Source organism: Setaria italica, chromosome VIII, assembly GCF_000263155.2.
Source record: "Setaria italica strain Yugu1 chromosome VIII, Setaria_italica_v2.0, whole genome shotgun sequence".
Lineage (NCBI taxonomy): Eukaryota > Viridiplantae > Streptophyta > Magnoliopsida > Poales > Poaceae > Setaria > Setaria italica.
The window spans coordinates 7,820,837-7,892,062 of NC_028457.1; the positions used below are offsets into that span (position 1 = coordinate 7,820,837).

A 71,226-nucleotide genomic window follows, 5' to 3' on the forward strand; every position below is an offset into this window, starting at 1 on the left:
CACTCGGCAAAGGCCCCTCTTTGCCGAGTGTTACACTCGGCAAAGTGACCAGAACCCCCCCTTTTTCGACATTTTGCCACGTATAACGGACCCCTCTCAATTCACAATACACATATCACAGGCATTTGTAATAAACAACCACATGGATAATTCACAACCACAGGCATAATTCATAAACACCACAGGTATAATTCAACATAAGCACGAAATAATCCATAAATCCAAGTTCTTGTCACAATTTAGTTTCCACATTGTTCACAACCAAGTCTACTTCCGTGGAGGCCAAGGAGACCACTGCGACAAATCTTGATCTTCATTATTCGAAGCCGCCGATTGATTCTGCACATAGGATAGGACATTCTGAGGTAACATCTAAAGTTGTCAAATTTAAACTATTGAATCTTAAGCACAATGTGTCAAGTGACTCACAGGAGTAGTCGTGGGTGGCTGAGGCGGAGGGAACATCATCGGCGGTGGCGGAGGCAAAGACTGTCCCATGCTCGAAGCAAAGTTTTGCATGTACTAGAACATCTGCTCCATCCTAATCCGGTTTTCCTCCTCCATCCTCCGCCGCATTTCCTCCATCTGCGCCTCCATCTGCGCCTTAATCTCCTCTTGTTTCTTCCTTGATTCTTCCACCTGGGCCTACAATATTTCATTGCAATGTTATAATGCAAAGCTAAAGTATAACAACAAACGAACGATGAATGGAAGAGAAAGAACCTGTAGAGCCTCCATCTGGAACTGTGCAGCGGTGGGTCGTGGCCGTACCGCCGGGCTCGAGTCCGTGCTCCTAGCTCGGATCTGGGAGAGAGTGGGAGTAGAGGCCGTGTCGATGACGCCGTCGCCAATCCAATATCGGCCATGCTTCTTGCCTCCTCCCACCCTCATCACGATTTCTCCATCAATGTCCTCGGAGCTCGGATCGAAGTCTGGCCCGTGAACCTCCCTAGCCATCTTTGTATACTCGCTGACGCGGCTGTGTATGCTAGGGTGGCTGTACGCTTCGGACGGGTCGTCTGGGTTGAAATCTATATCGGCCATCGCCTTGCCCTTTTTGGAGATGACCCATGCCTTGAGCTGGGAGCAAGGTCGGCCATCATGTGACGCCGACTGCGGCAAAATACAAAATCATTAAAAATTACGTAGCACTGAACGTTACAATAAAGAATTGAAGTTGCGTACCCATTTTTCTCTATATTCATCAAGGCTTAGGCTGCCTTGATGGTGTGGTCCAGTCGGCATCTGCAAACGCCGCTGCCGGCAAGCAAGGTGGGGGCCGGTGCGGCGGCCGGACGGGGGCGGCCACGGGGGGCCGGTGCGGGCGGCCGGCCGGGGGCGCAGGGGAGGCCGGGGAGCCGGCGGCGGCGCAGGGGAGGCTGGGGGGCCAGCGGCCGGCGCCTTATCCCGGCGCGGGGCAGGCGGCGGCGGTGCGGCGCGGGCGGCGACGGCGCGGGGTGGCGGCGCGGGCGGGCGGGCGGCGCGGGCGCGGGGGGCCGGGCGGCGGCGGCGGCGGCGCGGGCGCGGGCGTGTGCGTGTGGCTGTTGGCGTGCGTGTGGCCGGGCGTCAGGCGCGCGGTGCGCTAAGTGTGGATAGGCCCCACTTTGCCGAGTGCTTATGATCTAGCACTCGGCAAAGGCTTTGCCGAGTGCTAGATCAGGAGCACTCGGCAAACTTTTTTTTTATTCGGATTTCACAGTGCGTCTGGCAGGTGGACCGCGGCGATGTTTGCCGAGTGCTTGTGATCTAGCACTCGGCAATGGCTTTGCCGAGTGCTAGATCAGGAGCACTCGGCAAACATTTTTTTTTAATTTATTTTTTTGGATTTCAAAGTGCGTCTGGCAGGTGGACCGCGGCGATGTTTGCCGAGTGTCCCAAGTTTGACACTCGGCAAATCGGCTCTTTGCCCAGTGCCATCCCTCGACACTCGGCAAATGAGTACTATTATTTCATGTCAAACTAGTTTTATTAATTAAAAGATTGTAAAGTTTGCAAAAACCTAGTCAAATTCACTAAACATTGCGTATTTCATTTTTTAAGTAATATTGTTCCATCATTTCATGGATTTACAGCTCATATTAAATTTATATCTATTAAATTCATATACGTGCAATTAATGAATAAAAATTACCAAACGGATCTGAAAAATTCCCAAAATTTGACATGAACCAATCTATGTTCTCTATAGCCTATAAAAAAAATTGGACTCAATGAGAAATACATGTATTGATTCGTCTCAAAATCTTACCGGATCCTTCCAACTTCTACGAATCCTCTCAGGAGATGCTTCGAATTCTAAACATCATATGTCAAAACTTGTGCGAAACCTTGTCAATTTTTTACCACAGCCTCTGCATATGAAATCATAGCATCTTGCAAAATCTCATAATTTTCAAACTTTGTTTGTATTTTTGAGAATTAAACAATCATTTGGCCACACGTTCGTAGTCGTGTTTCCTTAGCAAAATGTTCGAAATTTCTTTTCATTTTCTGGGTGAGACCTCAATTTGGACTCACTAACATGAATATGATTTTTCCACTCATATTATTCCATTATTCCAATCACCTGCAGTTCAAATTTGACTTAAATCAAAAAATTACTCTAAATGAAATTAATTGATTAAATATAGCAAACAAGTCAAAAAATAGTCCACCTTCTACCATGCAGTGCCAAATGCCATACATGTGGAGTGTAAAAAGTTTGGAGGGTGGAGGAGGGAAAAAAAAATTACTTATGCCGAGTGTGTCAAAAGACACTCGGCAAACCCTATAGTATGCCGAGTGTGCCCCCTAGCACTCGGCATACTCGCCACTTTGCCGAGTGTCCCATCACGACACTCGGCAAACTAGTGGCTTTGCCGAGTGCCCCCCGTAGACACTCGGCAAAGCCTAACGTCCGTCACGGAGCCGCGACGGCGGCGGCACGGGGAAGTCACGTGCTCGTCAGTTTGCCGAGTGTCCATCTTTGCCGAGTGCCTCGTGGGTGTTTGCCGAGTGTTTTTGTGGTGGCACTCGGCAAACCGGTCCTTCGCCGAGTGTATTATGTTTGCCGAGTGTTTTTGGTATTGCACTCGGCAAACCGGTCCTTCGCCGAGTGCCCGAAATAATACACTCGGCGAAGTAATTACACTCGGCAAATTCGAGGTTTCCCGTAGTGCGTCGAATCCCCGCCCGTTCATCGCCTATATAAGGGGGCGAAGGGTGGCCGTCTCTCATACTGCGGAAAGTTTTGTGCTCTTTCTACTTTTGCTCCCACGAGTGAAGAAGCCCAAGACGTACTTCGCTTTTTCAGGTAAGACCTGGTTCATTCTCGTGCTTAGATTTGCTTTGTCGTTTCCATTGGTGATGTGGACGCATGTTGCGAAGAAATTATATTGTTTTCTATTCACGCTACACTGTAGTTGCGTGAGTTGAAGTCGTAAGAAGATCTGATGGAAGCCGCTGCAAGACTAGTTTCTTTAAACCCCTTGGAGGCACCTGAAATCCGCGAAGAGGAAACTGCTGGTGGTACATCTGAGACTTATGCTGAAGCGGGTCACGAAGAAGCCGCTTCTGACGACGAGGAAGATGGGGAGATTTTAACCAATTTTGACTTTGGGAAGAGCGAAGTGTGTTCTGCAGATTTGGACCATCATACTGGACTTGGTTGGTTTTCTCGCGAGCTTGTCAGAGAGCCACCCAAGGATGAGAGGGTTCCAGATCATAGGAAGGGTGAGAGTATAGTTTTTCGAGATTTCTTCAGTGCTGGACTTCGTTTACCCTGTGATCCCATTCTTCCTATGATCCTTCAGAAGTACAACGTGAAGATACATCATTTGACACCGAATGGATTTGTGGATTTGTCTCGGTTTGTGTGGGCGGAGAAAACTCATAATGGGTTGGTGGATCTTGATGGCTTCGCGCGGCATTTCATCTTGCACTTTCAACTGAACAGGTATGAGTTGGAGGGTAAGACATACGAGAACCAATACGGAAGTTGCTCTTTTAAGGCACGCCCAAGCAACACGAAGTCGAGGAGGAACAAGATCGTGCGGTGCGAATTTTCGTTCGCTCAAAAGAACAAATGGGAAGGTTGGCTTAGCTATTGGTTCTATGCCAAGATCAGTGTTGGCGGCGACGTCGGCGAGTCTACTGAATTATATCCTATGGCCAGCAGCTTGGCTGAGATGAAGCCCGTCAAAAGCTCAATCTTCGCTTGGACACGTGAATGTAGACTCAGCGAAGGTGCTTTTAGTGATGCTACTTCGCTTTTATCAGGCCGGAATGCGGTGGAAGAATTTATTGCCGCTGGGATATGGCCGCTGCGTGCGGGCTGGGCTCCTCGTTCTTTTACCCGCAAGAGAATTAAGGATGTTGATGATATTTCTTGTCCTCTCTTTGACCTGAGCTTGGGTGACGAAGTGGATCGTGAGGCTTTTGTGAAGGAGGTTGAAGAAGCTGCTGAGGGTTTGCTTGGGCCTTATATACTTAAGGAGTATGAGAAGTTTAAGAAGATTACTGCATACAAGTGCCGTATTAATAGGATCTTTGAGGTACTCGAAGTCCCTTACGAGGACCGATCTCGTCCTAAGAAGCCGGTTGAAAAATTTGCGGAGCCAGGGGTTACCGGTTCCGTTCAGATTGGAAAACACAGAAGAAAGGGGAAGAGGAAGCTAGCCGAAATTACCGGCTCATCATCGGGTGCTTCCGCAGAGCATTCCTTGAAACGAACGACTGATGATATCGACGAAGAGCTGAAGAACTCGTCTGGCCTTCCTGGCGTGCCCGAAGTCGCCGGTATGTTAGTTTCTCTTGGGCAGGCGGGATCGGTACCGTCAAAGGTTACGAGGAGTAGATTTATTGACTAGCTATATCACCGACGAGGAGGAAGAGATCGTAATTGAGGAAGGCTCTGACATTACTGTGACGCCCGATACTGAGGTAGTTGGTTTACTCCGTTTAGGCGAAGAGGGCGGAAAAACAGAAGGTGGATAGATTTTTTAAGTTAGTTGAAAGAAGTTTTGTGCGTTTTTGCCCTGAATCTCATCTTGTTTCTTTCCTTTCTGTTGTAGGCTTGCTTGAGGAATCGATGGAACGCACGGGAATTGTTGCTAGTGACGTGCACGTCGAGAAGGCTGTTGTGCAGGCTTCGGGTGGGAAAGAAATGGTGGATAAGGCTCAGTCCTTCGGTTTTGAGAAGGGGGTGCGTCCAGCAAAGTTGCCGGGGCACGCGCCGACAGAGAGCTCCGACGAAGAGGAAGAGGAGACTAACGAAGAAGATAACCTGGCCTCCGATTTTTCTGCCTTAAATCTTTCAGGTGGTGGACTTGTGCTGCTTATAGGCTTTCTATGCTAGCTTCGGCTTTTCCTGACATTTTTGTCTTCTCCTGTAGCCTTTGAAGAATCTCTAGAGGGGTTGAGTGTAACCGGAATCTCGATCGCGATAGATAACTCGAGTTTAATACAAGTACCTCGGCCGCCGGCGAACCTCGCACGACGCCGCCATCGCCGCAGCCACCGGCTGGGTTCGGTTCAAGTGATCAAACTCTGCTTCTCTTCCTCTCGGCTCAGCGCTTTACAGACACAGCGTGTCGCCCGTTACATGGGCCGGTCATGGGTCGCTACTTCTTCCACTCTGGCCCAGCAACTCGAGGATTGGGCTTCAGCGTCCGTCTGGCCCTCGGCACCGGTCCAGCTGCTTGATCATCAGACTTGGCGCCTTGATCAGTGATGACAGGTTCAGCACTCCTGACATTGAGCAACTTGGAGTTGCAGAGAGTTGTTAACACGACTGGTCAAAAGGTGGACGATCCTTTCCTATAAACTTGGCTTTTTGTCGCTGATCCTGTAAATTTGATCTTTCGTCTTTTGTTTTTTTTATATATATCTCTCGTTGCAGGCCGAGGTCTTACTTCGGTTTCTAGCGAAGAGACTTCGTGATGTGAAAGACGAGAGAGACGGCCTCGCGTATGAGGTGGAAGTGCTGAGAGACGAGTCGGGAAAAGCGCTTGAATCAATTAAGGCGCTTAACGAGATTCGGGAGCTACAGAAGGGCAATATTGAAATATTAGGAAGCAAAGTAAACAGCTTCGACGAAGTTGTTAAGGGTTGGGATAAAGATTGGGAGGGTGCCGAGAAGCGTTTTGAGAAGGACGCTGCTACAATAGCGGAGCTGCAGAAGATCGGGGAAGAGGAGATGGCTGCTAGAGAAAAGGCCGAAAGGGACCTTAGCTTCGCCAGAGAACGCCTTATTAATATTGGCAAGATGGCAGTGGAGTGCAGCGCGATACTTGACTAGCGTACAGATGAGGTCTATACAAAGTACAAGGAGGCGTTACAGGAGTTCGGACTTTGGCCGAAAGACTTCGCTCCAGGTGTTGATTCGTGCGAAGACTTATACTACTGGCTTTTAGATGAGTTCAAGGCTTTACCGGAGATTATTTCTGCGTACGGTGATTTTAGCACTCGTCAGAGCTGTGAATCTTTTTTAAAGGTGATGGAAAGCCGAGGTTACGAAGATCTTAAAGTTATGGCGCGAGGAGGGAGTTTCAATTTCCCGCTGCTTCTGAAATCGATGCACTGGAGATGACCGCCAAGTTAAAGGCCGTTCGTCGAAAATTCTTGAAGCAGTACTGGGAGGTTACTGGCCAGGACCAAGCTAGGAAAACTGCTAAACTATCTCTAGCTAAGGTTGACTTTTATCTTTGACAATACACTTCTTCTTGCTCTCAGTGCTTTAACCTTTTCTCCGAAGTACTTATGTGACTATGTTTTTTGTTTAGATGCTGGAGGAAAGTGCAAGGATGAGTATTGCTGATGCCGCGGATCCAAGCGAAGATGCTGCAAAGGAAGGCTAGGTCTTAGGATTGCTCAGCTGTTCCTAGCGTTTCTATGCCACTGATGCTATGGGTTTGGTGTACCGAACTTTTGTTGAATATGCGTTTTCGTCCAAATTTTCCCAAACAAACGAAGTCAGAAAAACTTGAGATTTTTGAGTTTTCCTGACTTACAAGAAGGTTGTCGATGAGGCAATAATAATTGCTTTGACAACGAGTCATATGCAATTTTATACGCATGAGTCGCTTTTGGCTGATCTTTGCTTCGATATACCGTGTTGGAAAAATGTTCGTCCCCCCCCCCCCCTTCGCTGATTCTCGGCGGGGGTGGCACCGAAGGAAATCGGCAACAAGGACTAGCTAATTTTATAGCTACTTAGGGTCTGTTTGGATACACACTCATAATCTTTAGGACTTCACTTTTAGTCCACTTTTAGAACTTGTGCATCCAAACATATGTCATAAAAGTGCATTCATAATGTTTAGGAGTGTTGTTTTCATTAGGAGGACCAAACCATCATAATGGGTCATTTTTCTCCTAAAAGTGGTCCCCAACCCATCCTTTACCCCCTGTTGCCCCTCCCCTTCTCTCTCCACAGCGCTAGAAACAGAGCAAGGTGAAGTAATTAGGGGTACAAAAGTCATTCCCCCTCTAACATCCTAAAGATTATGATTCCATCCAAACAGCCCACTCATAAATTTTAGGACTACCAATTCATAGCTCCTACACTTTATGAGTGTCCTAAAGTTTATGAGTGTGTATCCAAACAGGCCCTTAATGATAATGAACTGCCATTTTCTGCTTCGTGAATGGCATCACAGTGGTAACCCTTAATGTAGCGCCTTAGTACTACTTGTGCATAATCGAAGTCAATCAATAAGTATTTGCTGTTTTCACTGCCTTCCGTTATGGGCTTTTTCCTGCCCTCTCCAACGCAAGGTCTTTCTGAGCCAAAGGTCTTACTTGCCCGTGCTTTTGGATGCACCTAGGACTTAACTTGCCTTCCGCCTAGACCTTTTGTCAAATGCGGCGCAAAGGTCTTTTCCTTGCCCGTGCTTTGTGGATGCACCTGGGACTTAACTTGCCTTCCACCTTGACTTCTTGTCGAACGCGGTGAGAAGGTCTTTACTGCCCGTGCTTTGTGAATGCACCTAGGACTTCGCCTTGCACTATGGGCTTTTTCTCGCCCTCTCTAGTGCAAGGACTTTACTTGCCTTTGGCTCGGCATGCGTAATTTAAATAATTGTAAATTGCTGAATTAAAGGAATTAAATGCTCTTCGTCGTGCGATCTAAGTTGGTCGATGATTGAGACAAAACGTCACCCCCCTCTTCGACCTTCTTGGATTGTACGACGAATTAAATTGACTTGAATGTAAAAACTTTTCAGAGGGTGATTGTCTAATTCATGACAAATTATGCAAAGGATCCGCCTCATTAAAAACCCTACCTCCGAAGTGGAGTCCCTCTTTGTAGGGAAAAGTGTACGGTCCCAAATACTTAAATAAACAAGAACTTAAATAAAATGAAATGCAAAAATTTCTTATCTTAGCTTTCCTTAGGGATAATACTTGCGCAAGTTGTTGATGTTCATTGCGGCGATCTTCCTACGTCGTTCGGCGGTGGTCGTCAGTGGTGGAGACGAAGGTGGAATGGCCATCAAAGGAACCACCTCCAAAGCTTGCACTACCTCTCTCTCAACATTTGAATTAGAGCTCTCTCCAGCTAAGGGAACAATTGCTTTGTCTGCCATTAGATCGCTTTTTGTCTAATGGAACAAACGAGAGAAGATGGATGAATGAGAGGGGGGTTCTAGGCCCTTTATATAGTCCCGTCGCGACCCCGTGTATGGAAACTACCCAAAACCGACATAAGAACCTTCCAAATACCAAGATACACAGAATGGGGAAAGGCGGCGCCAGGGAGGTGGGACCCACCGGTCGGCCGACCAGGCCGACCGACAGGTGGCCCCAACTGGCCCCTGCTTCGTCGTGCTAACCCTAATTCTCATTCTAAGCCCATTTCCACTGGGGTTCGAGGCCCAATGGATCAAAATACACGACTTTATGTATTATGGCATAGAATTAAAGTCGATCAAATCTATAATTTCAATTTCAAAAGCATTTTGATCCATCGGTTCAAGGAAAACTTTTAATCGTTGACCATTTACCTTTGAAATATTACCTTCATCATCTTGTATAGTGATAGCTCCATGTGATGAAGTGTCGACAACAGTGTATGGTCCTAGCCATTTGGATCGAAGTTTTCCATGACCGAACAACTTGACTCGTGAGTTGAATAGCAACACTTTGTCTCCCGTTTTGAATTCTTTTGGCTGGAGCTTCTGGTCATACCACCTCTTTGTTCTCTCTTTATAGAGCTTGGAACTTTGGTACGCCTTTACTCTCCACTCTTCCAATATGGAAAGCTATTGTTGTCTATTCTTGCTTGCCAGCTTAAAATCCATGTTCCAATTCTTGATTGCCCAATAGGCCTTATGCTCAAGCTCTACTGGCAAATGACAACTCTTTCCATAGACAAGCTGATATGGTGACATGCCAATAGGGGTTTTGAAAGCTGTCCTATATGCCCAAAGTGCATCAGGGAGCTTGTTCTTCCATCCTTTCCCCATCTCATCAACAATATTTTGCAAGATAGCTTTGATTTGTTTGTTTGATGTCTCAGCTTGTCCACTTGTTTGCGGATGGTATGGAGTTGCTATGTTATGCTTGGATCCGAATTCTCTTAAGAGGTGTCGGAATGACTTGTCAATGAAGTGTGATCCCCCGTCACTTATGATCATCTTAGGTGTACCAAATCGGGGAAAGATCACTTCATAGAACATCTTTCTTGCATGCTTTGCATCAGCGGATTGACAAGGCATAGCTTCCACCCACTTGGAGACATAGTCAACTGCCACCAAGATGTACTCGTAATCCCAAGACCTCTTGAATGGTCCCATGTAATCTATTCCCCATACATCGAAAATCTCGACTTGTCAATTGTAATGTAGGGGCATTGCATTGCGAGCAGAGATTCCACCGTACTTTTGACAAGCCTTGCACCTTCTAACAAAGTTCTTGGCATCGTCATACATGGTAGGCCAGTAGAATCCACTTTGCCATACTTTTGCTTGAGTGCGAAATGCTCCATAATGACCTCCGTAAGGTGATGCATGGCATTTTTCTATTATCTCCATTCCTTCCGAAAGTGGCACACATCTCCTTAGCAGACCATCGGCGCATACTCGGTACAAGTATGGGTCATCCCATAAGTGGCGTCGACTTTCGTAGATCAACTTCTTCTTGTCCTCCCCAGGTGATATGTAACCTGAAACCATGGAGTTCACAATATTCGCATACCATGGGTTGGAGTCCGTCACTTGTAGAAGCATATCATCGCGTAGAAAATCGTTGATCGGCAGCTCCTGCATATTAGTATAATGCATATGCGACAAGTGATTGGCAACAGTGTTATCTACTCCCTTTTTATCTTTAATTTCTAGATCAAATTCTTGGAGTAGAAGAATCCACCTAATAATCCTAGGTTTTGCATCTTTCTTAGTGAGCAAGTATTTTAGTGCAGCATGATCAGTGTAAATAATTACTTTAGCACCCACTAAGTAAGATCTAAACTTATCAATCGCAAAGACAACCGCCAGGAGCTCTTTCTCGGTAGTAGCATAATTAAGTTGAGCCCCTGTAAGTGTCTTAATCGCATAGGCTATAGCATGATGCATCTTATCTTTGGTTTGGCCTAAAACCGCACCAACGGCATAGTCACTCGCATCACACATAATCTCGAACGGCAATGACCAATCCGGTGGTTGGATGATCGGAGCCGAGATGAGTGCTTTCTTAATTAGATTGAAAGCTTCAAGACACTCATCGGTGAACTCAAAGGGTATATCCTTATCTAAAAGGCTCGTGAGGGGTCTAGCAATTTGTGAAAAGTCCTTAATGAAGCGTCTATAAAACCCTGCATGGCCAAGGAAGCTACGGACTCCTTAATGTTCACAGGAGGTGGGAGTTGTTCAACAACTTCTATCTTTGCTCTATCCACCTCTATACCTCTCTCGGACACCAAGTGTCCAAGAACAATGCCTTCACGGACCATGAAATGGCACTTTTCCCAATTGAGCACTAGGTTCTTCTCTTGACATCGTTGCAAGAGTGAAAATCTAGCCCAGGCTGCACCTAAACTCTCGTTCTCTTGTTGAGAGAAGTTGAGCACCTCTTGTCGCAAGGAAGCGATTCGAGATAACGGAAAGAACGCAAGACAAAATCTCGCCGTGGAAACATAAGTGAAACGCATCTCAAAGTCGCATACCGCTAGTACATTTTGAGTGGCTACCTCGGTCTTTCCAATATATCTCCCTTGCTCATCAGGTGAAAGAGCAACACGGATATGAGTGCCATCAAGTGCACCAATGCAATCTTTGAAATGTGGATATGCACGTTTGTCATCTCTTATCCTTTTATGGACTGTGGGGAAGTTGGGATTCTTTGGTCGAATGAAATCTTTCGCCATAGCCGTCAAAGCATTTAGCACCTCATCAAATTTCCTACTAATAGTTTCGCCAGAATGCTTAAATCTATTTTGAGCTCTCCTATTAGACTCGTTTCCAGCACATGTGTATAGGAACATAGCAAGCATCTCTTTTGTGCTAATATGCATAGAAGGTCGCAACCCATACCTTCCCACCAACACACCATGAAGATCCAAGAAGATTTCATTGTTCATACGTAGTTGTCTATGACATTCTCCAGGACTTTTTATTGTCTCTAGCAGCCATCCTGTTCCACTTACACCTGATGTCCTTGGTGGGTTTTTAACAAGGTAAAGGTCAGCATATATTTGTGCAATTTCTGCAGCACCCAACATAAGATTCCAAAAGACCTCGCTTTCATCATTGGAGTCATTACTATCGCTCTCACTTTCCTACAGATAAGAGATCATATGACATATAAAATAAAATAAGCACTTGGCATTAAAATAGCACTTAAGGTTGAATGACAACACTTCAGTCCAACAAGTAATTAAAAATTGAAATAACACTGCAGTTTCAATAACAATAGTTCATACGAACAAAAAAGAATTATTAAAATGACACAATTCCTCAATTGCCATACTTGGCATTGTACTTTCTGCGAAGCCAATTAAATCTAATCTCGTTTGTTGGCAGGGTCATTAACATTTCCCTTTGGTCCTTCTTCACAAACAACTCTGTGGTGATATAATGCTCATCTGTATCATATCCTGCCCCACATTCCAACACAAGGTCCATGACTTGTTGCACAGTTACTTCACCCAATTTTTTAGATGTAAAAGAGGAAGCGGACTCAGCAATCTTGGTTACTTGTTCCTGAATAACTTGTGTTGTTCCAGTTCTTTGTTTCTTTGCTGGTGGAATTCTTTTGTTTGCTAACAAAATAGTAGGAGAAGGAGTAACCTCTTGGACCTCATCTATTTCATCCCAAGCAACTCTGTCATTGTCACAATCATCAGGGACATCATGAACCTCATTCACATGTCCGTTGTCAACATCCTCTTGTGTTGGTGGTATGATGGGATTAGAGCTCATAGGATTCCAATGATCGCTTCCATCATTAGTTATGTTAGCAAACATCACTGTCAAGTCCTCCTCATTTTGCAACGGTTTTTTTCGAAACTTGCCGCAACCTGGAATCTCCTGCAAGGACATCATCGTTATTTACAAAAAGAAATGACATGAACCTATTGCTTAACAGAAATAAAATAGTTTTGGAACTCACCGCCCTTGCCTTCTTCCACCACTCATCATCCATATCAATCACACCTCTTGCTCTGTCCCATCCCGCACCCGTTTACTTCCTCATTAATTTCTTCCAAGTCGTTAAATCGGTCTTCAACTTATCCCACTTGTTCTTCATTTGCGCTTGGTCAAACGAATTGCAGTGAGGTTGAAAAATTCATTGCTGACCTCATCATAGCCTACTGAGTTCAAATGAGTGTTCGGTCTATTCCCTTTCTTAACTTGTTTGGCAAACAACGAACATATGATCGTCATGTTTGCATCAGTCCATTCAATTGAATCACCCTGAATAACATATGACAGTCCATTGAAGTACAAGCATTCAAAGTAATTTGACCTCGTTGATAAAACCACAATTGTTATTCAGTCACAATCCATATAACATGCAATCCATATAACTCTTTAGTGGTACAAATACCTTGCCTATCGGAGGTGCTCACAGGAGAGTTTAGCATGCACCACATGATGTCTAGCAGACTAGCAACTAAATACACCCTATGTTTCATATGTGATAAGTTCAGAAAATCTGGTTAATGTTGGTGAGTCACGGATTGGTGCGATTTCCATCAAGGAATGGCAAACCAAAAAAATGAAGGAAAATGCTATGAAAGCTAGGAGTAGGACTAACAAGTAGATAGAATCGATATCGCTGCCAAGAATGCCAAGCATCCAAGCCACATGGAAGAAAATTTTACAAATAGATCCTATTTATTAAATGTTAAACTGTTAGGAGTAGTTTTCACTTTTCGTTGCTTTCGGATTTGGGGGATTATCTTTTGGTTATTTGGGGGCATGCTGGTCAGAAATAGCTAACCTTGACTCATTTTGAATACCATTAGTGTAGCTACTCAAAAGGATTTATAATCACAAGATTACTATATACAAATGGTCCCAAGTAGAATTCGATTCCTACCAGATTGCACTTATGGCTTAATGGAATTCCTGCGGGATAACAGGCAAGTATGCATACAAGTTTGCTACCACACATTACAAGTACCCGAATGAATATATGACTCAACTGTGCGCTTGATCACTGAGCCTATTATGCAAAGCAACAGCGATGAACTTTGACACGACGGAAAATTAAAAGTAACTCAGCAGATTCTACCATAAGCCTTTCACTCCTGATCCAGCTATCCAAATTGACTTTACAAGCATATTTCTATCTTGGAGCTGAAAGATGACAAACAATTATACAAGTATCACTGGCTACATGAGTTAGAGGAGCGTTTCTCTTTGATGCCTTCTCGCTGCCATGCCCGGCGCCACAGCCATGGCCACGGCCGCCACCCTGGCCAACACGGCCACGGCCTTGGCCGCCACCCCTGAAATTGTCCACACGGTCACGACCTCATCCGCCGATGGCCAGACCTTGGTCACCATCATCCTGGGCCCCGAAATCACCCCTGGACGGATCTTGCTCCATGCCTGATGCCTCCCTCCTTGCGCCGGTCACGCCGCCCACAACGACCGGGCCGCCCCTCGGCGCGCCGCCTAAACTGGCGGGGGCCACCCTCGGCGCGGCGGCCAGACCGGCGGGGGCCGCCCACGGCGCGCCGCCCAGGCTGGCGGGGGCCGCCCTCGGCGCAGCGGCCAGGCCGGCGGGGGTCGCCAGCGACACGCCGCCCAGGCCGGTGGGGGCCGCTCTCGGTGCGGCGGCCAGGCCGGCAGGTGCCGCCCTCGGCGCGCCGCCCAGGCCGGCGGGGGCCGCCCGCGGCGCGGCGGCCAGGCCGGTGGGCCCTTCCATCTCCGCGGCGCCCAGGCCGGCGGGGGGCTCCCTCGGCGCGGCGCCCAGGCCGGCGGGCATCTCCCTCGTCGCGCCGCCCAGTCCGGCGCCTCTGTCCCCGTCCATCTCGCCGGAAGAGCGCCGGCGGCGGTCGGCGGATCGGCGGAGGCGCAAGGTCGGGCGCAGGCAAATGAGTAGCGGATGGGTCTGGTGTTCTATTTTCTTTTGACCGGAATCGAAGGGGTACTGTGTAACGGATGGCATGGTGGGTAAATAACTACAAACTCCACGACGAGGTCTGTATTCAAGGTTTTTGGAGCACCCCTTGAGGTACTCCACCAAAAATGTGGATGTACCCCCTGCTCCACATTTTTCCTAGAGCCGGAATTGCTGGAGCCAAACACGTTTGGATGCGAGTTTTTTGAAGTTGGTGGAGTGGAGTGATTTTTGGTGAAGTGAAGTGCTCCCAAACAGGCCCTAACTCGGTCATACCTCATTTGGTTTTCCGTCCTCCACTGCACGGATAACAGATAGGTTGTACTTCGGGTTGCACGGATAACACGCTGCAGTACGTACGAATAAGAGTTGGCTACACGAACTCATAACCTCATGGTTAGCCGCGCAACGCTCGTGTGCCGTTGTAAGGACGGCTAGTTAGCCAGTCACGTAACAAGGAAGTAAGAATGGAGTAAAACAGTTCAATTCGCGCGTAACGCTATTCGCCAAAATAATCTGATCTACAACTAACCATGCAGAATATTTAATCTAGATCAAAAACAGCATAAGTACAGCAAAAATATAACCGTGTAAATGCCGTATGCTACTCGCTAGCACACAAAAATATAACCGCGTAAATAGGATCACTTGTGAGTAAATGATCATAGATTATACCTTCGCTCATCGCGCGTCGCAGCGAAAGTCTTGATGAAGCGCGACTAGTCGATCCAATCGACGTCAAGGAAGTTGTCGTACGATCTGACGAAGTGCGCAACTGAGCGACACCTCTACAGCAGTCCACACGTACGGGATGGAACGACGAACCGGAGCGTGCTAGCACTCCACGGCACGTACTCGAAGATCCCCGTGATCAACTTTTTTTTAACCCGGGAGGGAGGATTGCAGCGGCGCGCCAGAGGTTTTGCGTGCGGGCAGGAGCCCCTACGCGGCAGGCAGCAGGTGCCTGGTGCGGCAGAAAAATTGAGTGCGGCAGCAAGACAATTGTGCGGCGGCTGGCAAAGGGATATCAATTAGGGTTAAAATCTAATTAGTATTTATAGGCTTTGCTAATTGGGCCAGCGCTAATTGGGCCAGGCCTCTCTTGAGCACCCAACAGATCAAACCAATCACACCCCACATTGCTTAGTAGCTTAAAGGGATCGCATCTTGACTAAACAGTAAACGCGTAGATTAATCCTTCACGCAGCTAGGCTATGCACTTGCATTGAGAGCTAGTGTACCTTGTTTGAATTCTGAAAGATGAGTCCGTTATTACCCAAATTACTATTCGTTTTAACTTTTCTAGGTACACTATATTTGCTATGCTCCTAGATATATATTATGTCTAGATATATAGCAAAAGTGATTGTCTAGAAAAGTCAAACGAATAGTAATTTGGAATGGAGGGAGTACGTGTAACTAGTTATCTGAGAATCTAGGGATCAGTGTGAAATCTGAACAAACATGACAAGAGAACATAATACAGAGGTAGGGGCACAAGCACGGAAGAAAAAAAATATCGCTTTTTTGAACAAGTTGGCTTGAGATTTGCCTAATATTTTTATTACAAGAGTAATAAAAGGCAGCAGCATAACAGAAAAGAATAAGCTCTGCCATAGGACAAATATATGCCACTAGTGTCTGATGTATCTGAATTCATGCCCCCAAAACGAGAGCAGTTTTTGGCTGTCTTGCTAGGGGATGATGCACAGGTTGTGTCCATCGAGCGCGTACAAATGGCACTGGCTGAATTGCTTCTTCGGTGATGTTTGGACGCTACTCGGATGGTCGTGGTTATGTGCTGCAGCGACTTTCGTACTGCTCCCAAGTTCCTGCAGAGAGAATTTGTTCTGTTTGTTAGAAACTGGACCACGAGCTAGGTAATGCTTCTAGTAAACTTGGTGTATCACGTACCGCAGGCCTGAAAAGTAGAAGGTAGGCTATAGCATTAGCAGCACGGCGTCGTGCAGGCACAAACGTGTACTCCTTTCAACGGGAAAGATTCTAGTGCTCCCATGCACCAGTGCATCGATCTACGGATGCATCGTGCACACACCAATCCAGGCCATTCATCTATTAGTCAGTTGATATAGCTCCCATTAATTTCGACCTTTTAGTTTCCCTGTCGGCAGCATCCTGCGTTGATCATTTAGTTGCGCGCTTCCTCTGGAGATATTTAGCTCTTCCAACGAAGATGGAAAGCCCTTTTCAGGTAGCCTTGGGATGCATGGACAACCAAAGACTTGTAACTTTTTGAGGGAGTGAAGACTGTAAAGTAAGGGAGATCTACGAGATCCTTGCAACCTTGAAACTTGAGCTCCTGCATAGACGTGAGGAGCTGAAGCGCCTTTTCTTGGTCATCTGTAAAGCTGACCCCTTTTGGACCTATTAGTCGTAGGCGACGAAGAGTGGTGAGGTGCTTGCAGAGAGACGTGGCAATGAAAGATAAGTCATCGACAAGGAGTGTTCCAAGTCGACGAGGAGTGTACACTAAAACCCTCAGCCTGTCGTGATAAAAGCTCCAAGAATGCTGGTAAGGTTCCCGATGAATTGCCAACTTTCCAGTGAAGCGAGCCCGTTACAATTAAATAGATCCAATTGTTTCAACGCGGTTTGCGAACCGGGCTCCAGGGAAGTATCACATTCGTCTGGAGACGCTAGGGAGGCACAACTCTCAATCCTCTGTTTTTTCAATGGCAAATTTGGACCGCAATATACCTCTACTTCGGAGAAGCATGGGAGGTGGGACAGAAAATTGGGCACCAACTCTTCATGAAGAGGTGTGATTCTAAGATGCTCAAGTGACGAAGGTAGCAGACAGACAAGACCGATCCTCCCTTCCACCTCTTGACACCTGCGAACCCATGCACCAGATAGCTCGGGATTCATCTCAACTGCCAAGAATCTAAGGGAACTCAGGTATTTCAAACCCTCCAATACAGCCAGCTTTTGACATCTGTGAATGTAGAGACGCTCCAATGCAGTGCAGGAACTTAGGCATAGAGATTACAGATCTGGGCTGACCTTCACTACCAATTCCTTGAGAAAGGTCCGGTTCCCTGGGAAGTAAGGCTGAAGCTTTTTTGGGAGTCCTTGGATCCGAAGCTCTGGGATCAATGATGGAAGGGAAAAATCTGCCATCAGCAGAGGAAAGCAGCATGGGGCATTCTGTAAGATCTTTAACTTTGTGAGGGAGGTGAACCCTCCAAACCCCTTGCTGCCACATAACTGCATGTCTGGGCAGCGTTTGATATGAAATTTCTGGAGAGTTGAGAGGACGTTTAGTGGAATATGCAAGTGGAATTCGTGTTGGGCTAAGATTGTTGGTAAGACTGCTTCACTTTCTGAGGATGAATCCAAATTTCACTCTCCACATCTTGTATTGATATTGATTTTGTCTTCGGGCATTCCACTATTTTCAATTCCCTCAAGCATTACAGGTTTGTTTGCTATATTGGTAAGTTTAGTATCATAGGGAGAATACATAAATAATGTCATACACTCAGTTTCAATGAAAAGGCACGCTAGTAGTATAGTAAATCTATATTTATTAATCCATAGAAAATTACTTCGTAAGACACTGGATAAAATAACCAGACTTAATTTGATGTTTCAATTGCTTTTACCTTCTCGAAATAAAGAATTAAATGAACTATTAAAGATCTGAATGCTCATCATTACCTGCGCTATTGCTTTCCAGTTTCGACATCCCAGAATCTTGAATGACTTCAAAAGAACAGAAGTTCTCAGATGTAAAAGGAGCAAAGTCATTCAGTTCAGGGCACTTTTCAATAATCAGTGATTGAAGACGACAATTCAATTTTCTATTAGAAGTGGCAACACATTTTTCCAATCTTGGCAATTCAATTAGCATCAACTCCTCTAAACAAGGAATCGCTACTTCCACTATATCAGGAATATCGATCAGTTCAAGTTTCCTAGGAAATGGCAGCTTTAGGAGAGGTGGAAGGACTCCCAATTCTTTGCACTTCTCGAGACGAAGTGATTGCAAGGATGTAACGGAGATATCAGTGGCAAGCCAACTTGGATAGCTAGAAATTATTTGTAGATGCTTAAGGCTTCGATGTGGTCTGAGTCCCTCAAGCATGTTAGTTGCTGTCTCTGTGGCAGCTCCTTAAGAGCTGTCATTTTGCCAATGTTAGCAATGGCTGAGTGTACTTCTTCCGCTGCAACAAGATGCTGCATGCTGACAAGGTTACTCATACCATGGGGAAGAGTCAGGTTTGTGTGCAAGCCAACATCTAGTACCTGGAGATGGAAAAAATTGATCATAGCTTGTGGAAGTACTTTATCTTTATACTCCAACTCATCAAAGGGTGCAACGTCTATATAGCGAGCATGAGTGCAACGTCCCAAATTGCCAATGAAACAATTAAAATCAGAATTGGTTGCTTCAATTTGTAGAAAACGTAAGTTATGTGCTTCTTTGAAGATATTGTTGAAGCAGTTGAAAAAATGGGAGTTATAAGCACCGATTAACACCAAGGACCGCAGCTTTCGCACTAATGTAATTTGCAGCAGCTTTCTTTAAAAATTCTCAGAAGTTTCACAGCATACATAATCAAATACTATTGATATATGGCGTGCAGTGGGTGAGATTTCAGCACATTCTGAGCCATCTATAGTAACAAACTCTGCTCCCGAAACCTGACATGCTAAATCATGTAGAAGGTCATGCATGACAAATGTATGTGAAGAATACGAGACCCGCTGAAAAAATCCTGAGTCCACTAAATCAGCTAAATAACCCTTTCCTGCATCCTCTTGTTCTTTGCCAGTATGCTTACCATGGACAAATCCTTGTGAAATCCAAATTCTTATTAACTTTGCTTCATAAAAGTGATAATCCTTTGGGAATAGACAACAATACCTAAAGCATTGTTGCAGGTCTTCAGGCAGGTAATCGTAGCTAAGCTTCAAGGCAAGCATGATGCCCCCGTTCACCTGTAGAGACTTCCATTCCTGATTATTGAGAATGTTAGTCCAGTTATCCACGTTAATGTTCCTTTTTAAAGGTGCACCTACAGTTTTTGCTGCTAATGGATTCCCCCTCAAATCTTCAGCTATTTGCTTCCCAATACCGCAGAGTCCTTGATCTTCATCATATTGTTCGTCACCAAATGCACATGATTTAAATAGTAGCCAGAAATCACCCCTTTTCAAAGCATCTAACTTGACTGGCTCAATTGTCGTTGTCATCTCTGCAACAGAATTTTCGAGTTGTCACAAGAATCATATTACCCATTGCATGATTACATCTCAAAGGAGCCAATAATTTGTCCCAAGAGTCAAGGTTCATGTCATCCCAGCATCGTCCAAGATAATTAGAAACCTCCTAGATTTCATCTGTTTCTCTAGATCCTCCTGAAGCTTGTTCGAGTTACCAGTTTCTGCTAGCTTTTGTCCAGAGATATACTCCAACATCTCCTTTGTGTCACACCTAGCTTTAAAACAAAATCAAGTGCTACCTATATGTATGCCAGGATCTAGTTTCATACATATAGTGACATCATCAGTGAATAACAGTAACAATATCACGTAAAGAAATATAAATAATGACTTACGAGTCTATCAGAGATATACAGCTTAATCCTGGAAACGGAGGCTCCAAACTTCACGAGCAATCGACTGGGGTTGCGTACGCCTAGAACTCAGCATCATCTTCAGAAAACTTCACACACCTTCCTCTTCTAAGCAGCAGCGAGCAAGAGTGAGTACACTTATAGTTAGTACTCAGCAAGGCTACAAAAAATAGCCAGAATAAATGATTTAAGTCCATCTTTAAGTTTATTAATCATGTGAGGGTCTAAGCCGCTCTTGACCATGAGCACGGCTGATATATCAGTTTTCCACTCTTCATAGGTTGTACACTTTCACCACAAGTCGTGTTAAAGTTCAGAAGAACTTTAGACCCAACCATGCTGTGCTGATCAGGCACTCATCACACTATTGAGGTGTGACTGCATAGGGACGCTACGAGACCTTTACGAAGATTTCCTAATAAGTGGTAACCCGCTAAGGTTTCGGTGTCTGGCATGCATAAACCTCCCTAATGACCATAGTGTCTTAGCAAAGCTCACTTCCTAAGAGGACCGGGCTATACAACGACTCAGTCCCCCCTCTTGCCCTTTCGGTAAGATTATGTAACAACCCTACCTTAATTAGGTGTAGTTAAACTTAAAAAAGACATTATTCACTGAGTAGAGGTAGTGAAAGGTCCAAATTGCCCCTAAAAAGCTCTTTTTGGAGTTAAATAGGAAACTTGAGATTTTATACACAAACTTGAAATTTTGTCCAAATAGGAGTTGTAAAATTTTAATTTCAAACAACTTTTATTAATAGAATTTTGGTTAATTTGGAGTGGGAGAAGGTCAAAAATAAGAATCAAATCAGGAGTACATCGAAAACCTGCAAATAGTAAGTCCTGGAATTCATGTTTTTTCTCAACTTTGCAACCTGTTATCTCACAATTCTATATCTAAACCCAAGTCAGATCCCTAATAGAAGTTGTAGTGCTGCAAGTGTGTTACAACTTTCATTAAAAGAGTTAGGCCAAAATATGCACAAAAGGTTTTCAAAAATGCAGTCAAACATAGCCAAATCGGTCAACCGGCAAAAAAAAACTGAAATTTCGTCTAAGTCCGAAATTTCAGATTTTTCGCTGAACTTTGACTCGATTTATCTTACAAACGGTTTTGAATCTGTACAGAACTCTTTAACCAAGTTTGAACTCGGTCGATTGGTCTACAACTATTGTAAAAGGAGCAAAGGTTGTGCAGTTCAAATTTTACGAGAAAAATCAGCCCAAAGATCAGCCCTTCGGCCTGCTCATCGCCCAGAACGTGCCCACGACATGTCGCCCCGGCGCGACTTCGCCGTGTGGACACCCACCACCGGCGAGCTCGCCATCGCCCAACCGGCGGCCGGACACGACAACTCGCGCGCCCGGCTACCTAGTAGGCGAGTGCGCCTATCTTTTCCCCTACCGCGCATCCCCTTCGCCCCGTTCCCGAGCTAGCTCTGCCCCTCCGCTTGCGCCACGCCACAGCCTCGGACCGGCCAAGCTCCGTCCGCCTACCGACACCCAAACAGTGACCACACGAGCGCCTCGCTCCGCCAACCCACGGCCGCTTTGCACACTCCGAATCCTCCCAGGTCAATGACCGAGGGATCCTATCCCGCGGCCTTCGCACCCCGGCCAATGGCGCCGCCGCCAATGGAGCTCCGGCCTGCAGCCCACAGCGCCCCTCCGATCCTATCCACCCACGTCCAGAGCCTCGCCTCGTTCGCCCACTCCCTACCCGGCTCTCTTTAAGCAATAGATGCACCCGCCTGTGCCCCTCTCCCCTCACGCCATTGCCGCCGCCCTGCTCCTCCATTCCACACCCACGCGCCGCCGCTCGGGTCTCCCATGGAGCCCCCACCTCCCCGCCGCCCCGCACCTCACCAGCGCCGGGCGAGCACGGACATGCGCACGACGTCGTCGAAGGGGAGCCGGGACACGATGAGCCCAAGGACGTCGTCCGGGAGAGCGCTGATGCGGTCCTTGCCGCGCGCCACGGTGACCTTGGGGTGCTCGTTGCATGCCTGCTTGTTTTTCTGTTTGGTCGTAGCCATCTCCTATCGAACGAAGAAGAGGCGGTGGTGGCGGCGGCGGAGGAAATGGGCGGGATCGGAGGTTTACAGTTTTGTACCGACCATGACGAGAAATCAGGAGCGAATCGGTGGAAGGATGGAATGTGCCCCGTGAAATTGTCGCGGAGATAAGCACGTTCCGAAACACGAGGGATCCCATGATTGGGTTCCTCCGGAATCCGGATTGCACGAGCAGATCTCAATGTTCGGGAATCAAACATGCATGATGGACTACACGCAATGATGATGATCAAGAAAATATTCAAGTTTATAATTTCAAAACAAATCTATATGATATTATTTTGGAAAAGGTGTATTTTTTATCCCTCAAGTATTGCAAAAGTGTAATACTCATCCATGATGTTGCATTTGGTGCAAATTAACACCTTAACTAACTATATCGATATATTTATCATCCCCACCTTATTTAGCAATGGTTTAGTATCATATAATATCGATTTAGGTCAATCATGATTTAGACACGTCCAATGTTGAGTCAAATCGTTGTAATATTTCAGTGTAGATCAGTTTCCGTAAAATTTGTTTGGATAAAATTTTTATAGGGTGGCTAATTTAGAGGATTTACTGAATTTTTTTAAGCCCTGTATCCTCAACTTCACATGTTACACGTCACTAAGCAGGGATTAGTGAGATGGTTATGTGGATCTTAGATATCCCTAATAGCTTAATCAGGGAGAAAAAGAAAAAAAAAACTCTCCGACAGTTCCCAAAACTGCCGCACCTTTTCGCTGATCCGAATCGCGACCCTCGCGCCGCTCGGATTTGCTGGAGTTCCTTCCTCCTCCAATCGCCTCCGCGCTTCCTGGCCACGAGGATCAGCGTCCCTGCTCTCCGCCGGGCGTGGGGGCCCGTATGCTGCTTGCGCTCGCCGGCGCCGCGCTCGCCTCCGCCGTCCATCGGAACCGCGATGCTGCCCGTGGGGCCGCGCCGCGAGCGCCACCGCCGCTGCTCGCGGGCCTCCACCGCACGCCGGGGCCGCGGAGCGCCGCGCCGCGCGCTCCTCCGTTGCATGCCGGAGTTACGCCGTTGCTGCCCCTGGAGCCGCGTCGGCGCTACCCGCATGGCTGGGCCACGCGCGCCTGCCGGACATGGCTCGTGCGTATCTTGATTTTGCTATTTTTTGCGAGTGGCAGGCCTTTCCTCTGTCCTCTCCGAACTGAGAAACTCCGGCGACAGCTCCGCCTGGGCTCTTCTTCCCCGACGTCGCCGGCCTCGACATCCTGATTAGCTGCCGCACGACCGATGAGGTGCAGATGCATCATTAGCTGTCATTGCAAAGTGTTAACCGGTGCCACCACTGCATGTTTCAACTGAGGTGGCCGATCTTGCTTCAACTACGAATCGAGGCATCCAGCTGAAAATCGCACATCAGGATCGCCCGCTCATGCTCTTGTAGGACCGGTGTTTCTAGCCAGGTGTGCAGACTGCATACTCTGAACTTCTGAAGACTCGAAATGTACTCCTCGCAATTTTCAGAGAGAGGGCGTTGTTAGTTGTTACTAGTACTACCAGATGGCAGATGCTCCTCCTTGCACCCACCCACGCGTAACGTGCTGTATTCTTTGTGTGTGGTACTGTAAAACCAAAGCAAACGAGAGGCTCGCCGGGAGGGGCACGTCCACGAGCCAGCTCGCGCTGCCGCCGCGGAGCAGCTCGAGCACGCGGTTCCGGACGGCGGCCTTGACGGCCGAGATGTTCGCGGCGCGGCTCTCGGCCGCCACGCAAGGGCGCAACAAGAGCACGGCGAGGATGACGATGACGTGTGCGACCCAATTGAGGAGGGAGAGGGGAAGGGGGTGGCAGCCCAATCGAGAGGCCCACACATGTAGTTTTGAAGTATTGTGAAGTTTATTATTAGGGATATACTCTGACATGATATGATTTTGAGGAAAAAAAATTAATATAGCCCCCGATATATAATTTTAGAGAAACAATTTTTGGGAGACTCTTGGAGTTGCTCTTAGATGGTACTAAACTATTGTTAAACTAAGGTGAGGATGATTAATGCATGGTTTATTTAGCTAAGAGGTTGATTTGCACCAAATAAAATGTGAGGATGAATGTCACACTTTTTTGATGAAAAATACGCTTTTTACTATTATTTTAAACCGGTGTGTTCAACCGCCACTGAAAGCTCTACTGGAGAACCCCATCCAGATTTGTCTGATATAATCACTGATTATACACGATACAATCGCATATAAATGTATTATTTTAAAAAAACCAGTGGTATTATTGAGTAGTCGATGAACTGTAACATGATTGTCAAACTACTATAAAACTGTATTTTGCTCAAAAGGTCTACCAACACTAATATAGAAATTCAAATTCGTATCTATACATAACTAGATTAAGGATATATAACTCGATTTATATATTTTGCAAATCCTTTATGATGATCTTTCCCAAACAATAATGGTCATGACGCAACAACTCGACGAATAGTTTATGAGCAAAAGATAGTTATCATGCTTCCACATCAACGAAAGGCTAGTTTCTGATCAAACCAACAAAGGATCTTAATAGCATTCAATAGTCAGAAAATAATGTGACTCGCTAGGACCATAGTGACCGTATAGACAGACTAGTGCAGACAAACAAAGACTTCAGAATTTGCTGCCATGAAAAGATCAGGACTTCAGGAGTATCCGCTGACACTGTACTCTGAGCTAGTAGCAAGGCACAAACACCCTGAGGGCGAGAAGCATGCGGCCACGCACAAACAATCATTGCATGCCTCATCAATAGCTTAACAATCGCATCCCGGCCAGGCGTCCAAACATGCCTTCCCTGGATGCCTCTCCCTCAAATATTATTCTACTACCATTGCAGTATTGCCAATAGATCGTACCACTGCAACTAATAACCCTAACTGACCAAATATATTACTGTAAGATAATTGTGCGAGCATCTTATTAATTAATAAAAAAGAAATGTCATCAGCAATTAGCATACTCTTAAGTGTCTTAACACATGACCTCAGCAAACCTTGCACTAATTAGCCTAATTAGTCCATGATTTGACAATGTGGTGCTACAGTAACCATTCGCTAATGATGGATTAATTAGGCCTAATAGATTTGTCTCGCGATTTAGCCTAGAAGCTATGCAATTTGTTTTGTAATTAGTCTATGTTTAATACTTCTAATTATTATCTAAACATCCGATGTGACAGGAGGTAAAATTTAAGCTCTGTCTTCCAAACACCCTCTTAATTTGGCTAAAGGCTACCTACAAATACCTACCTCTACCTAGCCAGGTAGCTAGCCTAACTTACACAGAGCCTCGACGCCATGAATTCATGCAAATGGAAGGCAGGTCGCGTGGCGGCGGCGGTGAAGAGCCTGGTGTCGAGGACCCTTCACCGGGGCAGGTCCGGCGGTGGCGGCGGCGCTGCGCCGCCGGTGGCGCCCGGGTGCTTCTCGGTGTACGTGGGCCCGGAGCGCGCGCGCTTCGTGGTGCCGGTGGAGCGCGCCAACCACCCGCTCTTCCGTCGCCTCCTCGACGACGCCGAGCGCGAGTACGGCGGGCAGGCGGCGCAGGGCCCGCTCGCGCTGCCCGGCTGCAACGTCAGCGCGTTCCTCGACGTCCTGTGGCAGATGGAAGAGCGCCGCGACGACGACGGCGGTGAGATTCCCACGGCGGTGGTTTCGTCGCCGGTGTGTGTCTTGTGGAGAGGCGGCGGCAGCAAAGGGTGGCAGCGCGACGGCTGGGTACCGGAAGCTGAGCCCGACGAGGTCTGCTGCTCTCCGTTGGATGCGTTGATGGGGTGTTTTTATCTGTCAAGAAAACCTAGGGTTGTTTTGTTTCAGAAAAGAGGCAGCCACGAGCTACACATCCATGTTTCATGGCTTTCACGTATGGTAGCCTGCTTGTCGTTGATGGTGTGATCTGTTCATTGGCAGGCTCTTACCAAGAGCTTGCCAGCCAATGAACACAGATCACACCAAATAAATGCTATGACTAAGGACTAAACCAAAACGTATACAACTTATAATTTGGAACTGATCGAGAGAGTAAAAACGGTTGCCAGCAACCAGCATCCCTGAATCCATGGCCACGGGCTCATACAGGGCATGCATGATAACCTTGTCATTGTTGATATTGTCAACATCCTGTCCTCCCCGTAGGAATGTTGGATCCCTTATTGGCTCCAAGGCAGCAGATCCTACCTGTTGCTCCAAGGCAGCACATCCTGTCAAATTAAGGTCGGCGGTGATGACTTTGGTCATCACAGCCGGATGTATAACTGGCGGTGATGAGCATAGGAAAAAAAAAAGAAAAATAAAAAATCCCTGCTGCCGTACCCGCAGTCGCCGCCACATCCCGGCCCGCAGCAGCTAGCTCGCTGTCACCATTGGCGCCGCATCCCAGATCCCGCGGCCGCGCCCGCCGTCGCCGCCGCATCCCAAATCTCGCAACCGATGGAACTCACCTTGGGCCGCCGCTACCCCTCGGGTGCCACCGCCGCAGACCCGTCGGGCGCGCTGCTCCTAGGCGCCGCCGCAGCAGCCCCTCAAGTACGCCGCCGAGGCTCACCGTCGCGGATCCCTGCGCGCCACTGCTCTGCCGAGGCTCTGTGCCGCGGATCCACGCGTGCCGCCACCTGGGGTGTCCCCCTGCCTTGGATCCTGCCCCGCCGCTGCACCTCGCCACTGCGTACTCCTCTCTGCCTCCACAACTCGCCCCGCTGCTGCTGCCGAAGGGCAGCGAGCAGAGGGGGAGAGAAGGGGCAGCCATAGAGATTGGAGGGGGAGCTGGCTTGGGAGAGAGAGGAGGGGCTGGGGCGAGAGAGAAGAGGGGACCGCAGGGGTGAGAGAGAGAGGAGGGGGCCGGGGCGAGAGAGAGGAGGGAGCAGAGCAGCTGTCAACGGATAAGGCATAGGAGGAGGTGAGAGAGGGATGGCTCCAGGGGTATCGGACGCGTGTGGACGGTTAAATGCGGTGAAGTCCAAATTTTGGATGCTGGATCCAGGCTGCACTGCCGGTGTGTAATACCAGCCGGCTATGATGGGTATCACCACCGGCTCATAATGGGATCCGGCGGTGATATTATATTATCACTGCCGGTTTAAGTTTTCACCGCTGGATCATTTAAAAATCCAGCGGTGATAACTCAATACTGCTGAATTTTTTTAAACCGGCAGTGATATAGGCGCGGCGATAATAAATTTTGTAGTAGTGTGATGATCAGCCAATACTTCACAGAATGTGGTCCGTAGCAAGACAAAACCATTAACAATGAGAGGAGAGAATATTGGCAGCAAAGAGTGGAAAAACAAGATGAAGCGAGAATAAAGACGAAGAAGACAATCAAACAGCAATGTCGTTTCACGCATGAAAACAGTAAACCACAGCGGGTTCATATTTCAGACCGTTAACAAAGCAACCTGATAGGACACTTGTCAGCCATTGCCTCCTCCTGTCTGAGGGGAACGTCCCTGACAATGACCCGACAGTGATAGGAGATGAGAGGTGGTTGGGCTGGCATGGCCGCATGGTTGGTGCCTGTGAAGAAGGGTGTGGCAAAAAGGAAGTGGTGTTTGTGAAGTTATGATAGCAATAGCATAGCATCTCTTGGAAGAAACTGACTACGATATGTGTTGGAAGATACTTTCCAGTGGAAGCAGGTTTCCCGAACGGACTCATCCGGCATGAGTCGATCCCGCATGCAAACGGCCGGGTGTCGTCCAGCAATTTCATGCAGGGAAATTAACTTAAAAAAAGGCTATTACGACCTTAGCTTCACACCTTCAAGCTAAGTTCTCTAAATGAAAAAAAACACGATTGTGTAGTGTATATGTATATCTACACGATGATTAGAGGGAGAGGAAAAAAAAGATAAGGAAAAGAAAAGGATGAATGAAACAAAACGAAATGAAAAGAAAACGGATGAAAGAAACCATGCAAACCGTTTCGCAAATGGGCCTTCCAGGAGCAACCTTCTTTAGCAGGCCAGCCCAATCATACATATCCCCACACGCAGCCAGCCTGCTGCTCCTTTACGCGACAAAACATGAATATTATCATGTTCCAATCCCTTGGTACACCTTCAATTTATCCACACAATCTTGATATCTCGGATGATTTTGGGATCAACTAATGGAGAGAAAAAGTAAGCGTTAATGCAATTAATGGATGGCAGATGGTTTGCTTTAAAGCATAAGAAAGAAATCAAGTGAAACACCCACTGGATATAGCTCTGTCCTTTTGTCAACCATTTTCATTGTGACAACATGACTTCAAGAACTATAGAAACAAGCAGAGACAGTATAACGCGGAATATAGGCTTAGTTAAAAAAAAAGAACGCACAATATAGACTTCAATTTTGATTGCACCTGCTGTGTTATCGAGGTTGGATACATGGCGGTATCTATCTATCTATCTATCTATCTATCTATCTATATATATACACATACATACATATATTGATCAAAGGCTCGAAATAGTGTAACTGAATTGGATGTACTCTATATTCTAGTCCTAATTAACCCACTTGCAGGGAAAGAAAAAAAAAGTGGGGCAGTGAGAAAGAAACGATTATGATGGCAGTCATTTGGGTGTGTATTCGAATGAATTATTTATTTCCATGCAATTTTTGCAGTGCTCATGGTTTTACTGGTAAATACACCATACATGCATGTAAACATTATCTGAAAATCTACAGCACTAGGTCTTCTTCTTCATTCCCGGTTCTCTTATGTTCTTCAACTCGTCCCTGCAGCAATCTAACTTTTGAACATTGCACAAACGTCACGGATCCACTAGCCAGATGAATCTGGTATTACACCCTCTGTCCCAAATTACTATTCATTTTGACTTTTCTGAATACATGCATGTCTAAGTGCATATTAAAAATTATGTATCTAGAAAAGCTAAAACGAATAGTAATTTGGGACGGAGGGAGTACTTACCAGAAAAAAGTAGATGATGAAATGTGGTGGCGCCAGGGCACCGTGGAGGAACTGGGGATCGGAGTCACGAGATCCAATAGCCCGGCCAGAAGCATAAGCTACGGCTGGTAACAAAAAGCAGTCGAAGAAGAGGCTGATGAAGTTCATTGTGATTTTAGATCATCGTTCATATCTCATTCGTTCGCTGATCAGCTCTTCATGATTAGATGCATGTATAAAATTTCATCAATAACTTCATCAATTATATTCAGTCATGTTGTGTTATTTATTTGCCTGCTCTTACAGCGAAGGGTTTTCATTAGCATTCTTGATGCTATAAATTGAAGTTCAATCCAAAACGAAGTACGTCAGAAAATTCTTTCTCCTTGAGGGCTGGAAGTTCAGAAAATTCTGGCGTGGGTCCCAAACGCGCCTGAGTGACATCAAGAGTGCACCTGGAGATGGCTACATACGGCCTTTGTCAATTCCCATCAAAAGATCATGGGTCGGTATGTTGACTCGCTCAAGTCTCAACCCTCAACTACCGGCTTGTTTACAAACGAGAGGCGGCGTAGAGTAGGCCGTGAGAGCCGCCATGCACAGTCATTAATATAAACAACCTCAATTAGCAACCTAATTAACATGTGCATTTCCATCCCACATCGATCCACACATGTGCCTTCCCTGCATTCCTCCCTATCAATTCTTATACTAGTATATGCATGTAACCAACACTAACTGACCACATTGTACTTGTGCAAAGATATAGAGATAAAACAAACAGTATATTTTAACAAATCCATCACAGTTAATCAGCATCTCTTATACTATAATACTACTATAAACCCCATCCAGCCCCTTGCTTCCTTCCTTGATCCTCTCCTGTAGCACTAGCAGCCACATCCACATGCGCCCTAACGGCCTTGTGCACATGCATGACTTCAGCAAACCTTGTGCTCTGAAACTTCTGAAGGAGTCAACACCACACCCTGCCCTCCCTCTGCAATGGAATCATGGGCATAGCTGGGAGCTGTAGCAGTTCACAATCGACGAGTCAACGGTCAGCACCGCCATCCATGAACCCTAGCTTGTTTGGGCCCTACCACTCTACCTATAAATGTACAGCTAACAACTAGAGTGCCTATACCTAAGCCATCGATCTAGCTGCTAGAGTCAACGCTATGCATGCACGCACGTACAAGGAAGGCCGCATGGCGGCGGCGGTGAGGAGCCTGGTGTCGAGGACCCTGCTAGACCGGCGGCGCCGCGGCAGGTCCGGCGCGGTGGCCGGGTGCTTCTCGGTGTACGTGGGCGCCGGGCGGGAGCGCTTCGTGATGCCGGTGGAGCGCGCCAACCACCCGCTCTTCCGCCGCCTCCTCGACGACGCCGAGCGAGAGTACGGCCGCGCGGCGCAGGGCCCGCTCGCGCTGCCCGGATGCGACGTCGGCGCGTTCCTCGACGTCCTCTGGCTGATGGAAGAGCGCCACGACGAGGATGAGGAGGACGGCGAGGGGACGATCGCCAACAACACGGCCGTGTTATCGTCGTCGCCGATGTGCGGCTTAATCCGGAGGAGCTGCGGCGCCAATGGCGGCCGCGTGGTGGCAGGGTACCGGACGCTGTGCCCGACGTCGAGGTCGAGGTCTTCTCTCCGGTGGTGGATATGACGAGAAGGAGAGCAGCAGCGGCAGGGAGGATTTTTTTTATAATGGCTCAGGATGTTTGTTAATTACAAGAACAACACTGCGCAAGTTTTTTTGGTAGTTATCAATGGATGTTTCAAGAAATGTGCTCTTTGAGATATACTGTGTGAGTAATTATGGGCGTTTTGCTTCCAACAACGTTAGATGAGTATAAGGGCGCGTTCGGTTCCTTGGCGAACGTGTTGCCTAGCTCGCCTCGCCTTGCCAGCCTAGGCCAGCGAAAAGCTTGCTGCGCTCCAATGAAAGTTTACCGAACGCTAGTTTCCTTGCCCAACTAGGCAAAGCAAGGCGCGGCGAGAGATCCAAACGCCCCCTAAATGGTTTGGGGTTTAGGCACATGCATCCTATGATTGTCTTGTAATGTGTTTGTGAAATTTTGTACGTGCCATAAGGTAACTGCCTCGTAAATCTGGTTTGTCACATTAGATTATTATTGCAAGAAATTACCAACAGAAAACGAAATGTATATATAGTATGCAATCTTGTTGAAAAATATTATATATTTTAATATTTCAACTCTTATTGCATAGGCTGCTATATGCCTATATAGTTCCTCTCCATTAATTTTGCGCGTGTTAGACATCAATGCCGTATCCCATATGCAACTTCGACCATACCAATTTATTAATATAATAATTTATTTGTATCAGATCTTTGCATTGTGGAAGTACTTTTCAAAAAAAAGTAATGTATTTTACTATTCTGAGCAAAACACTTTGTAAATTTAACTCCAAAATAAAATTTGGCTAAATTTAATCCTTCAAACTATTTCAATTGTAAAATTTACTCCTTAATGGTATTTGTGTTTTTTCCTCCGTGTACAAGCAAGTTTTAAGCCTGAATTTTTGTGGGGCCATAGAGGACATGATATCAGATTTTAGAAAAATCCTAGAAGAATTTTATTATCGTTTTTCATTCAGTTTTATATCTCTAGGGCTAATTTAGTACTAGATGGCCATAACTTAATTATTCTAAGAAACAATGACATAAAAAAAGCTTAAAGCTAACATATGTTAGATATTCCCTATAAACTATCACCCCCACCAAATTTGAACTTAAAAATTAACTTGAACTTGGAGAGACAAATATTCGGGGAGAAAATGAAGCCAAAACTTCACTTAGGGATTTAAGCAGACAAACTAAGTTGTTTAGTATGTAAACTGGACTTAGTTCTATTTCAATATGATTAATCCTTGTACTTGTCTAACTGGTCAAAGTAAGAGAAGTTTACCTACGTGAATTCTAGGACATTTTGCATTTGAGAGCGGGCTAGTACAATGGGGAAAGTTGTTGCAATAACGTAAGAATCTAAAAAGTAGGTAAATGTTGCAATTTATGTTACTTACCATACACTACTAGAAATATGAGCATTCGTCCTTGGCGTTAGTACCGGACAACTTTTCAGCCGGTACTAATGCGCGAAATTAGTACCGGGTAGAATTTTTCAGTCCTCGAAGACCATTTAGTACCGGGCAATAACACATTTAGTACCGGTCGTGTGTTTAGCTTTTGTCATTAAACTTAATCGCATGCATAACATGATCACTAACATTTCATATGCGCCTTTGGCTTCAATAAGTTCTAGTATCAATTGATCACTTGTGCTATAGTCTTTGGTTTCAAGATGCATTTTTGGAGTTTCTTCATTTAAATAATATTAAAAAGCATAAATGTGAAATTATGGAAATTATGCTCAAATTAGTCGCAGATGCTAAATAAATCAATTTTGAATCATGAACATGTTGAGTATCGAAATAAATTCGAAATCCACTTTAAACCTTGGTTTGCTTGAAAAACTTAAGTGTTGGTTTACTCCAATTTCATCATCTTTGGCTGCCATTTAATTAATTATTTTTTTACTAAACACTTAAATTTTGGTCAATACCAGTTTTGTAGTCCTTCCTATCTAGTTTGACATAGGCATCAGCATGGAGTATGAAAACTTGGTATGGTAGTGCCAACATGAGGTCAAACTTGAGTCAAAAATCACATTTTTCCCTATTACCTGCTACCGTCCTACCCTGAAGGATGCTCGCTGCGCGTCGGCCAATGAGCCATCGGCGAGCGGTGCCACTGCCATGCGCTGGCGTCCGCGACGATCATTGCATGGCTCTGTGCGTCAACATGACCCACCCCGGCCACTTGCGTCGCTCGCCCATGCCGCCGACGTCCGTGCCAACGCTGCCTCGGCCGCACTCCTCACTGCTCCGGCGTCCTCGCCGTCCTAGCACCACTACTCAACTACCCTCTCCACTGTTAAGCACGCACGACCGTCGCTTGCCCGGCCTTATCTCCTCCCCACCCAGCCAGCCTCCTCTTCCCTCTCCCATTCTTCTTCCTTCTTCTTGCTTCGGCCAAGTCAAAGCAAAACAGAGCCGAGCCGAGCAGGGCGCCTTCGCCGGCCAAATCCACCGCCCCTGCCTCGCCATTTTCAAATCGCCTCGGCCCAAAGCTGCCTCACCTTCCTAGCCACCTCCTCCACCTCTCCTTGCCCGGCGCCATGGCCTCGACCACTAGAACTTGAGGTTCCAGTGCCGCCATTCCCGCTGCCTGCACAAACTCCACCCCACCGTCGAACCACCCCTTGCCGGCCTCCTCTGCTCCAACAAACAACCAAAACCGAGCTTTGGTGAGCCCCTAACCATGATGCGCTCACTGTTGAGTCAAACCATTCGAGTTGCCGTGCTCAATCCTGAGCATGCCGCCGGCCATGTGCCGCCATTAGTCAAGGGCTAGGCTAGGGTTAGAGTTTTGAGGAGAAAAGAGGGGGAGAAGGTGCGCCAGGTCATGGGCAAGATGCCAGGGGAGTCATCGGGGTGGGGGAACGCGCCACCGCGCCGGCGCCGGTGCGCCGCCACCGCCGGCCGTGAGATGTCCCGAGGTGGATGAAGGCCGGGGGCGTATGTGTGAGGAAAACAGAAGGTCAGGGGGTTATGGGGAAGGTGGTAGGGTTTAAGTGCTAGATGGGAAAACTTCCAAGGACCTAAGTGCTAGTTCCAGGGGTTTTAGTGTAAAAGGAACGGCTGAGCTAGGATAAGGATTGTTTCCGAGGACGTATCCGTGAAAGTAGTTCTTCCTTTTAGTCCTTAGTTTTTGTTTGAAAAGGCTGAAACTTTGAAAATCCATATAAAATCTTAGAAAGATGGTAAAAATGCATAATAAATTTTGTTGGCTTCCTGATACTCAGATCCACCTAGTAAAAATACTTGTTCTTGTGAAATATATGCTTTTGTTGCTGATTAAAATACATGTGGTTTAATCTCCTTATTTTGGAATAAATAGTTATCGTGCTCATAAAATTCTGATAAATTCACATTAATATATTCCTATGTTGAAAGTATTCTGAAAAGTTTGTAGAACCAAATTGCTTATATAAATTTAGATATAAATTATTCTTCATATCTGCAGTTTTGCAATGTTTTATTTTTAATACATTCTGTGGAAGTTCAATCATGCTGAAATGTTTATAGTAATGTGTTTGTGTGATTGGTAAGCTCCTGTAAATGATTTATGTTCATATAACACAGAATGCTTCCTGAATAATTATTCTTGCTATGAACTAGTTTAAATTATTAAAGATACCTGTTGCTATAATTATGGGCTAATAAATTATTTTTATGCCCTTTATCAGTAGCATGTTCATCCTTGAAAAGCTTGCCAACAGAATCTATATGGCTGCTTGTATATGTCATTTATTTGGCCTCCAGTATGTTATTGCTATAGTTTCACTCGTAAGCGTGTTTTACCTAGATCTTGTTGCCATCATGACATGCTAAGTCACTTATTTAGGACCTGGTATTCATGTCATGCTGCAACCAAAGTTACTGAATATTATTGGCTTAGTTTGATAATGGTATGTCTCACATGAAAACTCTAGTGTTTCCTTATGTGGATAATGATATACTTGTATGCTCTTCTTTGATCTTTAAATGTTGTATGATTGAGTTTCTGCAAAGTTAACTTGATGTATGATTGAGTTGCTGCACTCTCTAAACTTGACTTCACGTATGTGTCATCACCTTTCAATCAACTCATATATCTGCATCTTCATGTCGATAACCCGCTAGTCGACAGTCTTTATGAATTGATCGTCGTGTCTAAGAGTGAGCAGCTCGAAGCCTTTCAAGTTGAAGCGCCACAAGACCTAAACCAAAGTTCAGAAGAGCCCAAGGCTAATCTCGAAGGCAAGCCCCGAAGCATGACCCCTAATTTCAAAACTATGCAATTACTTTAAATAAGTGTTTACTTCATGCATTAAGTTCCTAGGAGTTGAATGAAACCTTAGTTACATGATCCCTAGGACTCCCAAATCAATACTAGCATGTGTAAGTCGATAGAAGTGCCATGCTTAATTAAGAATGGTAGAACTCAAGTGATTGCCTGTCGCTCTTGAGACATAGGGCCTTTCGATATCTATGGCAAGTTACTTGAGAATGAATCACTGATGAAAGAAAAGTTAGAGACCAGGCAGAGATAGAAATGAAATTGAAGTTAGTATGGTTGGTTGCACTCCGCATGTGTCGATTAAGGTCTGTTCGTTGTGGCCCTGCTGATCGAGTTTGAAATGTATGATACACATGCTGGAAGCTAGAGGTAGTTGAAACTGGTAAAACCTAGTACCTTATGGCTCGATTGTAGATTGAGTTGGTCCTATTTCCTATTTGTGTGCTAGTCAGTAACTCACGGTTGGTCCGGCGAGGTACATGTGGGGATTATTACTCGAGAATCGTAGGAGTTTGCAACTGTCATCGCTCTTTAAGGGAACTGTTTGCCATATGCGGCTCGATGGGGCATGCATATGCCATGTGTATAGGTCCACCTTGCACGGTTATAAATCGAATCGATTCGCCATCGCCCTCGGTTAAGAGAATCTTGATCACTGCGTCACATCGTAGTAAGAAGTGGAACGAAAGAAAATATGAAATGATGTTGATGTTGTTATCTAATCAATTGTTTTTCCACACTGAAAAGTTTTGAAAATGTTGCTCACTTAGAATGGTTAGCTCAACTTAATTTGGATGCTAAAACTTGAAAGTAAGGATCCACTCTTAGTTGCTTTTTGGCAAAAGAAATCCCTCAGCCAAAAGTCTTTCATACTAAGAGTCGGCTAAGTATATACCATAGTCGGGTAAGTCTTTCCAAGTATTAGTATACTCAGTCTTGCTTTGTTGTTTACTTTTAGGTCTTAGTGAAGAAATGATAGAGTTGGTTGCCGGTCAACCTTGAGATGGCCATCCTTTACCTGAAGGGTGGTCGGTTGAGTGGTCTCCAGCCTCACCTTGAAATGATCTCGTATTGGATGACATGTGGCGAGCTACTCATGTAGTCATGTATCTTTATTCTCCCTTTATCCTTTAGACTTTCGTGTGTTTTATTTAAGAACTCTGGCTTGTAATCTTTTATGAATTTCGAACTCGGTTTGTAAATTAATTAAGAACTTATGTTTGTAAACTGAAATACCATGTTGTATCATCTGTGCTCATCTTTGTGTGAGACTTGTTGCATGTTGTTTCGATTGAGGTATTCAGTGGTTGAATCGAGCTTGACCCGACGGACTATCAGATTACACCGTTTTAAGTGTGTGATAGGATTAACCATTAAGATGATGGTTAGCACACTTAAGCTAGTTTAATTTGGATGGTTCCACCACAAGTACCAGGCAATAACACTAGTACCCCGTGGAGTACCATTTAGTACCGATCAATAACACCGATTCACCATTTAGTACCGGTCGGTGTTATTGACCGGTACTGAAGGCCTATCCACGGGTCACTTCAAAAGGAAAGAATATCTAACTCAATCATATGTGTTGTGTAGGTGAGATGGTAATGAAGGTTCGCGCGAGGCTTGAGGTCGTGGGTTTGAATCCCACGAACCGCGCACGTGCATATTACGGGTGAAATACTTGGGACTTGGGACAATGCGCGTGTGCGAGGACCTTCCGGCTGTTCATTAATTTTTTTTCCTTATTTTTTGAGTGCAAAGTCATTTACTACCGGTTGGTAAATGGTGCATTTAGTACCGGGCATTTTAGCTGGTACTAAATGGCGTGATATTTGGTACTGAACAAACGGTACCGGTCAGATGCCCGGTATAAAAGGAGGTTACTGACCGGTGCTAAAGCTTCCGCAGTAGTGATATGGTTTTGATAGTCTATATTGATAGTAGCAATCATGGTTGTTAGTTGTTATCACAAATTTGAAGGCGTTGGTGTTGCAGATCTCCTTGTAAATGAACAGTTGCTCGATCTGATGAAATCGGTGCGCCATAGAAGTCCGGAGCTTTGGAGTCTGCCTTCATGTCTTTTTTTTCCCTTTTTGGAAAGGAATGCAAATTCCATTAAAACATTGGCACCGCTTGGCTACCAGAATCTGAATACAATTTGGAAGAGAGATCGCTCTATGGGAACCAGTGGCAGGGGGGCCATGCAAATTTCCATTAAAAATTCAAAGTTTAACTTAAATTTTGAAAATTTTAATACTGCTGATCCCCTAATAAGATAAATTTTGAGTTTTTAATTCCAGCACTGATGAGGATAGTTCTCCTGCCACACACATCCTAGTGCTGCTAAAAGCATCAGCCACCGTATTGCAATCTCTGCAGGAAAAAAAAACACAACAAAGGCCCTGTTAGGAACCAGTGGTCAGGAGAAGCGCTTTTGTATAAATATTGAAATAGCGCTTATTTAATAAGAGAATCTGAACTAGCTTTTGCGTTTTAGTACAAATGGAAGTGGTGGGGAGAAACGCGGCTAAAAAAGTAAAAAAAAGGAAGTGGTTTGGTTTCTAATTTCAGTTTATTTTAACCGTAGTGTTCCAAACAAACAGGATCAAAGTCACCACGATTAACAACATTTGCTCCTTCAGCTCCTCGACAAGTAGGCCGTAATCCTTATAAAAAAAACAAGTAGGCCGTAGTACTCGTGAGAAAGACGTGTAGAAACAAAATTAGGGCAGCTACATACATAATCGAGCCTGGTCCAACAATTCGTACTCGGCCCACTAGGCTAACGTGCTTGATTAGGGGCCTACTGGATCGGGACAATGGGCTAGATAGCCTGGTCCAACAATTCGTACTCGGACCACTTGCCACAAATCAAAGCCCATGTATGGTTTCCAATCACACATAGAAATCCTGAAAACAAAACACATCCCACTTTAAAAAACACTTTAAAAATGCGCAAAAGTACTGTAACATACAGATAGCCTTTATCGAAAAATTTCAGAATCAGCACTTCACTTTTTAAAAACCGATTCTGAAACACATTTTAATCGTTTGGTTCCAGAATTAGGATTTCGCCGGTGCAAACTAGGACAGAACCACTGTCTGAAAGTGAACCCTTACCCCATTTTTAAGGGCAATCTCTTCGACAGGAAACTTTCATGGTCAAAATCCATGCTGATATACAAATCGAACCAACCATATACTACTCCGGTAAACATGTTTATGTGCAGGGTCAATGTAGGCTTTGACCTTTGAACGTTCGTTGGAAATAGACCTGTTCTGTCTAAAAAAGGTTCTTTGAACATGGACACGTTCTACCTTCCAAAGCATTCTTATAGAAAAACAGCTTTCCGAAGCAGCCGTTGGCCGTTGATCTGGACAGCAAGCGGTGTCCTATGGTTTCTCAGGAAAAGAATGCGGCAAAAGCACCTGCGTTCAGGTGCCCGGTCGCTGTTCTTGGGGTACACGTTCGCATTACCTTGAAAAGACCTTTGACTGGACCACACAGCAGGCTGCTCTGTTCTCAATTTTGTTTCTCTAATAACATTTTTTTCTTTTTAGCTATCAAGAAGCTGTACATCAGCTCATCTTCTGCATTTGTTATTTAGGGTGCACCGTTAAGTTTAGCGCATGTCACATTGGATGTTTGATACTAATTAGGAATAGTAAATATAGGTTAATTAAAAAACTAATTGCATAGATGGAGTCTAATTCGCGAGACGAATCTATTAAGTCTAATTAGTCCATGATTTGACAATGTGGTGTTACAGTAACCATTTGCTAATGATGGATTAATTAGGCTTAATAGATTCATCTCGCGAATTAGTCTAGGGGTTCTGCAATTAGTTTTATAATTAGCTTATGTTTAGTCCTCCTAATTAGCATCCGAACATCCGATGTGACACTGCTAAAGTTTAGCACCTAGTATCAAACACCCGTTAATTTCTACATGCAAACAAATTAAATTCTGATTAATATTAATTTGCAGTCATAGGATACTATTGTGTTCATGTATGCAAGGACCAGGGCGTGGACCAATCTACTTGTCGTCGCTTCGCTCAAAAGGATTAATTTGCTCTTAAACAAGGACCGAGCATGGTATGAATTTTCTGCATGCGCGTGCCTTTAATTAGGTATCTGGTGAATCATTTGTTTGTTCATGTAGTCTAATCTTCAACTAACCTATCCAAGTAAACAAATTCGCCTGTTACATAAACATCACACTAATATCCAAGTAAACAAACCGTACTAATGCTTTTTATGTGACGTTTCCAGACAACAAATCATATAGCTCGTGCAGGCCAAATCTGATGTCTGAAGCATTATCTGAATCTGAACAGACGAAGTATATGGTGTTTTCCTTCTGTTGGCTAATATAGAAGACAATATTTTAGTTCAGAGATTCTTTCACCTGCAATTTTAGGCTTGAAGAAAAGTATCTAATACAAATACATACTAATAACTCTTGTCACATCACACAATAAACTGGCCAGTTTATTTGCACGATATTTAATTTTTCACGCCATTACTATATAGCATCTTTATTCCCTTTGTTGTTTCTACTCACTTGATTTGGAAAACATCAGGCTAATTTATATGTGGCGTCAACCTTTTGAACAGGCATTCTTAGGACACAAACAACTACATGTGAAAAATCAAATATACAAACACAGCAAATGCTCCATTTGCACATGCCTTTTCTACTAGTCAAGTTAATTTGAAGTCTTCTTGCAGCCAGCGAGCTTTACTTGGTTAGCAAGGGAGAAGAGATGGCATGTGCACTTAGCTCATCAGCGGAGTACCAATGATGTAATATTTAAGGGTTTTTATACAACTCTACCAACCGCAAATGCCAAACAACCCCTTGTAACGACCTTTGATGATTCTTCTTCTTCTTCTTCTTTTTGAGATGACGACCTTTGCTTTTTGACACAATGACTTCTAACACATTCTAAATGTTGAATCCTGAAGCCCTCCAAAGAAGAGATCAAATGGAATCTTCTGTTTGGTGGGGATCCAACGGGGATCCTCAAATGAAAGAGATACATAGCATCTAAAGAAGAGGTTGGTTTGGGGATTTAAATAGAGCTCTCCGTGTAAGCAACCAGTCTGATGAGTGTGTGATTAGCAGCGTACGTGTAGCTTTAATTATCAAATGATACAAGAAGACGTGGCACACCTGTAAGGGCCAGGCATTGTTGGAACATCATAACCTCTTTTTTTGGCTCTTCCATGTGGGCGTAACGCATCCACCCATCTGGAGATAATGTTGGTACACAACAGATTGGTTAGAGATAATCCATCATTCAAGGATTTATTTTTCTTTTATTAGAAGTTGTGGTTCGGTCTCTTTGGCATTGGATCGGCATAATTAGTTCCCATATAATACACCATATAATTTTTTACGTATCCAATATCCGTATAAAATTTTCCATCTATTCTTTTTCTCTAGATGATCCGGGATAGTTGGCATGTATATAGCACAATTTAACTTTGACCGTATTTTAAAAAATATGTTAAAACATATAGGTCCAAAAGATGTATTATTAAAACATAATATTAACATACACCACATCAAAGATGTATACTATGGCCCTATTTGGCATAGCTCCAACTCTGGATGGAGCTGCTGCTCCACTCCAGAACTCCAGGTAGAGTCAGCTCTAGGTGGAGATGGAGCTGTCTGATGGAGGTGTTTGACTGGGAGGGTGTCCCCAGCTCCAGAAAAGAGGAGTTTGAAGGTGAATTGTCATTCTTGCTCCCAACTCATGGTCCCACCTGTAATCCTCTTATCTCCCTCTTTTCTTCCTCAGGAACAGCAGTGCCTCGGCTACGACACGCTCCAGGAGGCGGCCGGGGGAGGGGAGGCGGAGGGTGCTGGGCGGCGAGGGTGGACGGCGGGTGGCGACGGGGCTCGACGGGCCAGTGGCGGTTGGGAGGGGCAGCAGGACGGCGGCTGGCGGGGGTGGACGAGGGGCAGCAGAAGGGGACGACGACGATCAACAGTGGCAGGAGTGGACGGTGGTCGGCGGAGAAGGAGGAGCGAGAAGAATCGGGATGGGAGGAGCAGGAAAAGGGGTCCTTTACCGCAAGGGTGGCCGCCAGCGGTCGGGAGGAGGGGGGGCTGGGGTGACCGGCGGTGCTCGGCGTGGCTGGGGCGCTTGGGGGGGCTGGGGCAGCCGGCGGCGCTCGGCAGCCGGCGGCGGGGGTGGCCAGCGGCGGGTGTTGGGCGCCAAAAGAAAACGCGGGGGAACAGAGGCGTGCAGGATGGAGATGAGGCGCGGGGGCTCTCGGAAGGAATAGAAGAGAAGCATTTTTTTTTGGTAACCAGTGGTATTGGTGGGTAATTACCCACCAACTCCACGAGGAGGTTCAAAAGAAGTGGTTTTAGAGCTGCAAAAGAGCCCTATTTGCACTACAGCTCCATGGAGTTGGCAGCTCCATAGAGTTTTGGAATTGGGGTGTTTGGCTGGAATTTTTCTGGAGTTGCTAGAGTTATGGAGTGGAGTCATACCAAACAATCCCTATAAAAATAAACATCTATGATGGTCAAATGACTTACAATACTCCATCCGTCCTAAATTACTATTCGTTTTGACTATTCTAAATTCATAATTTTTGCTATGTATTTAGATATGTGATATGTCTAGTTACGTAGTAAAGGTCTTTATCTAGAAAAAATTAAAACGAACAGTGATTTGGGTATCTCTGATCTCGGCATATCCACGGAAGCAGCAGCCAAGGAAATCCTATCCAACCCCCCGGAACCAAAAGTACTAAAACCGAACCCCAGTACCCACGAAGCTGTACTAAAATTCCTTTTAACAGTCCCGATCTCGGCGTCATCTTTCGCAGCTGCTTCTGTTGCGAGTGTGACTCTCACTCTCCGGCAGTGGCAGAGCGAAGCAAGGCACACACACCCTGACTGACACACATGCCTCTGCCTGCACACGGTCCCACCTCATCGATCAGGCGACGTGAAGATTATTTATTATATATAATATATAATATATAGGACATATATATAATATATGTAATAAAATGTTGTGCTCCCCTCCGGATCCGGCCGGCCATCTCCACGCTGCTGCGCGGCGCGCGGCGGGCGGCGGGCATGATTGGATATGACCTGCGGCCAACTGGGCATCACGTCACCTACTGTTCCATCGAGTTTGCATGCATCTGTTTGTACGCATCCGTTCTTCGTCCGATCCCCTGCAGGTGTAGCTAGCTAGGGAGGTGCCTGTTCTCTTCATCGCTGGACGTCTGTCCGTGATCCGTATTCGTGCGTGTCGCATGTGTGGTTTGGTTCATTCGTTGCCTTGGGCGACATCCGTGCCTTTAGATTGGTCTCTCCTGCTATGTTCCTATATGGTCACCGATGCAATGCTGCTGCTCTCTGTTTACGGATAGGTGGGGCGAGGGCGATATAGTGGAGCACGTGTGCTACAACTATGGGGTACAGTACGTGCGAACTTTCTTCTTTTTACTTGAAAACACACATGGATTTTATCGTGAAAAATGGCCGAGAATGGAAATTCTGGCACATTCCAAACGTGGAGAATAACATGGTCAGCTGAACACCGTGCGTATTTGGTATACCGCGTAAAGTCATCCGTCGCGTAAAGTCATCCGTCCGTATGTTGTCAAAGATTTGATGGCTGAAGCCGTCCACAGCCCGCATCGGTATTGGGGCCATCACGATCCATGCCGCGGCTATCATACAAAACGATGTTCTATCTACGATATCTAGCCAGTACAATGTAGGTGTCCATCCAAACACGCTCTAACTGCGGCATCTCTACGTATGTCTCGGGAATTTAGGTTTGCAGTTGGACTTTATGTTAACAAAGCTATATGCAGTAACTAAAGTTAAAATGTATAAAAAAATGAGAGTTTTTTTTTCTATTTATCGCAGCGATCAGATCGGATGACTATAGACGATCACTACTATGGTGGATTGCCACAAGTGTATAGGGAACATGCATGATGCATCTGTTACCACACTGGCATTTTCTGTCACTATTATGGTGGTTTGACTTTATATCAACCACACATGATAGACACGTGTGTCGACATTATTGGTTTTCATCAAATTTCTGTTTTTGGAAAGATAGCTAAATCACTACTCCTTTGTTGTCTTGTCCAAATGTGAAAAAATGTACATATATTGATAACAAACCAAGGTTTATTAGCACTTTTAACCATGCATTTAACAAAAAGTTATGCTTAATGTTGTTGTTGTGTATGTTAGCTTGTTATAGCGCACAAATCATGAGCACTAGAGGTGAGGCAGGATGGGGCTGGGGGCTTGAGTCCCCTCCCCCTCAGGCAGTCATTTCATGAAGAGAAGAGAAGAGAAGATGGCTTATGGCACGCTTTTCCATTGTTTTTTAGTGGTGTTCCTTTTACTCTGCTATATACGACATAGAACTTATTACTCCTCGTTGTCGTATAAATTCTGGGCAAGGAAGTTAATTGGGGTGGGGCTGAGGGTACAAGCCCCCCTCCCTTAGGGTAGTTGTTGTAACATGGAGAGAGATCTTTGTTGACAAAAGCTTTTGATTCTTGAAAACTCCACCGCATATTAAGGGTACAACCCGCACTATCAATTTGGTTGTAACTTAATTCATTTTGGCATCACTCCTAATAAAAAACCGATGGTAAATTCTTTGGACCAAAGATGCTAGCCGTGGCTTTCATGGCTTCTAATGGTTTTTCTCATTAAAAGCACTAGGGTTTCTTGTGTATCCAAAATGTTGACTTTTTTTTGAAAGCGCACACAAAACATCTCCATGATGTTGTAGAAAAACTTCACCAAAAAGTAGTACATATTTGAACAAAGTGTTTTTGAATACAAATAAAATCTGACCTAATCCTTTTTCTCCACCCTAGCCATTGCAAGATGACCACTAATTTTGTTCCTTATCACCGTATAAATTGTGCCGTTAGTGAAAGAGCGGAAAAAATAATTAGCTAACCAGGATAATTTGACGAGAGTCAACTGAACTCAAAGTTATTTGGACGTTTTTTATAAATATCTCGACAAAGTTGACATAGGAAGACAGTTCATTAAAGGACTCCTGGGATTTTAGTAATTTACAAAGAGACAAAACCAAGCATGCCTGCTTGAGCGTTTTGGAGCGGCAGTTGCGCTGGACGACAAGAGTCAACGAACGTGACTACGTGAGTTACATGTAAAAATGAGCTACCTCAAGGTTGGCCCTGCTGTCGTGGTAGAATCTGGCGACCTTGTGCGTAGACTTGTTTATGCTTGAGCTACCTCAAGTGGCCCGCCAGAGCTTTGGCATGGACGCATCATGGAAAAAAGTGATGCAGACAGACCATGAGATTCCTCATCAAAAATTGATCGGGCATGCGGTAGTCGTGCAAGAATATTAATTTGGGGATAAACTAAAAATCAATATAGATGATCAATTGTTTATTACCATGGTTGTCTCCTGGTAATTAAGAAAGTAATTAAGAAAATATATAAATATATCACTAGTAGAGAAGAGATCTTCCATCCAACGTTTTTTTTCCCGTATGTCTTTGGCCTCGAGACTAAAGAGCCTTTAGTCCCAAGTAAAAAATGAACCACCGACGGGGGAGCTTTAGTCCCGGTTGGAAAGACCAATCGGGACTAAACCCCCCTTTAGTCCCGATTGTAACGGCTAGTGGGATGAGGGGATATTTTGTCCATGTTGGAAACATCAACCAGGACTAAAGGCTCCCTTTAGTATCGGTTGGAAGGGGGGCCTTTAGTCCCGGTTGGTGGCTCCAACCAGGATAAAATGCCCCTTTCCACGTGGCCCCCCTCTCTCTCTCCATCTTATCTTCTCTTCCTCTCCCTTATCTTCGCACAGGCAGCGCTCTCCTCCTCATTTCCCTGCTTTCTTCCAGGTGCTTCCTCTCTCCCTCCACCGCCGCCTCCTCTCCTCCCTCTCCTCCTCTCCTCCTCTCTCCTCCCTCTCCTCTCTGCGCTGCCCCGGTCGGGCCGCCTAGCCCCCGACGCGTGGCACGCTGGGCCTCCCCGGTCGAGGCCCTGACTGCTAGCGTGGGGCCCTCCCCAGCCGGGCCACCTGGTCACTGGCGGTGCAGGGCCGGTGGCTCCCGGTCGCTACGGCAGTGAGAGACCGGGATGAGGAGCAGAGTGGCTTCCTGATTCTTGCTTTTTCATGGATTTCTTATTACTTCCTATTTTTGATTGTGCCTCATTATGCTTGTTCCATCTTCTTACTTTCATGTGAAGGTGAATGCCAATGGTGTATAATAGGTTCTAGTATATTTGTACAAAGTTCTTGAGAAGTTGTTTTATGAACTGATGATGGCCATCTTCCTGGTTTATGAAGTTCTTCAATATTGGCATATTTGTACAAAGTTCTTTGAGAAGTTCTTGAGAAGTTGTTTTATGAAATAAGTTTATCAGATCAAAATCATAAAAAGAAAAGTTCATGGTAATACCAACCGGAACATAAATTATTGGCCAGTATTTTTTGAACCTTTTAGTCCCTGTTGGTAATATCAGCCGGGACTAAAGTGGCCACGTGCATGCGCATGCATGGCGTTTACCAACCGGAACTAAAGGGGGTAAAGAGAGCCCCCTTTTATTCCGAATAGTTAGTCCCGGTTGATTTTTCAGGATCTATGTGGCTTACCAACCGGGACTAAATGTGAGTTTTTCATCAGTGTGTGCATACTAGTAGATCCGATAAAGGCTGTATTTCTTTGAGCAACAAAATAAAAAGAAATTACACGGAAGATCAACTACATATGAGACACACACAGATGAAAAAGCTCAAATTAATGCTAATACTCTTTGCAAGGCCTAATGACAATCTTAGTGCTTCCGAGTTGGAAAATAAAAAATGTATTACTATGACATTAATTAGCTTCCAACAGAAGATCACCCATATTACGAAAAAAGGATGCATGTAACACAACTAGATACGAACAACATCCACGGAAGCAAAAAGGCGTAAAACTATCGAGGACACATCTACTCTACAAATGCGACAAAAGCTTTGGCTACGGCATAATGCCTGCCAGATTTTGTTGTGTGTTGTTTAAAAAGAGAGCATAACTACCTCTTCACGAACTCAAACAACTTGCTAAACCAATGAAGCACTCGATAGTGTTGAGATTTCGCTTTTTTGTGTGTGTTTCTTGAGGAGATTGTAAACTTCACTCCTGAGTAAATAATCAATCTCCTTTAACTTGAAAAAAATTTCTTTCCAAAACCTTGTGGCTCCATATCTGCCGAATCCAGCAATTAACACTATTCTACCTCCAAGCATTCCAACCACTTCTCTTATACATGACATTGCTCAGTTATAGTGTAATTCGTCGTGATCCAATCACGTCTCCTCCCCCCTCCAACACCATTCCTACACCTAAGCACCCGCATCGTCCCCTTTTTCAAGTTGGATCCAGATGTCGCAACACGATGCGTCGCCCCCTCGCTCGCCACACCACAACCCACTTTTGCAATAACTCGCTTCCACGCTTAGGCAACCGGCATGTATGTCTAGTTCACCATTAAAACCAACTTATGCCACTCTATTGCTCATCACCACGGCAAAGTCTCTTACGCGTAGAAAAGTAAAGGAGTAAATGCTACATTATACACATCTATCTTACCATATAGAGTTATTTGATTTTTTACCAGTACTCTGTCATACGAAGCGCAAAGTTTTGACTAACTTGACTGTTATAGGCAAATCTTTTCTCCAAGTCTTTTCAAACCTACATCGAGTGTACCTTTGAACCATACCCCGAACATTTCCAGTATAACCCCCCAGTAAAAGTGCCCGAAACGAACATGTAGACCCGGCGGCGTTTCCACCCTTGTCCCGGAAGTAGCCATAGCGCCTCTCCAACCTCTCCCTAGTCCCTACCATCACAACGCCACAGCCACAGCGTTGGCCACGGCGGCAGAGCACGCACCCCTTCCTTTCTGACTTCTTTTCGCATCCCGCGGCGCACACACACAAGGATATTATAATAACAATATAAACCAATAATAAACTAACAACCCCAAAAAAATCCAGCCCCCTAATCAACCCCTCTCCCACCGCGTCCTCCACCCGCCCCTCTCGCCTCCGCGCGGGCCCCGCGTTCCTACGGCCCCACGCGGCAGCGGGTGGGGTTGGAACCGCGCGGGTCGGCGGCCGCCGCTCTTAATCACATCCAATGGAATTCTGACGTCCGCAAGGACAAAGTCGCAGCGTTTTCTCTGCCCTTTCTCTTTCTCTCTCATCGCTGCTTTCTTCCCCACAGCGCAGCCGCAGCACACAGGAACACCAAAAACCAAATCCCATCCGCGAGATAACAAACCGGGCCAACGGATTTTTTTGGCCGTGGCGGTGGCGGTACCCTGTCGCTGTACTACCACCGTGCTCGCGCCCGCCGCCGCGGCGGCCCCCTGGCTAAACCCTAAGCCGGAGACGGGGGACGCGCACCCCGCTTGCAGCGAAGGCGGCGTCGCTCGCTGCTCCCTCGGCCAGTGCGGTGCGGGCGCTCGACTGCGCCGCGGGATTCGCTCGAGGGGCGAGCTCCGGATCGCCGGATTTCGAGCTCCGGCGCGAGGGGGGAACGAGCTCCGCGCCGAGGAGTGGAGGTAAGTGTGGGCGAGCGTGTGTGTGGTGGGGGCGCGTCTCGTCGGAGTGTCGAGCTGAGATTGCCTTGCCGTCGCCTAATTCCGCTTATTTGGGGGGTTAATTTGCGGTCTCGAGGGTGCTGGTGGGCTCGCGCTGGCTGTAATTTGGTTGATTTCTCGTGCTCGCGGGGCGGATTTGGTGCTCGCGCTTTGCTTGCTCGCGGGTGGATTTGGGGAGGACAAGTTCGCTTTCGCTGCCTGTGCAGTTGTTTCGTGCTGGTTGCTTGGTTTCGGTTTGGGATGGCACTCTCTCTGCAGATTTGCGCGGGGGGTAATGGCGTAGTAGATCCCACACTCGCGTCCGCTAACTCGCGGTCTCCGGTTGTTCGCAGGGGTTGTGATGCTCGCCGGTTCCTGCTCGATTCCCGCGGATCTCGCGGGCGCGCCGCGATGCCGAGGTGAGTACTGAGCAGGAGCCGCGCGCGATCTCGGAGCGGTTGGTGGAGGAGGAGCGTCCTCAGGATGATGCCGTCGGGCCCGCCCAATCCGATGGGGCCCGGGCAGCCGGTGGGCGGCACCGCGGCGTCGCTGCTCCGGACGAGCTCCAGCTTGCTCAGTGGCGGAGGCGGCGGACAGCCGGGGATGGGCGGAGGTGGTGGTGGCATGCTCTCTGCGCAGTCGCCCTTCTCGTCCCTGGTCTCGCCGCGCACACAGTTTGGCGGCAATGGGCTGCTTGGGGGTGCCTCGAGTGTGTCCTCCTTGCTCAACCGGCAGTCGTTTGGGAATGGGGGACATATGCAGGGTCCAGGGTCAATGCAAGGTGGTGGGATGCAGATGGGCACGCTCCAGCAGAGAGGAGGGATGGATGGTGGTGGTGATTTCATTGGTGCGGGAGGGTCGGATCCTCTGTCGTTCCCGTCTTCCTCACAGGTTAATTTAGGCAATCAGATGGGTTCAGACAACATGCAGGCGACTTCGCAGCAGCAGCAACAGCAGATGGATGTTGTGCAGGATATGCAGCAACAGCAGCAGCAGCTGCCGATGTCTTACAACCAGCAGCCACAACATTCTCAGCAGCTCCAGCAGCCACAGGCTACAGTGAAGTTGGAGAATGGGGGAAGCATGGTTGGCATCAAATCCGAACAGCAGATGGGGCAATCTGACCAGAACGGTCCAGCCCAGATGATGCGTAGTGCTAGTGGTGTGAAGCTTGAGCCGCAGCAGTTGCAAGCCCAGATGATGCGGAGTTTGAGTTCAGTCAAGATGGAGCAACAGAGTTCAGACTCATCAGCTTTCTTGCAGCAGCAGCAGCAGCAGCAGCAACAGCAACAGCAGCAGCAGCAACAACAGCAACAGCAACATTTGTTGCAGCTGACAAAGCAGATTAGAAATTGTCCAGACCTTGTATCAATGGGTGGACCAAATGCAATCGCAAACTCTCAAGCTGCCGCTGCTGCTCAACTGAGCCTCTTGCAACAACAACGGCTCCTGCATATGCAGCAGCAGCAACAACAACACCAGATTCTAAAAAACTTGCCTTTGCAGAGAAATCAATTGCAGCAACAGCAGCAGCAGCAACAACAGCAGCAACATCAGCAGTTACTTCGTCAACAGAGTCTAAACATGAGAACTCAAGGAAAGTCACCTCCCTATGAACCAGGAACCTGTGCAAAGAGATTGACCCATTACATGTATCATCAACAGAACAGACCACAAGTAAGTTCTCAGCTGCTTGTTTGAAGGAGTAATTTGGTGCTCCAAATGATGGCCAGATTCTTACAACATGGTATATCTTACTTATTCCTCTGATGCAGGATAACAACATTGAGTACTGGAGAAACTTTGTCAATGAGTATTTTGCTCCAAATGCTAAAAAGAGGTGGTGTGTCTCGCTGTATGGAAGTGGTCGTCAGACAACTGGAGTTTTCCCACAGGTCTAGTGCACCATTGCCATGGAATACTGACTTTATTGTTTGAAAATTGGACCATGACTATTGAATTAGAGAATGGTTTAGCATCTAGTATGTTCGCCTGTGAAATTCTTACCTTTGGATTTGTCATATGGCTCCTCTTGCAGGATGTATGGCACTGTGAGATTTGCAATCGGAAACCTGGCCGTGGTTTTGGTAAACATCATTTTCTTATAGAAAAAGAATAATGTCTTACTCTCTCATGCTTTCATTTGATATTGTGTTACTTTTTACAGAAACAACAGTTGAGGTACTACCACGATTATGTCAAATCAAGTATGCAAGTGGTACTCTGGAAGAACTTCTGTACATCGACATGCCACGTGAATCCCAGAATGCATCCGGTCAGATTATTTTGGACTACACGAAAGCAATCCAGGAAAGCGTCTTTGAGCAATTGCGTGTGGTTCGTGAGGGGCATCTAAGGATAGTTTTTAATTCAGACCTCAAGGTAATGTAATTTAATTTCCAATTTGTTCCTTTTACATTTATTCCTTGGTACCTTCTAGGCTAAAACACAGTTCTGTGCTATCTTCTTTTAATTCAAGATTGCATCTTGGGAGTTCTGTGCTAGGCGCCATGAGGAACTTATTCCACGGAGATCTATAATACCACAGGTATGAGGTGTTTCCAATAAATAGACCGCGTATTCACTCAATTGACAAGTCATAAACCTTGTTGTCAATTTTGAATTTCGTGACAAGGATTTTCATATACTTCCCTGTCCTTGATGTTTACATGCAGGTTAGTAATCTTGGTGCGGTTGTACAGAAGTACCAGGCTGCAGCCCAAAATTCAACGAGTTTGTCGGCTCAGGACATGCAGAATAATTGCAACTCGTAAGGAGATTGGCCCTTGATGCGCTACATTCCAACATTTCATCTTCAGTTCTTGCTCTCATCAAATGGCTTTCCACCCTTTCCATCATGCATATTTTTGTTTTGTTTTGAAATTGACTATCTTCCATGGTAAGAAAAATCATTTTTAAGATGGACCTACTTGTTGACGTCTTCTATGTGTGCAGTTCTTGATGCGTTAGCCCTATGGGCAACACTTTCTTCAATTTTAATTGACCTTGATTCTATGAATAGATTAGTGGTGATTCCAGTGGAACACGTGGAGACAAATCAAATAGGCTACTGAGTCCATTGATCATTGTGGTGGGTGTTGGCTATTTTTGTGCTATCACCCACAAATTATCTGCAAACATAAGGAACCATTGTGGCTTCCATCTTGATAGATTACAAGATATCGTATTTCCATTTGGGAGCCTTAATTAGCTACAACATACCAGATCGACACAGGCCTAACTGTCAAATAACAAGTGATTGTATTATGGTACTAACATTTCAAATATCAAGTGGTTGTAGTGATACAGAGGGTATGCGTAGTGTGGAAACCATACCTAGGTGGCTGTCAGCACTGTAAATGGTTGTGTCCCAGAAGAGGTCTAAGTGACTTTCTTGCAGCTGCGGTTGGGACTATTTTTGTGACTGCATATGACTAGTCACCATGTATCCAGGGTTTTCTAGGCTATACTAGGCTTGTTAGTTGTTAGTGTGCAACCCATCAGCTTACAATTGGACATCAATAATCTTACTCTCACCTTGTCTTTCAGATAGGATAACACACCCTTAAACCCAAGATCAAAGGGCTCACCATATGTCCTAAGCAACAACTTACGATTGTCAATTCCTCTTATTAAGCTGGTACCACTTAGATGAACACTAGAATGTAGCCGGACAATCCACTTTGTTAAGTTCTTTTGTTGAGCACTATTTTTTTGTCTGTTGAATGGAATGACCATTGAGTACAAGTATTTTTCCTGTTTGAAATGGGAACATTCCATTCAGTGACATAAATGGTATATGCCTATATGGAACTAAACACTTTCCAAAATGTTACCACAGAGAGTGCTGAAGTTGTGAGCAGAAACCAAGCCTAATCTCAGATGAATAAGAGACTTGATCTAGGCTGAAAGGAACTTTATGCAGTGTAATTATTGATGCACTTACCAACTCACCTAAAATCTTATGCTGTTGGGTGAAGAGTAGTAACTTATTAATGCCAATGGTTGTGCTTTGGTTCTGTAGAAAAAGGGGATATGCTACTCTGTGAATCAGTGTGCCTCATTTTGGAGCATCTTGCATTCCTGGCATGATTTGCATTGTTGACTTGTGGTATTTGGATAGGCTATAAGGGAACAGATCTAAATTAATATATTGGGCATTGGGTTCTGGGATACTGGAGCAAATAGAGTAATGGAATTCTGGTTGAAAATCAATGTGTTTCTGGAATAGTGGAACAAGTGAGCTAGTGTTGCCATGATAATGATAGCATTTTAGTTGAGTAGGAATTTTAGGCTGCATTGGTAATACTAAGTAATATATTGGTGGTAAGCTCTCGTGCAGATGCTTTTATGCATGTGCCCTTGCGTCAAATAACATTTTTATATTATCTAGTATTAGTGGCATGCAAGTTGCAGTCCGTAACAAGAAAATGAGTTTATGCTAAAACATATTTAGACAAATATTTGGTTTACATGTGCAGATATCCTGCTTCAAATAGTTTATGATTTGATTTTAGGCACATTATCTTTTGCTTCAATGTTCATAACTTTTATTGCCTAAAAGAACCTATCACGGTAGAGGTATCCATAATTTTTGCTTAGCTCATAAATACATCCATATTCATTTTGTGGACTAATGCTCGCACTAACTCATCAACTTTTTCATACCTTCCAAGTTCATAAGATTTATTTTAATCTAATTTTAATATTGTAGGTTTGTTGCATGTGCCCGTCAGTTGGCTAAAGCCCTGGAGGTGCCATTGGTAAATGATTTAGGATACACAAAACGCTATGTTCGCTGCCTTCAGGTAATCAACAATTTTATATTTTAGAATCTTGTTGCATTTCATGATTTGCATTTTTTTGAAGGCTATCAACTTATCTAAAGTTATTGAAGCTGATTATCCCGTGTTGATTATTATTCTTGTAATCTGAATACTGATTCTTACAGATTGCTGAGGTTGTAAACTGTATGAAGGATTTGATTGATCACAGCAGGAATACAGGATCTGGACCCATTGGTATGGTATTTCATCTTTTTGTGGGGTCCTTCTTATCCTACACTTCTATAACACTTCCATGTGGGGTCCTTTTTATCCTGCACTTCTATAACCACTTGCTGTTTGAAGGATCTGATTATTGCTGTGTTTCTGTTAGGAAATTATGGCCTGAATTAGGTCCCTGTTTGATTTGTAACCGCATTTCTTGCAAGGTTCTTTTTTCTGACAACCTAGCCCCAGGTGCCTGTGTCTATAAAACACTACGGCAAGATTCTCCTAATCAAGCTATGTTGTGGCAACTGATTTAAAAGTTTATCAAGTCATCTTTGGATGCTGAATTCATGGTCATACCCTAAATACGCTAGGCAATTTAGTAAAATAGGAATGCATTCAATTGATCCGATGTGATATTCCATGATTTGTCACCACATCGGGAGAACTAATTTCAAACATTCCTGACCACAGCCAAAACAAAGGAACTAGTCAGTTCATGGTGTATTAGAAAAGGAAATGAACCCTCCGACGAGGACTCGAACCTTGGTGGTGGGGGTGCATGCCCACATGTACCATCAACTGAGCAAGGCTCAGTTCCTTATTATGGCGTATTCCAGTTTTACTCTTGATCTATATGCCCCATTTTCTTCAAATTTTCATACCGTGTTGGCTTATAAATGTTTGAAATTGAAACAATCATGTTGCATTCAGTCTGTTCTCGCTATCACCTTGGAACTGGAAGATTTCACTGTTAACATCACCTGCACAGTCCCAAAAAGCTGGTGTTGTCTCAGTGTTCTGGATTGGATCTGGGCAGCCTCACACCGTGGTTGTGAATTTTAAATTCCAAACATGATGTATCTGTTAGCACGTCTCGTTGTAAGCCTCCAGACAGACAGAGATGTGGCCTGGGATTTCAAGCACCCAATTTTTTCCCAACTTTTTCCATAGAAATAAAAGTTTGAGTTTGAATCAGATAATGTTTTTTGTAAAGCTTGGTGGTCTGAATCCCCTCCCAAGTAAAGAACCAGCAGCGTTAATATTTTTAGTTGTTGAAATGTTGTATGCTATTCTTTTCTTTCCTGCCTTTCTTTAACATCTACTGTTGTTGCTTGTTCAGATAGCTTGCATAACTTTCCAAGGAGGACTGCTTCAGGGGTCAACCCTCTTCAACCACAGCAGCAACAGCCTGAGGACCAGCAGGCTATTCCTCAGAGTTCAAATCAGAGTGGCCAAAATTCTGCTCCTATGACTGGTGTGCAGCCTTCTGCCTCTGCCAATGGTGATGTGACATCAAATAATTCTCTCAGTTGCGCCCCTTCTACATCTGCACCTTCACCTTCTGTTGTTGGGCTCTTGCAAAGTTCAATGAATTCTAGACAAGATCATCCGATGAGCAGCACTAATGGTGGTCCCTACAATGGCGGTGGCAATGCGGCAATTCCCAAGGTGAACTCAACAAGCTCATTGCAGTCAAATCCATCTACCTCTTTCCCTTCCCCGGTACCCACAGCATCCAATAACAATATGATGCCTGCTCCTCAAAATACAAACCAACTAACCTCCCCGACTACGTCATCAAGCATACCTCCGATGCAACCACCTGCTACTCGACCTCAGGAGGCTGAGCCAAGTGAGTCCCAAAGCTCGGTTCAGAAAATCTTGCAAGATTTGCTGTCATCACAGATGAACGGAGTTGGCCAGTCAGGGAATGATATGAAGAGACCAAATGGACTAAACCCTGGTGTTAATGGGGTTAATTGCTTAGTTGGCAATGCTGTCACAAATAACCCAGGAATGGGAGGAATGGGGTTTGGTGCCATGGGTGGGTTTGGTCATGGGATGAGAACGGCAATGACGAACAACCCAATGGCAATGGGTGCAAGGATGGGAATGAATCACAGTGCACATGACCTATCACAATTGGGTCAACTACATCAGCAGCAACAACAGCAGCAACAGCAGCATGACATAGGAAACCAGCTATTGGGTGGTCTTAGACAGGCAAACAGCTTCAATAACATTCAGTATGACTGGAAACCCTCACAATAGAGTAACCAGGAACGATAAAGTTCCAATGTGATGATGCATTTGCCCTCCCTGGGCAGATTGCCTATGCAGCATCAGTTATGGTGCCATGACCTCCCCGGGGCCAGTAGCATTTGTGCTTCGCGCTAATGCTGACAAAAAAGGGTACCATAAGCGATAGCAAGCATTCCGGCTGGTAAATGTAAGTCTGTAACTATCCGTCTAGCTACCTCTGCGTGTGTTACTCCCTCAGTTCTATAACATTTGTCAATTTTACTGGGAGTTGCAGTTTCACAATGTGTCACATTGCTTGTCCACTGTTTACCCCTTCATTGATGTTGTAAAAAAGCTAAGTAGCTGTAGAATCATATAATAGGGCTGTGGGCATTCCTTATTAACGCTTAGATTGAGTGTTCCTCGGTCTATGCATACATGGGTGAATATTCATGGATAAATATCGCGGAACGGAGGGACAAGACCTGCAGGAATGGGAATTGGAACACGCCCAAGTTGGGTTCCTGGTGCTGCCTGCTTCAGGTATTTTGTGAAAAGTCGGCATCTTGTGCTGTCTGATAGATTGACAGTGCTTGGTGGTATTTTTTTTTACTGGAAAAGAAGTTTTCCCTGTCTTTTTTCCTTAATTGTATTTGAATATGTGCCATACACACCTGCAACAGTTAAAACTGTATTTGAATATGTGGCATACACACCTGCATATTGGCACAGCGCAGTTTCTGAGTTGATTTGCAGAGTGCCAAAGGAACTCTTGGTAGGGCTGTCGAAGTGGCGCCACGATCGCCATGTTGTAGGTTGCTAACATGTATTTTTAGAAGTAAAGTAACTTCCTAATTTTATTTCTGTCCCCGGCCTCACAGTATGGAGTTGGTGCTTGCCATGAGGCTTCTTGTACTTATCACCAGATGGTTGTTACAACGATGGCCTCCTGCAGGTTTCTGAACCAGTAAAAAAGGGAAGAAAGATAAAAAAAAAGAAAAATGGAAGGTAAGATTTTTTTTTCAGAGAGTATTGTGCTAACTGCTTAGTACATGCGTACTTCTAGTACACTGTACACAGGAGCAGCTTCCATGTGACTGGACGGAATACTATACTACTATAGTGGGCGCTTTTACCTTTATTGTTCTTTGGGATTTGTCTGAACGCACGGTTCACTTAATCACATACATCTAACGGTCGGTGAACAATTTTTTTGAGAAGATACCGTCTCATCATATTGTACTCGAAGCTCAAAACAAGGCATCAATGCTCTCGCATGTCTAGATCTGAAAGTATAGCCTGAAGGCTGAAGCATCTTTCCCCTGTTCTAGGATGAAATAGCTCCTCATAAGTGATGAGGACATCCCTTCCAATGATACAACCATACCTACTATGCAGCAAGGACCAATGACAAGAGCCTGTGCACGAGAGCTAAATTATCAGGTTAACTCATTCCTCGCTGTCCATAAACCCTCATCTCAGAATTGGATGCTACTAAGTTATTGTGATGATTTTATTATTATTAGGAATGATGGAGAGGAGCCTAATGGATCAACCAATCAGTTTGGGCATCAAGATCACACAATAAGAAAGCACAAGATCGGACATCAAGTTCAGATTTCAAGTTCGTACATCCAGGCAACATCAAATTGACGTGGCAATATTTCTCAACTCCGGATGTTGTTTGAGGCATATGAGTACTCATTGGAAAGATCTTAAAGTTCACTTTCAGATGGATCCAACCTCATGATGAAATTCCACCGGAGCTGAGCAGAATTGACAAAGAGACGTTCGGCCTTCCAGTCTTGGGCTGAAACCCTTATATCTCGTGCAGCCCACTAGGGGCCCTTTCCAGCTTAGGGTTTACACCCTCCCACGCCTCCTTGCTGTTGCCCATGTATAAATACATCTAGCAGCCACCAGGATGAACTTGGGTTTTGTTTTAGATGCAAGTTAGCTACTGCTACTTCCTAGTGAACACGTGTGTCGACTAGACCACCCGATTTGCTTGATTCAAGACCCCAACTCGTGATTCAGGTTTCATTTGTTTCAGATCCGTAGGTTTATTTGCTTGTTCATCTTGTTCTTGCTTGTTCTCGATTGCTAGCAGGTTCAAGGGTGTTCTTGGCCCGGCAAGAACAGCCAACGTCGGAATCGGTGTACCTGTTGCTAAGGCGCAGCATCCTGTGATTGTTGTAGTCGGACAGCCAACGTTGATTCCACCCCCAAATCGAAGTTACCCCTCCTCTCATCGAAAGATTGGGAACAGCCCCTGCCATATCATGTGGTAATCAGAGCAGGGTTAATCGGTGAGAGTAACTACCCATTCTTTACTTTACCTACAGTCCAAAAATACCCAAAAAGATAGATAGGCTAGATCTGAAATCCCAAAAACAAAACTAGTTGGAGCCCTTGCTGTTCTACCTAGTTCTTGGCTTGTTGAGTTTGTGGTTGCATCATGGTGTCAAGTGCTGGTTCTTAAGTTCTAATCCATTAGAGTTTTGAGTTCTTGTCACGTTTTTATCACCATTAGATTCGCTGCCACTTTCCCCCCACCTTTTCACGCTGCTGCATTTGCCCACTATTTTCGCAATCCCCACTTCCAGATCTGCACGAGAAGAAATCAGCTCTATTTCTTGCATCCGATCTCCGATTCAAGTGTTTAGATACATTCTGGAAAGGTTACTTTGTGCTCTTTCAGGGAAAATTAACCTTGCCGCCAAATTCTTTCTGAGCGCCTTGCAAATGCTATGGAGATTTCCGCATATCTGCTGTGTAATCTGTGCATCTAAAAGCAAGGAGGGCTATGTGAAGTAATTGTTTTGTTTCATTGTGCCAAACATAACATTTGAGGCCCCTGAAAAGAAAAGAAAAAAAAAGAAAGAAAAAAAAGAAAAAAAAGAGGAAGAAACAAGAAGGAAAAGAAGAAAGGAAGAAAAGGAGTTCTTGTTGCTGCATTACTCTCTTTGTATGCCTTGTTTGCCGCTGTTGGGTGACTACGTTTGTGTCTAGGCTCACGTCTCTAATATGGTTTAGCCTAGGACCAGCACAGTACCATTGTGAACATTTATTCAACTTGCTTTGGCTAACGTGGTTCTAGCTGTTCCTTGATTTTTTTTCTTGCAGCCACCTATAGCTCCACAAATTATCTACTACGTCACAGGGCTGTACTTGTGTAACATTTTGTGCTGTTCTTGCCGGCTGCCAATACCAACTTCCTAGCGTGGTAAGAACATGTAAGAACTTGATGGAACAAGATTGAGAGAATGGAGTTTGCTGTCACCTAGTTCCACTAGTTGGTAGGACATTTTTTTTCCCTTGTCTAACCATGGCAGGAAATGAGGATGATGGACAAGTTCATTCACCTCGAACAAGGGGCATCATTCAACACTTTGAACGCCAAGTAAGGGTGCATGCTGAACACCTTGATGAGGATGTTCGAGTTACCAACGAACGCCTTGGCCAATTGGAGGCCGCGCAGATCGACACCAACACCAAGCTGACCTCAATGGCGAACACGCTTGGGGCTCTTAACACCTCTCTTGTAGGTATTTTGGCACGTTTGGATAGGATGGACCAGGAGGGTCGTGATGGTTCGGGACGGCGCAACAACAACAACACTGAGGGTAGCATTGCTGGGCAAGATGAGGAAGAATATTCAGCTGACACGGAGCTTGATGGGAGGTAAATGGCCAACATAACCAGCAGCAGCGCCGCCGTCGACATGGTGGACATGCTCGTCAACCACGACGTGAGGTACGCGACAATGATGATTCTTTAGGGAAGATTAAATTTAGCATGCCCTCTTTTGATGGAAAATATGACCCCAATGCATATCTCACTTGGGAGCTAGCTGTTGATCAAAAATTTGCATGTCATGATTTTCATGAAAACAAACGTATTAGGGCTGCTACTAGTGAGTTTACTGATTTTGCTTCTATTTGGTGGAGCGAATATGTGCGCAGCCACCCAAACAACACTCCACAAACTTGGGATGCTATGAAAAGAGTTATGCGAGCTAGATTTGTTCCCTCTTATCATGCACGTGATCTTTTGCATAAGCTTCAGCTTTTGAGACAGGGAAACAAATCTGTAGAAGAGTACTATCAAGAGTTGCAAACAGGGATGCTTCGTTGTGGTTTGGTAGAAAATGAGGATGCAGCTATGGCTAGGTTTATGGGTGGGCTGAATCGGGAAATTCAGGATATTTTGGCTTACAAAGAATACAATTCGATCACTCGTTTGTTTCATCTTGCTTGTAAAGCTGAAAGGGAAGTACATGGACGGAGAGCTAGCACAAGAACTAACATTTCTGCAGGTCGTGCTACCTCTTGGACGCCATCCAACCCCGCTGCCCAACTGTACCGAGTCGCTGCCCCATCTTCATCAAGCAGCAAACCACGACCTTTGACAATGAACTCCTCACCATGCCCTCCTGAACCCACAAAGGGGGCAGCTGCTGCACCAACCAAGAGTTCATCCTCAATTGCATCCTCAGGGCGAATGAGAGACATTCAATGCCTCCGCTGCAAAGGTTATGGTCATGTGCGCAAGGACTGCCCAAGCGCACGCGTGCTAGTTGTGCGTCCTAATGGTGAGTATTCCTCTGCTAGTGATTTAGATGAAGAAACATATGCTTTGCTTGCAGCTAACAATGTAGGGGAAGATGAGGAGCACAACAAAAATGTGGAGCACATTGGAACGGAACATGCTGAAAACTATGAGAGCCTTGTGGTGCAGCGAGTGTTGAGTGCACAAATGGAGAAGGCTGAACAAAATCAGCGCCACACTTTGTTCCAAACCAAGTGTGTGATCAAGGAGCGTTCTTGCCGAGTCATCATTGATGGAGGGAGCTGCAACAACTTGGCAAGTGCTGAAATGGTGGAGAAGCTTGCATTGTGCACCCAGCCACATCCACAACCTTACTACATTCAATGGCTAAACAGCAGCGGTAAGGTGAAGGTAACACAGTTGGTGAGAGTTAATTTTGCTATTGGTTCTTATCATGATTCTATTGACTGCGATGTTGTACCCATACAAGCATGCTCTATGTTGTTAGGACGACCATGGCAATTTGACATTGATTCTTTGCATCATGGTAAAACAAATCAATACTCTTTTATGCATAATGACAAGAAACTTGTTTTGCATCCAATGTCTCCTGAAGCTATTTTGAAAGATGAACTTGCTAGAGCTAGTAAAGTAATGAATCAGGAGCATGCTAAGAGTGAAAATCAGATTGTAGCACATGAACTTAAAAAGCACACAAAGAAGAACACTAAATCTGCCCACAATAATAAAAATGAGATCAAGCTGAAAGGGTCATGTTTCATTGCAACCAAATCTGATTTGGATGAGATTGATGCTAATACTGCTATTTGCTATGCTTTGATTTGCAAACAAACTTTGTTTTCACTTCAGGAGATACCTTCTTCTTTGCCTCCTGTAGTTACTAACCTTTTGCAGGAGTATGCGGACATTTTTCCAAATGAGGTGCCACCAGGGCTGCCACCAACCCGTGGGATTGAGCACCAGATTGACCTTATCCCCGGAGCCTCATTGCCCAACCGTGCGCCATACAGGACCAACCCCGAGGAAACTAAAGAGATTCAGCGCCAAGTGCAAGAATTGCTCGATAAAGGTTATGTGCGTGAGTCTCTTAGCCCTTGCGCTGTTCCTGTTCTTTTGGTTCCTAAGAAAGATGGATCATGGCGCATGTGTGTAGATTGCCGAGCGATTAATAACATTACAATCAGATATCGTCATCCTATTCCTAGGCTAGATGATATGCTTGATGAATTAAGTGGCTCCATTGTGTTCTCAAAAATTGATTTGCGTAGTGGTTACCACCAGGTTCGCATGAAGCTAGGAGATGAATGGAAAACAGCGTTTAAAACTAAATTCGGTCTATACGAGTGGTTAGTTATGCCTTTTGGTCTCACTAATGCACCCAACACTTTCATGAGACTAATGAATGAAGTTTTACGCGCTTTCATTGGCAGATTTGTTGTGGTATATTTTGATGACATCTTGATATACAGCAGATCACTTAAGGAACATCTTGATCATTTGCGTGATGTTTTTAATGCTCTACGTGATGCACGTTTGTTTGGTAACCTTGAGAAGTGCACCTTTTGCACGGATCGAGTCTCTTTTCTTGGCTATGTTGTGACCCCACAGGGAATTGAAGTTGATCAAGCCAAGGTTGAAGCAATACATAGCTGGCCGGTTCCCACAACGGTCACACAAGTGAGAAGCTTTCTCGGGCTTGCTGGATTTTATCGCCGTTTTGTGAGGGATTTCAGAACCATTGCAGCCCCATTGCACGAACTCACCAAGAAGGGCGTTACATTCACTTGGGCTGCAGCACACAAGAGTGCTTTTGACACATTGAAAGATAAGTTAACCCATGCCCCTTTGCTCCAACTCCCTGATTTCACTAAAACTTTTGAACTTGAATGTGATGCTAGTGGAATTGGTTTGGGAGATGTTTTGTTACAAGAAGGAAAACCTGTAGCATATTTCAGCGAGAAGTTGAGTGGGCCTAGTTTGAACTATTCTACTTATGATAAAGAATTGCTTGCTCTAGTTCGGACTTTAGAAACATGGCAGCATTATTTATAGCCCAAAGAGTTTGTTATACATTCTGATCATGAATCATTGAAGCATATTCGAAGTCAAGCAAAACTGAACCGTAGGCATGCTCGCTGGGTTGAATTCATTGAGTCCTTTCCTTATGTCATCAAACACAAGAAAGAGAAGGAAAATGTAATTGCTGATGCTTTGTCTAGACGTTATACCATGCTTTCACAACTTGATTTCAAAATTTTTGGCTTGGAAACAATAAAAGAGCGATATGCCCATGATGGTGATTTTAAAGATGTGTTGCTGAATTGCAAGGAGGGAAAGACATGGAACAAATTCGTCCTCCATGACGGATTGTATTTCGAGCTAACAAGCTATGCATTCCAGCTAGCTCTGTGCGTATGTTATTATTGCAGGAGGCGCATGGAGGAGGGCTGATGGGACACTTTGGTGCAAAGAAGACGGAAAGCATCCTTACTGATCATTTCTTTTGGCCCAAGATGAGGAGGGATGTGGAGAGATTCATTGCTCGCTGCGCAACATGCCAAAAAGCTAAGTCACGCCTTAATCCTCACGGATTGTACATGCCTCTAACTGTTCCTAATGCACCATGGGAGGATATTTCTATGGATTTCATTTTAGGACTGCCTAGAACAAAGAAGGGGAGGGATAGTGTCTTTGTGGTTGTGGATAGATTTTCTAAGATGGCACATTTTATACCATGTCATAAGACCGATGACGCTACTCATGTTGCTGAATTGTTCTTTCGTGAGATTGTTCGTTTGCATGGTGTACCAAACACAATTGTTTCAGATCGTGATGCAAAATTTCTTAGTCATTTTTGGAGAACTTTGTGGGCTAAATTGGGTACTAAGTTGCTTTTTTCCACTACTTGTCATCCCCAAACTGATGGACAAACCGAGGTTGTGAATAGAACTTTATCTACCATGCTTAGAGCAGTTTTAAAAAAGAACATAAAATTGTGGGAAGAATGTTTGCCTCATGTTGAGTTTGCTTACAATCGTTCACAACACTCTACTACTAAAAAGAGCCCTTTTGAGATTGTTTATGGTTTTGTGCCTCGTGCCCCTATTGATTTGCTGCTTTTACCAACTTTTGAGAGATTGAATTTTGATGCTAAACAACGTGCTAAGTTGATGTTAAAAATACATGAGACCACAAAAGAGAACATAGAGAACATGAATGCTAAATATAAACTTGCTGGTAGCTTAGGAAAGAAGCATGTTACTTTCGAACCGGGTGATTTGGTTTGGCTGCACTTGAGAAATGATCGGTTTCCTGATTTGAGAAAGTCAAAGTTGCTTCCGAGAGCTGCTGGTCCTTTTAAAGTTGTAGCTAAGATCAATGATAATGCCTACAAACTTGAGTTGCCTGCAGATTTTGGGGTCAGCCCCACATTTAACATTGCAGATTTGAAACCATATTTGGGCGAGGAAGATGAACTTGAGTCGAGGACGACTCACATGCAAGAAGGGGAGGATGATGAGGACATCCCTTCCAATGATACAACCATACCTACTATGCAGCAAGGACCAATGACAAGAGCCTGTGCACGAGAGCTAAATTATCAGGTTAACTCATTCCTCGCTGTCCATAAACCCTCATCTCAGAATTGGATGCTACTAAGTCATTGTGATGATTTTATTATTATTAGGAATGATGGAGAGGAGCCTAATGGATCAACCAATCAGTTTGGGCATCAAGATCACACAATAAGAAAGCACAAGATCGGACATCAAGTTCAGACTTCAAGTTCGTACAGCCAGGCAACATCAAATTGATGTGGCAATATTTCTCAACTCCGGATGTTGTTTGAGGCATATGAGTACTTATTGGAAAGATCTTAAAGTTCACTTTCAGATGGATCCAACCTCTTGACGAAATTCCTCCGGAGCTGAGCAGAATTGACAAAGAGACGTTCGGCCTTCCAGTCTTGGGCTGAAACCCTTATATCTCGTGCAGCCCACTAGGGGCCCTTTCCAGCTTAGGGTTTACACCCTCCCACGCCTCCTTGCTGTTGCCCATGTATAAATACATCTAGCAGCCACCAGGATGAACTTGGGTTTTGTTTTAGATGCAAGTTAGCTACTGCTACTTCCTAGTGAACGCGTGTGTCGACTAGACCACCCGATTTGCTTGATTCAAGACCCCAACTCGTGATTCAGGTTTCATTTGTTTCAGATCCGTAGGTTTATTTGCTTGTTCATCTTGTTCTTGCTTGTTCTCGATTGCTAGCAGGTTCAAGGGTGTTCTTGGCCCGGCAAGAACAGCCAACGTCGGAATCGGTGTACCTGTTGCTAAGGCGCAGCATCCTGTGATTGTTGTAGTCGGAACCAACGTTGATTCCACCCCCAAATCGAAGTTACCCCTCCTCTCATCGAAAGATTGGGAACAACCCCTACCATATCAATAAGCTGCTTCGGCTCTTGAATTCCGGTTCGATGACTTTCTAAGGTGCGTTGTGGATCTAGTCTGTGGTTTCATGCTCGTCCTGGTTTGCTTCTGAAGGGGAAGAAGACCTTCTCACTCTTAAGCATTTTTCCTTTCTTCTCGCATCCTTTTCTTTTGAAAGATTCTTCTTCTCGCATCTTTGTATTATGGTTAACCTTAAGAACCAAAGCACGCAGGAAATGCCCAGATTGCGCCTGCTTTTTTTTTTAACTTGTGATTCCATAATTGCAAGCGCAAACACTGAATTGCAAGGAAATTTCCCCACCATGCACGCTTTGCCTGGTGGCCGCGCGACCCTAACCGCCGCCCCGCATAGGCGTGGCTTGTGCGGGAGCGGCTAGCGCTGATGCCGTAGAGCAGGGAGCGCAGCCGTAATCCGACGGCGCCGAGCTCTTTTGATATATAGTATATATAAGATATAAACATTTGTTATTATAAATAATCTAGTAATTATTACATTGTAAAATGTGATATTTCAAATAGAGTTCTTTTTAGATTTTACACTAGTGTCAAAAAAATATTATAGTGATGCCATTTGTGTTTTTAATTATGATACCCATATACTATTTATACTACTTATGTATACCACCCATACCACATGTGAAGTTTTCAGTAATATACAATTAATCTTAATCGTCAGATGTTTATATCCTAGTACTTTTCGAATACAAGGGTTGTGTACTGTAAAGAGCTCGCGGTGCCGGCATCACAACTACGGGTCATGGGCGGCGGGCGGCTGCGCGCAACGGTAGTGGCTTAGTTGTAAGTTGATCAGGACCGAAGAATCGAAGATGCGATTGCAAGGATCCAACGGGCTTGGCCGATGCGCGTGCTGGCACAACGATGATCTCCCGGCCGGCTCGGTTGCCCTATATGTCCCAACTCTTAAGTAGCCTCAGCTTTTTACGATCCAAATTGTTACAGTCCAGCTTTTAGAATTCTGCAACCTGCAACCTGCTTTTCACAATCACATTCTTAAACACACAGGCTCCAAGTCACCGGCATCAAAGTTCTGATGTTTTGTTTTGTCTTCACCTGGTTACTTGCAAAATATTCATCGGCCTGATAACTAATTCTGGATATTTTTTGAAGGGTGTCTTTTATGTTTAGTTGCGCATGGATTCTGACGCTAGTAAGCTTAATCTCTTGGTGCGCATGGTATCTGATGAAACTTGTTCTGAACCTACTGATCTGTCATTGTCATTACTGAAGAAAATCACGAAAGATTTCTCAGATGATCTGCAAATCGGTAGGGGTGGGTTTGCAGTTGTTTACAAGGTAGTATGATTCTATGAGCAACCCAACTACCGAAGGCAATGTCAAGCCTGATATTCATGCTGACACAGCATTGTTTTGTGACTTTTGATTGCAGGGGTTTCTTGGAAATGGCAGGACAGTCGCTGTGAAGAAGCTGTTAGACACGATTGATCTGGATGAGGCTAAATACAACCAAGAGGTTGATTGTCATGGCAGCTGTTCGACACAGATTGCTCTGCTTTGAGTATCTACCTAATCGCAGTCTGCGTCACTATATCACTGGTACGATCTGTGGCACCTAATGAAGTTCATCTATCTATTATTTATTAAGGATTATCTTTGCCACGCTTCCCAGGCTTTGAATCGAACTATTAACTGTCCAGTTTGTACTAAAAGATGCCGTGAACAACACTCTTTAACGGGCATGAGCAACGTGTGAAGACCAACCGGTCTTTATACGTGGGCCATATGAAAGTAGTCTTACCCCTATTTCTTTGCCACAATACTGAGCCAGGTATGTACAAGTATGGATCCTACTTGCAAATAAAAATCAACCGTCCCACCTAGCCAGCCATGGAGAGAGAGTGAGAAAATATTATTCTATTCTATATGGGTGGTCTTTAGTCATATGGGTACCCATAAGCCTGCAACTCTTTAAATTGCCTGCATAACGGTGAGACATGCCATATCACTCTATAAGGACTACTTTTACTTCTCATTGTGGCTGCCCTGTTTCCTTTGCAGATGCATCTCATGGACTGGAATGGAGAGAACGATATAAAATATTAAAGGGAATTTAGCAAAAGGCACATGTCATCTTCATGAGCTACATATAGTTCATTTAGATCTGAAACCTGCCAATATACTACTGGACGATAACATGGTGCTAAATATTTCTGATTCTGGTCTCTCAAGGTGCTTCGATGAAAACCAAACCAGGACTATTACATCACGGCTATATGGATCCTGGTTAGCTAGCTAGGCCTATTCAGAGTCACATTTATAATTTTGTTAGGCATGTATAGATTTTTTATGCATTGATCTAATCGTACGATACATGTTTCATGCAGGGGATATCTGGCACCAGAGTGCCATAGTGGAGTCATCACATTCAAGTTGGACATATACAGTCTAGCTAGGTGTTATATTCACAGAGATACTGACGGGGACAGAAGGGATACTCTCCAGTTGACGATGTAAGGAAAACTATACAGAATATGCACACTGTGGCAATGTCCAATATAAAATTGTTGACATGGTTTAGTAAATTGTTCTGAATAATATAAAATCCTGAGCCATGATAAGCTACTTGACACAAAAAGGAAAATGATGAAATTAAACAATGAGCGAAGGCACGTTTTGGAGCCTGCACCCTGTTCACGTCCCATTTTTTTTTTGTAACTTCTTCGTAAATCGATCCTTACATGTATATCTTTGCAACTTTACAGGTGCTTGAAAACTGGAGCTAACATGTTTGACATATCATCGGAAGATACACTTTGGGAACAAGCAAGAGTATTGACACAGATAAGCATAAAGTGCATGGATCTTGTCCCAGCAAAGAGACCCGATATACAGTGTATAATCCAGTGGATCAAGGAAACAGAAAGAACTGAGCAGTTTATCATATCTGGCATGATTACTTCATTGATGCCACAGCTACGCAGCTGGCGCATTCTAATATAATAACTTTGTTCACATAGAGCCTAGAGACAGCTAGGTAAATTTGAAAGGGAGTAGATAGTTTAGAATCTTAATTTACAAGAGGTGAACAAATATTAGGAATATATATAACTTACCTTTCAAGTGGCAATGTACATTGAGCTAGTGGTTTATTGCACTGTCGGTTAATGACAAAAATGCTGGTAGTGATAGCCTAGTTACCAATACCGGTCGTAATTGCTGTGTTGTCCTGTGAACATTCAGGTGGAAGAGGAGCTGCAGGCTGGAGTGATGCGGAGCCCCCCGCACTACATTGAGAGGCTGCCAGCCAAGCAGCTGACGTGGAAGCTGGTCTTCAAGGTCCTGCTGCGGCTCCCAATCTACACGGGCACTAAGGCCAGTCCCAGTACAAGGTTTCATCGTACTGTTTTTAAGGATGCCACATTATCCCATGAGGTGTATTCTCATGAATGAAACAGAGAGTCCCAGTGCATAGTTTCATTTCACGATTTCATAGGATGATCATGACATTTAATTGTGAGGTATGTGATTGGATATGGTTAGAAGAAATGAAACTCTATAGCCCCCAATGCAAGTTTTATAGTCTTGGAAACAGTGTATACACAATTTCATCCTGACGAAACTCCTTCCCTCTCCCACTTCATAACTATCATGCCATGTCATCACATATGCTGATGTGTCACTGTATTTAATGTGCATAAAACTTCTATGAAACCCCCACTGGGATTAGCCTAATATCGAGGGTGCTAGCTAGTGGCGGTCCAGTAGAGATCATCCTCGTGGACGCAGGCACCGGCTCGCCGGCCGAGCTCCGGTAGACGCTGCGCTTGATGCTGGTCCCGCTCGACGGGGAATTCCCACCGGACGGCCGTCAGGAATGGTCATACGAGGAGTTCCAGAGGAACGTGGTGCATGACCGGCGTGAGTGCGCAACTGTGCACTGCTCAGGGGCGATGTCAGCCTCACCATGAGGCACGGTGGTGCTAAGGTGGCGCACATGCTCCACCGCATGCATGCTAGGCAATGAAAAGCACCGAGAGGGCAGGGTTCGAGAGGGCAGAGGCCATCACAGAGGCCTTCAGAGTCATAGAAAGCCGCGCGCTAGGCAATGAAAAGCACCACCCTCCCGTCATCAGCGATGAAGTCTGGAGGCTGGAGAAGATCGGTAAGGATGGCGCGTTCTGCAGGAGGCTTTAAGACCACCACGTCAAGACTGTTCAGGACTTGGTCAGGATGCTCATGGTCAAGCCCAACGAGCTGCGCGCGGTGAGCTTCTAAGTACTTTTCACGCGCAGGTATGTCAGATTCTGGGCTCGCAATGCCGTTTTGATCGACGACTGTACTGTTTGAAGGGATCAGATTCTGGGCGGCGCCATGACCGACCACACCTGGGAGTTAACGACGAAGTACGCAAGGACCTGCGTCCCTGGCGACAAGGTGTACGCGTAAGTACCTGCAAAGATTTACAGAACTACTCTACATTACGAACTCAGGCTTGTGGTGGTACAACTGTTATAACTACTGCCTGGGCAACATACAGGAGCAGCGCACATGGCGCTGCCGGGCACCAGCGGAGACAACCTCAGGTTCCAGGGCAGCCAAGACATGGAGTTCTAGGTCATCGACAACAAGACTGCCTGTTTGTAACGTCAACCGGTTTTGTTATATATAGAACTGCTGATTCCGAACCTGTAGACAAACCAGCAAGAGGGTGGACTTGGACCAGCAAACAGCATCAACAACATGCAGTAATCAGTATGACCGGAAACCCTCACAATAGAGTATAACCAGGATGCAGATTTCTTATGCAGCCTCTTTAACTAATAGCAAGCGATAGCAATAGTAAAGCATCCCGTCTGGTAATGTAAGTCCGTGACTGTCTGCTTAGCCATCTCCCCCCTATGTTACTCCCTAGGTCTTGCAACATTTGTTGATTTTACAGGGAGTTCCACCAAGTGTCATATTGTTTTATCCACCTCTTTAACCCCTCCTTTGATGCTGCGGAAAAATGTGAATTAGTTGTAGCCTATGTTATCAACAGGTGGTTATGTGTGGTAATGCCTTATTAACTCTTAGATTTTGTTCTTCCTGGGTCTAATTATTTGGCGATCGTGAACAAATCTTGTGGAACGGAGAGACAGACTTCCATGAATTGCAACTGGAAACCGTCCGTGCTGGGTGGCTGCTGCCGCTTGCTTCAGCTACCCATTTTTGAAACTTTAATCATCTATATATACATTTCGAAATATACTGTTTGGTCGCCCACATATTCAATGTTCGAATATTTAGTTAATTAGTTCCGAAATTTTAAGGGAAGAAGTCCCCGCGCGCGTGTGGCCACGGCTAATTTTTTGTTAAAAAAATCCCTGAAATGTTAAACTGTCGATTTGGCATGTTCTATTCTTTATAATGAAATTTTGCACAATCTCATGCTGATTCATTAAAAAAGACATGTTGTACTATTGATCCTGCATTTCCTGCTTAGACCTTGTTGGGATGAAACATGTGTTCGTTTAGCCCACGCAGGTTTCGACCTCAGCCCTATCCCGACGAAACCCACTCCTCCCTGGCCTGGATTCGTCTCACGAGTCAAGGGCGTGGGACCGATCCGATCCCCTCGCGAGATGCTGCGAAGGGGAGGACGCGATGTGGTGGTGGTGGCGACGCAGGGGTGCTGCGGCAGCACGATTCGAGGTGTCGACGACGGTGACGCAGTGCCCTCTTCGCCGGCGGCTGTCGGCCTTCTCTCCAGTGAGTTTCTAGTCGTTCCCTTCCTCCTCTTCTCTCCCGTTTCCTAGGGTTTCATAGGTTTCTTGCCGGTGGCCGGCGGCGGCAGCAGCGAGAGCACGCAGAACGCATGTAGATCGATTGGCCTCCCTAGCTACTGCAGGCCACACAAACACCATGATTCAGTCTAACCCTGAATTATGAACTGCAGTTAGTTATTCAGGCTTTGGAATGCCTGACGTGTACCAACCTTGTGCACAGCACAGCACCGACCTTTCACTTTGGTGAAGCATAGAATATCTGCAGAGGGTGAGCACGTAATGGATCGATGATACCCAAGGGAACCTGCACGAGATGATAGCAACAGTTTTTGATGGCGATTATTCAGACAGAGTTCGTTCGTTTGAGACTTTGAGCTGATGATGGTCTTGTGGTTCCTTGTTACTAGACATCCTTTAAATCAATCAGGTGTTTTGTGGTTCCTTGTTACTTAATTGATTTTCTTTAGGTTGTAGCTAAAATAACAAGATCAATCAGATACTTTACAGTTCCTTGATACTTGGTTGATTTTCTTTAGGCTGCAGGTACATCATTAATTTTTTTTTGATGGAAACAGGAGGGCTTTAGCCCTGCTGGTTATATATTGATAAAGAGAAACAGGAGGGCTTTAGCCCTGCTGGTTATATATTGATAAAGAGAAAAGATGTAAAGGGATTACAAAGAGCAAACCAGTTCGAATCTAAGAAACAAAGAAGGATAAAAAGAAAATCATGAAGATTACAACATAAGCTCTAGCCATTCAACCATTGATTGTTTGGAGGCCTCTTTAACTCTATGCAGGACTAATGAAAAGGTAGACTTAAACCGCAAGATGGCCCCTTGCATTGTCGGTGGTATACCTCTGAAGATTAAATCATTTCTTGTCATCCATATGCACCAGCTCATGATTATGATTATTTCCATGAAGAAAGGAACCTGAAGCTGCGTTTTGAAGGAAGTCAAAATGGAATAAGGGTCCAGTTGTAAGTCGGCAAAAAGGCCTAGATGGATCCAACATTCTTGAGCAAAGGAGCATTCGAGCATGAGATGGAAGAGAGTCTCAGTTTTGTTGTGGGAGCAGAGGACACAATTGTATGAAGGCATAACCATATGTTTGCGCCGCATGATATCCCGTGTACTAAGTCTATCTTTCAAAACCAACCAAAAGAAGACTTTGTGTTTCTTTTGACACCGGGATTTCCATAGCTAATCAAATACTGGGTGAGTGTTTCTATGCCCAATGAGAGACTTATATGCCTTTGATGAAGAGAAAAGAGCATTACCCCAGATGTATGTCCAAGAGTCTGGATCAGGCGAGAGCTCTAAGCTTTCTAGGTCTTCAGCCAGATTAACCAATTGATTATAGGCTTGTGGCGTCAAGGGCAGGAAGAAGAGATGCTGCAAGTCCGTGATCGAATAAGCTCGCTTCAGAGATAAGCATTTATCCCGAGTAAAGGAGAATAGGTGAGGGTACACTTGTGCTGGCACCTTATTATTCCATAGATCATGCCATAAAAGACAGGTACTGCCATCCTTCACAGACACTGAGGCTAATCCTTTGAATTTGTCCAAGAGTTTGATGATATCCCGCCACCAAAAGGATCCTTTAGTAGTAGTGCCTGGCAGTTTACCATTTCCATAGTATTTTTCCCATATTAGATGAACCCACGGGATATCTGCTTTATTGTAAAATTTATGCAGGAATTTGAGTAGCAGAGCTTCATTCTGTGTCTGTAAATTCAGAACCCCTAGCCCACCTTCCTTTTT

The 71,226-nt window shown here is 45.1% G+C and overlaps 3 protein-coding genes across 3 annotated transcripts; 2 read left to right on the forward strand and 1 right to left on the reverse strand.

Moving 5' to 3' along the window:
* Window positions 1-13,959: 13,959 nt before the first annotated feature.
* On the reverse strand, window positions 13,960-14,460 carry LOC101758627 (transcription initiation factor TFIID subunit 10-like). Its single transcript, XM_004980239.1, has one exon. The coding sequence runs from the start codon at window positions 14,458-14,460 to the stop codon at window positions 13,960-13,962; it is 501 nt and encodes a 166-aa protein (XP_004980296.1).
* A 15,870-nt stretch (window positions 14,461-30,330) lies between these two features.
* Window positions 30,331-30,786, forward strand: LOC101759037. Its single transcript, XM_004980240.1, has one exon. The coding sequence runs from the start codon at window positions 30,331-30,333 to the stop codon at window positions 30,784-30,786; it is 456 nt and encodes a 151-aa protein (XP_004980297.1).
* A 16,511-nt stretch (window positions 30,787-47,297) lies between these two features.
* On the forward strand, window positions 47,298-55,432 carry LOC101755367 (transcriptional corepressor SEUSS). The gene is made up of 10 exons (XM_004978889.2): window positions 47,298-47,662; window positions 48,034-49,357; window positions 49,456-49,575; window positions 49,719-49,767; window positions 49,848-50,062; window positions 50,160-50,228; window positions 50,356-50,450; window positions 52,395-52,488; window positions 52,632-52,701; window positions 53,795-55,432. The coding sequence occupies exons 2-10, from the start codon at window positions 48,164-48,166 to the stop codon at window positions 54,724-54,726; spliced, it is 2,838 nt and encodes a 945-aa protein (XP_004978946.1). The 5' UTR covers window positions 47,298-47,662; window positions 48,034-48,163; the 3' UTR covers window positions 54,727-55,432.
* Window positions 55,433-71,226: the final 15,794 nt, after the last annotated feature.

Bases quoted from the DNA above. Each gene is read 5' to 3' on its own strand.
- LOC101758627 (XM_004980239.1), bottom strand. From the start codon at position 14,460: ATGGACGGGGACAGAGGCGCCGGACTGGGCGGCGCGACGAGGGAGATG.
- LOC101759037 (XM_004980240.1), top strand. From the start codon at position 30,331: ATGGCGGCGGCGGTGAGGAGCCTGGTGTCGAGGACCCTGCTAGACCGG.
- LOC101755367 (XM_004978889.2), top strand. From the start codon at position 48,164: ATGATGCCGTCGGGCCCGCCCAATCCGATGGGGCCCGGGCAGCCGGTG. The intron at 49,358-49,455 runs GTAAGTTCTCAG...CCTCTGATGCAG, and splicing joins ATCAACAGAACAGACCACAA to GATAACAACATTGAGTACTG. The intron at 52,702-53,794 runs GTATGGTATTTC...TTGCTTGTTCAG, and splicing joins TACAGGATCTGGACCCATTG to ATAGCTTGCATAACTTTCCA.